This window comes from Gossypium arboreum, chromosome 4, assembly GCF_025698485.1.
Source record: "Gossypium arboreum isolate Shixiya-1 chromosome 4, ASM2569848v2, whole genome shotgun sequence".
NCBI classification, from domain to species: domain Eukaryota; kingdom Viridiplantae; phylum Streptophyta; class Magnoliopsida; order Malvales; family Malvaceae; genus Gossypium; species Gossypium arboreum.
Genome location: NC_069073.1, coordinates 17,621,659 through 17,693,747, shown reverse-complemented (window position 1 = coordinate 17,693,747; position 72,089 = coordinate 17,621,659). Strand labels below are relative to the sequence as shown.

Sequence of the window (72,089 nt, the reverse complement as noted above, 5' to 3'; positions counted from 1 at the left end):
AAACACATAAATACATCAAATTAAGAATACTAAATGAATACAATTATTTATCATGGTATTGTCATTAATCCTAAGTTGGTGTTGAGTTAGTTTGTGACACAAACCCAATCAACAATATTATTAGTATATATAATTGATGGAGACAATAAAGTATGCATAATAAAATTAAAATGTATAAAATAACTAAAATAAAGCTCGGTTAAGTAGTAAATTTATGGTTTTACCAATGCAATTTTTTGGGATCAAATCCCTCTATATGCACATATTTTATTTTTTAAAATAAAAAGACTAAAGTGCCCTAAAATAATATAACTTATTTGAAATGAAAAAGGGTATTTTTGTCATTTTTTCTAATTGAGTTGGTACCCAGTTAACTCGTAACACCTTAGTAAAGGGCTTAAATAAACGTAAGTATAGGTATATCATTGATGAAAGTAATAAAATATGCATAATGAAATTAATATGAATAAAAAAATCAAAATAAACATTTGTGTTAGAGATTGTGTGACCCGAATCTCGTCACTTGTTGAAGAAATAAATATAGTGGCAAAATAAAGGGATTTGTGAGGACCATACAACACAAGTTGAATCAGTATAAAATTGTTGTTTTTTTATTTGACTTTGATTAGAACAGAGTTTTTTAACTCTTAAATAGATGTATTCGGAACTACTTTTGTATCATTCTTTTTTCAACATTAGTGAATTTCTCCTCCTTTGCCATTGTTTTTTTCACTAAAGGGTTTCTACGTAAAATCTATAACATTTTTTTTCCTTTTCTTATTGCTTTGCGATCATTCTACTGTCATTATTAATGTTTAATATTACAATTTGGCTGAGTGATAAGTTTAAAATTTTACCAACCCACTTGATGTAGGTTGCATATGCTCTAACTTATTTTAAATACAAAAGAAAACCAAAATATTTTTTCACCTTTCTATAAAAAGTCACGGCAACTCAATCTACCAACAAAGATGAATATAAAAACTTGGCGAGTTTTCTAGAACTTTATCCCTACTTTTAACAATTTACATTACAAAAAACTAATTGGTTCAATAACTTGTCCTAGATGCTCCAATGGAGTTGAAAAACTTTGAACATGTTTTCCCAGATTACTACATTGCAAAGGAAATATAGCATGAGTGTAACACCTAATACTCGGCCTGGATACCAAGCCAAATATCGAGACGCCACACCGTCATCTCACTACTTGTTCATCTAAAACAACATGTTATTTCTCATGAATTTTTTCGATCAATAATAACATAGCATTCCATGAATTATAAACCATACATTTATCTTTTGTTGATAAACCATACCAAGAATTCATAAAAAAGCATAACATATTTATTAATCATGTGTTAGGGCCACTTATCAAATTTTCCCAAAAATGTTATGTAGGTATCGATACCGTCTCTATGGTATCGATATTTCCTTTAAGTGGTATCGATACCACCTGGAAAATCGATACCAAACTAGCATTCTGTTTCTCGCCAAATTTCAAAACATCATAAATGTAACGCCACAAGTTTTTAAATATATTTCTGTAATACTTTGACACAAGTGTGTATCTGCTTCAGTGGTTCAGTTTCTGGGTGTGTGAAAGGTCCCAAGTTCAAGCCTTGTCTTTGACACATTTTGGCTTTTTAATGAATGAAGCCTTATTCTCAGTAGGCTTATGTTATACTATCTGTAATTCCATATCAGAATGGGCCTGCTGGTCTGGTGGTTAAGTGGAGTCTTGGTGTGTTGGTGGTCCTGTGTTCGAATCTCTGAGTAGGCAAGGGATAATATTTTTGCTTCTAATTCCGATTAGAGTTGTGTTGAAAGGGGATTCTGTGTAGTGGGCTGTTAGTGGAATAGTGGAGAGAAATTTGAGGAAAATATGGAGGAAGTTATCAGAATATTGCCTATTCTGATTTTTTTTAACTTTTCGGCTCCCTCTCCCTCTTTCCTAAAAATTGACGGTAACTCTCCGTTTTCCCCTCTTCTTGTTGCTTTTGATCTCAACCGACACTTTTCCCTTTGTAGTTCAATCATTTTGCTCGTCAGGAAGTTATTTTCTGCTTTCAAGCCCTAGTTGCAGAGAATCAGGTGTAAAAAGGGCTATCTTAGTGCCGTTTGGTAGTTTGACCGTTCGGGGTTTTGAGGTACTGATTATCTCGGGTGTGGTTTTAGCATCAAAAGATACCAAGTGTGTACCTAAAAACACAAAAAAGAGAATCGATGAAAGCCAAAAATAAAACTGTCGATGCCACATGGGTGTGTGGTTGCCCATGAGGTAGGCCGTGTGGTAGCACACGTGTGATCGACAAACCAGGTCATACGCGCGTGACACGGGCGCATGACACGACAGTGTGAGGATTGGCAAGGCCGTGTGCCAGACACGGGCTAGACAAATTGGGCCGTGTAGGACACACGGGTGTGCGGGCTCACACGAATGAACCATACGGGCATGTGGGATTCTAGGCCAGGCCGTGTGATCCACACGTTCAACGCTGATTTAGGCTGTATGGGCCACACGGGTATGTAGGCCCATACGGGCTTGCCACATGGGCGTGTGAGCCCATTTTTCTAAAATAATCTGTAAGGTTGCACGAGTCGCCCAAGTCAACAGTGACCTACCGTAGGGTCGGTAAGCTTTACTTAGAGGCCTGATTTTGTGACCTAACTATGTGATGTATGTATTCAGCATGTACTCTTAGCATGTGTTTCTGACTGATTGTATGAACTATTAAATGGCATTATAACATGCCATATTTGTATGATGCATTGCATTGGGATGGGGTTGATGATATTTCGAAGGAAGTGTCTGAAAGGCTTTAAGCCTATTACCTGGCAGCTCAGCTACACTATTCTATTAATGTGCCGCAAATCGGTATAGTATGGTATGTAGGGATGGGTAGGTTGATTATATCCCCACATGGTGTGTAGGGCTGGACGGAGATGGTGTGTAGAAGATGGTGGGTAGGATTCTGATATTCTGATCTGCATTCTATATTTAAGCTGGGCTAAGGCCCTAATTTATATCTGTTTCTGTATCTGAGAGGGCTAAGGCCCATATTGATTCTGTAATGGGCTCAGGCCCAAACTTTATAAATATGATTGATTTTTGATATTAAGTTGTGTGCACGTATTCTGTGGGGATTACACACTGAGTTTGCGAAAACTCACCCTTTTTCTGTTTGATCTGTTTAGGTAATCCCCAGCATTAGACAGATCGGAGCAGCAGAGGACTCGACAGTGACCACTGCTTCTGCCTCATGATAAATTTACGATTTTATGCTTATCATGGTTTTAGTTTTATTTGGGAAATTTTGATGTAATCATGGCCATTAAGGGTTTTTGTTTAGATTTGGGATGACACTTTGTTTTCCAATTTTATCACTACAAACGCACGACGTTTTCTCGAAATTTAAGTTTTCCTAAAATGAACTGTTCTCTAAAATAAAAAGTTCAAAAGCTTCCGCTAAAAAGATCACTTTTTGAACCGTAAAATGAATAGACGTTTTCTTGAGTTAATTAAAGACTAAAAATGGAAGGGTTTTCACTCGATGAATTGGACTACAAATTCCATTCTATGTGATATCGCCAGATTTGGCCATAACGTCTAGGCTGGGTTTGAGGTGTTACATTTAGTGGTATCAGAGCTAGGTTACAAAACTCAGCTGTGGATTTGGGTTTTAAAGAAATAATTTGTAAATATTTTAAAATATTTTTGAAGTAAGTATATGGTACACCGAGTCTTTGGCGCTGATCCTATAAGTTCTCTGAAACTTTGTTTAAAATTGTTTGAAAATATAATTGGAATATACTGAAACTACTTTAGGCAGTATATTACACTGAAAACACTCTAGGTAGTGTAGACTGAAAACTATAGTGAGACTACTACTCGCAATAATCGAATTTAAATATTCTGATACTGTACTGCATAATATATCTATTATTAAATATTGGAACTGTAACTAATGCATAAAACTATTGATACTAGATAAAATCTGAAATTTATGATGAGCACATATGGTATTCATGGACGGGGTACTAGAGGCCGTCGTAGGGGTCGTAGAGGGGCTCTAGCTGAGTCCTTGGCAACTGATACTATTTTAAATCTAGATACTAGCGAGACACCGGTATTACTTGCGACAGAAAATGGGTCTGGGTCTCATGATTGTGCAGCTGGGGACGACGCTTTGTCCCAGGCCATGCTATGGATTTTAGAGAGGGTTGTTGGGCCCAACACGAAATCTAGAAGCCGTGGGTCGGTTACAGAACGACTCCAGCCTAATGGGGTTGAGTTGTTCACGGGTGTCGCTAGAGTCACCCCTAACGTGGCCGAGTATTGAATGGAAGCCACAGAAAGAATTATGGACGACTTGGACTTTACTACAGAGCAAAAGCTTAAGGGGGCTGTTTCTCTGCTTCACGACGAAGCATACCAGTGGTGGCTGACAGCTAAAGAGGCACTCAACCCTAACGGTTGACTTGGAAGTATTTTAGGATAGCATTTTAGAGTAAGTATGTGGCACCCAGTTATATTGATGCTAGGAGACATGAGTTCTTAAATCTCACCCAAGATGATCGATCAGTGGTCGAGTATGAAGCCAGTTCCTGAGGTTGAGCCGTTATGCACGAGGCATGTTGGCAACTGAGTATGAGCGATGTGTCTGGTTTGAGGATGGTCTCAGGGACAGTTTGTAAGTCCTGATAGCTCCCCAGAGGGAGCGTGATTTCTCTGTTCTAGTTGAAAAGACGAAGATCGCCGAGCAGGTTAAGCTCGTTGAGCGGCAAAATCAAAAAAAAGAATAAGAGAGTATAAGCCCTCGAGAGCTACGATGAGGCCTAAGAAAAAGGCCAGATCTGATGGGCTAGTGAGAGTGGAGCCTCCTACTATAGCTTCTGGGGTAGTGCTTTGTGGACACTGTGGTAGACGCCATTCGGGCGAGTGCTGGAGGACTACTGAGACGTGCTTAAGATGTGGGTCAACTGAGCACCGTGTTTGAGATTGCCTATTGAGAACTAATCAAGTGGAAGCTCTGGGTTCTGGTACCCTACAACCGCCGAGAGTAGTTCAGCAGCCACTTAGGGGCCGAGGTTAGGCCAGGGGTGGTAATAGTATGGGCCGAGGACAAAGAGCACCAGGCAGAGGTGCTGGACCAACTGAGGCGAGGCAGCTTGCACTGATTTATGCTGCACGTCGCCATGAGGACTGAGATGCTCTAGACTTCATCACAGGTACGTTTTTAATTTTTGATGTACCTTATCTTGCACTGATAGACATAGACTCTACACATTCATACGTAGCTAGTACTGTGTCTGAAACTTTGGGGATTCCAGTGGTGAGTACTGATAGTGATGTGACTATTTTGAGTCTTTTGGGGCAGTCTATCTGAGTCAGCTAATTGTATAGAGACGTTCTGTTAGAGGTCCAATGGACAATGTTTCTGGTAGATTTGATGGAGTTTTTGTTTTGGGAGTTCGATTTAATTTTGGAGATGAACTAGTTAGTCAAACATCAAGTAAGTATGGACTGTGCGACTAAGAGGGTTGTTCTGAGAATCGAGTAGGACGTCGAGGTAGTTGTGATTGGGGAATGTTGGGATTTTCTGACTGATATGATTTCTGCGTTGGTAGCGAAAAAGTTAGTCCGGAAAAGATGTGAGGCTTATCTGGCTTATGTGAATGTTTTGGATTCTGGGGACTCTTCTATTAAGGATATTAAAACTGTAAGAGATTTTTTGGATGTCTTTCCTGAGAAGTTCCGGGGTTGTCTCTGAGCCTTGAGGTAGAATTTGGGATTGAGTTGATTCCTGGTACAGTTCCGGTGTCTATCGCCCCTTATCGAATGGCACCGAAAGAGCTGACGGAACTTAAGGCTTAGATTCAGGAGTTGTTGGATTGTGAGTTCATTCATCCCAGTGTGTCTCCGTGAGGAGCACTTGTTCTATTTGTAAAGAAGAAAGAAGGGATAATAAAGATGTGAATCGATTATCGACAACTGAACAAGCTAAAGATTAAGAACAAGTATCTACTTTCGAGGATAAGCGACTAATTTAACCAGTTTAGAGAGGCTTCTGTGTTTTCTAAGATTGATCTATGCTCGGGTTACCATCAATTGAAAGTTAAGAAGGTCGATGTGCATAAGACTACATTTAAGACTCGATATGGACATTACGAGTTCCTAGTTATACCTTTTGGTTTGACTAATGCACCGATAGTATTTATGGATTTAATGAACCGAGTATTTCAACCTTACTTAGATCAATTTGTAGTAGTATTCATTGATGACATTTTAGTGTATTCAAAGACAGAAGATCAGCACGATGAGCATCTCAGAGTGGTTCTACATATCCTTCAGGAGAAACAGTTGTATACGAAGTTCAGCAAGTGTGAGTTCTGTCTTCGGGAGTGACATTTCTGGGACATGTAGTTTCTGCTGAGGGGCTAGGTTGGAAATAGCCGAAGAATGTGTTTGAGATCCGCAGCTTTCTGGGGCTAGTAGGATATTATCGATGATTCGTAGAGGGGTTCTTATTGATCACAGCTCTGTTGACTAAGCTTCTATGTAAGGAGTTCATTTTGTTTGGACTGTTGCACATCAGGAGAGTTTTGATCAACTTAAGACTGTTCTAACTCAGGCTTCTATTCTGATACAGCCTGAGCTTGGTAAAGATTTCGTAGTATACAGTGATGCGTCGCATGTGGGTCTGGGTTGTGTTCTGATGCAAGATAGTAAGGTAGTTGCTTATGCGTCCCGTTAGTTCAAGACTCATAAGGTGAACTATCCAACACACGACTTGGAGTTGGCCGCTGTGGTGTTCGCACTAAAAATCTAGAGGCATTACTTGTATGGTAAGAAGTATATCATCTACACTGATCACATGAGCCTCAAGTACCACCTCACTCAGAAGGAGTTAAACCTTAGGCAGCGTCGATGGGTTAAACTACTTAAGGATTATGACAACACTATTGAGTATCATCCTGGTAAGGCCAATGTGGTGGCTGATGCGTTAAGCCGTAGGACTATGACCACTCTAAAAGCGATGTTCGCTCAACTTAGTCTCTTCAACGATAAAAGTCTGTCGGCAAAACTTCAAGTTAAACCGACATGGGTTGATCAGATCAGAGATAAACAGATGGGGGATAAGTATTTGGAGTTGAATTTCCGTCAGGCTAAGAGTGGTGTTATTACGAATTTTGGGATTAATAAGAATGGGGTATTGTGTTTCCATGGTCGGATTTGTGTACCAAATGATGGGGACTTGAGACAATCGATTATGAGGGAAGCGCATAGTAGCACTTATGCTATACATCCTAACTGGAATAAAATGTACTAAGGTTGCAAGATGTATACTGGTGGCCAGGGTTGAAGCGTGAGGTTGTTGACTTCGTTGCTAGCTGCTTGACTTGTCAGCAGGTTAAGGTTGAACATCAGTTACCTTCGGGTTTGCTGCAGCAGGTTAAGATATCGTTATGGAAATGGGAGTGAGTAACGATGGCTTTCATTAGTGGGTTGCCTCTAACACCCACTAAGAAGGATTCTGTCTGGGTCATCATGGATCGATTGACCAAATTTGCGCACTTCATCCCAGTCAGGACAGACTTTTCTCTGCAAAAGTTGGCTAAACTCTACATCTCTAAAATAGTGAGGCTCCATGGGGTACCTGTCTCGATCATCTCTGATAGGGATCCTCGTTTCACATCTCGATTCTGGAAGAAACTGCATGAGGCTCTGGGTTCGAGGTTAGACTTCAGTACTACTTTCAATCCTCAGACAGATGGTCAGTCAGAGAGGGTGATTCAAATACTGGCGGACATGTTAAGGAGCTGCGTTATTGATTTTTGAGGCAGTTGAGAGGAGTACTTGCCATTAGCAAAATTCACCTATAATAACAGCTTCAAGTCTAGCATCCAGATGGTACCTTACGAGGCATTTTATGGTCGTAAGTGTCGTACTCTCTTATGTTGGGCTGAGTTGGGGGAGCAACATGTTCTGCGTTCCGAATTAGTCTCCGAGACAAAAGATAAAGTTAGATTGATCAGGGATCGTCTAAAAGTAGCTTTTGATAGGCAGAAGTCTTATGCAGATATGAAGAAACGCGAGATTGAGTATTCTGTGAGGGATTTTGTATTTCTCAAGGTCTCACCATGGAAGAAGATTCTGAGGTTCAGTCGCAAGGGTAAACTAAGCCCTAGGTTTATTGGGTTGTACCATATTCTGAAGCGAATGAGGCCGATTGCTTATCAGTTGGAGTTACCTCCAGTGCTAGACCGCATTGATGATGTTTTCCACGTCTCGTTGTTGAGATGCTACCGCTCTGATCCCACGCACATTGTTCCTGTGGAGAAGATTGAGATTAGGCTAGATCTAACGTCTGAGGAGGAGCCAGTTCAGATTCTTGATCGTGACGTTAAGGTTCTTCGGAGAAAGTCTATTCCCTTAGTGAAGGTGCTTTGGCAGAATCATAGTACTGAGGAGGCCACTTGGGAGACGGAGGATTCAATGCTTCAGTAGTATCCTCACCTTTTCTGATTAGGTAAAATTTCGAGGCCAAAATTTTCTTTTAGGGGGTAGAGTTGTAATGCCCCAAGTTTTTAAATATATTTCTATAATACTTTGACACAAGTATGTATTTTCTTCAGTGGTTAAGTTTTTGGGTGTGTGTGAGAGGTCCCAAGTTCAAGCCTTATCTTTGACACATTTTGAATTTTTAATGAATGAAGCCTCATTCTGGTTCAGTAGGCTTATGTTATACTGTCTGTAATTCCATATTAGAATGGGCTTGCTGGTCTAGTGGTTAAGTGGAGTCTTGGTGTGTTGGTGGTCCTGTGTTCGAATCTTTGAGAAGGCAAGGGATAGTATTTTTGCTCTTAATTTCGATTAGAGTTGTGTTGAAAGGGAATTCTGTGTAGTGGGTTGTTAGTGGGATAGTGGAGAGAAATTTAACGAAAATATGGAGGAAGTTATTAGAATATTGCCTATTTTGATTTTTTTTTTAAAATTTTCAGCTTCCTCTCCCTTTTTCCCCAAAACTGACGGTAACTCTCCTTTTTCCCCTCTTCTTGTTGGTTTTAATTCAACTGATACTTTTCCCTTTATTGTTCAATCGTTTTGCTCCTCGAGAAGTTATTTTCTGCTTTCAAGCCCTAGTTACGATGAATCGGGTGTAAAAAGGGCTGTCTTAATATCGTTTGGTAGTTTAATCGTTCAGGGTTTCGAGGTACTGATCGTCTCGGGTGTGGTTTTAGCATCAAAAGATACCAGGTGTGTACCCAAAAATATAGAAAACGAGAATCGATGAAAGTCAAAAAATGAAACTGTCGATGCCACACAGGCGTGTGGTTGCCCGTGAGGTAGGCCGTGTGGCAGTACACGGGCGTGTGATCGACGAACCAGGCCATGTACGGGTGACACGGGCGCAAGACACATCCATGTAAGGACTGACGAAGCCGTGTGTAAGACACGAGCTCAACCAATTAGGTCGTGTAGGCCACATGGTTGTGTGGGCCCATACGGGCGTGTGGGATTCTGGGCCAGGCCGTGTTATGAGCCTATTTTTCTAAAATAATCTGTAAGGTTACACGGGTCACCCAAGTCGACTGTGACCTACTGTAGGGTCAGTAAGCATTACTTAGACCCCTGATTCTATGATCTGACTATGTGATATATGTATTCAGTATGTACTCTTAGCATGTGTTTTTGACCGATTGCATGAACTGTTAAATTGCATTATAACATGCCATATTTGTATGATGCATTGCATCGGGGTCAGGTTAATGATATTTTAGAGGAAGTGTCTAAAAGACTTTAAGCCTATTACCTGGCAGCTCAGGTGCACTATTCTATTAATGTGCCGCAATTTGGTACAGTATGGTGTGTAGGGATGGGTGGGTTGATTATATCCCCACATGGTGTGTAGGGCTGGACGAAGATGTTGTGTAGAGGTTGGTAGGTAAGATTCTGATATTCTGATCTGCATTCTGTATCTGAGTTAGGCTAAGGCCCTAATTTATATCTGATTCTATATCTAAAAGGGCTAAGGCCCACATTGATTTTGTAATGGGCTTAGGCCCAAACTGTATAAACATGATTGATTTCTGATATTATGCTGTTTGCACGTATTCTGTGGGGATTACGCACTGAGTTTGCGAAAACTCACTCTTTTTCTATTTGATCTGTTTAGGTAATCCCCAACATTAGATCGATCGGAGCTGCGAGAGACTCGACGGTGACCACTACTTCTGCCTTATGATAAATTTACGGTTTTATGCGTATCATGGTTTTAGTTTTATTTGGGAAATTTTGATGTAATCATGGCCATTATGGGTTTTTGTTTAGATTTGGGATGACATTTTATTTTCCAGTTTTATCACTACAAATACACGACATTTTCTCGAAATTTAAGTTTTCCTAAAATAAATAGTTTTCTAAAATAAAAAGTTCACAAGCTTTCGCTAAAAAGATCACATTTTGAATTGTAAAACGAATAAGCATTTTCCTGAGTTAATTAAAGACTAATAAAATAGAAGGGTTTTCACTCGATGAATTAGACTACAAATTCCATTCTATGCGATATCGCTAGATTTGACCATAACGTCTAAACCGGGTTTGGGGTGTTACAGGAAATTATCAGTACCTTTTGCAAGGTATCGATAATTACACCTTGAGTATCGATACTTGGGTCAAGGTATTGATACCAAATTGGTATTCTGACTCCTTGCACTTTTGAAAATACAGAGGTATTATTTTAAAAGCTTTAATATTGATACCTCTGCTTCAGGTTACAAAAATTCAACATATAAGGGAATTTAAATCATTCAAACTTAGTCCCTAAACATCATGCTTCATTCACCTAGTCATATAAGCATCAAAATGTCTAAACAATAAACCAAACATTGTGTCCAAGTTCACAAGCTTCCAAATATACACAATATGCAAATAATCCCAAATATGTCTTAACAAAACCGATATAAATGTATACCATATTGCCTTTTTATTCCCTAGAACTAGAATAAGCAAAACACTTACTATAATAAATAAAGAATGGCTTGGATCAATCCTTCGATGACCACACTACTCATACCGAGAATGCATCTACTTTGCAAAGGATAAAATGGAGTGGGTGAGATTAACAAGCTTAGTGAATGCTTAGAACAACCACTATACGAACAAGTTGTCATGCACCAACCAAACCACATACAACATATTCCCAAAGCATCATTAACCAAGTGTCATAATTCACATATTTAGTCATATTCCATGCATTACATATTCCCAAAGCATCATTAACCAAGTGTCATAATTCACATATTTAGTCATATTCCATGCATTCTTTTACACCTTACTTATACGAATGTTTAGGCAAACATATATACATATATTCTGACACATATCAATCACATATAATCATATATAGTTACATACAATCACATTTTGTACTAGCCCGTTTTTAGGGTTAACCGAAACAGTGATTTTAGGGATTACAAATTTGACATAAAAAATTTTATTTTATTATTATTATAATATTTATAGCATGATATTAGGGTTGTGTGAAAATTTGGTGAAGAAATTTTACCGTTTGAGTGGTTAATTCGGTAAAAAGGACTAAATCGCGTAAAGTGAAAAAGTTGAGTTCTATTAGCTAAATGTGTCTAATAGCTATAGAGCATTAAATTAAATGTCCTTATGTTGATATTAGACCATTGACATGTTGAGTGGACATTAATGGGCATGAAATGGATGTTTAACAAGTATATTAATTAAGGATAATATGGTAATTTAAGAAATAAACAAGTTTACTAATAAAACAAACATTTTGTATCATCTTTCTCCTTCAATTCTCCACCAAAAATGAAAATTTTGAATGGACATGAAAGCTTGAGTACTTGGCCAAGCTTGGAAGTTAATTCGGGAGTGGTTTTTGCCCGGTTTTAAATGATTTTTACGTTTTTGAGATCGTTGCTTCGCAATCTAGCTAGCCCGTACCTCCGATTTCAAAACTGTTAAAGTATTTAATGCTTCCGTTGTTGAATGCATGAGTATTTTGATAGTTGATGATGAAAAATAAATTATTGTTGTTGGATATACATGTTTTGTAAAGTAAATTTTGGTAAAAATGTCAATTTTAGACTAAATTGTGAATTATTGAATTTATGTGGTTGAAAGTGTGATTATTTGGAAAATATGGGCTGCTAAGGCAATAAGAAGAATTCGGCTAAGCATGGGTAGGATGAAATTGCATGAAATTGTGATTTTATGTGATACGGACTAGATTACAAAAATGTGAAATAGTAAGGGCAAAAGTGTAATTTTTCCAAAATGTGTAAATTGTGTTAAATTGAATGAATTAATGATTAAATAAGTAAATTTTGTTATAATATAGATTGAGAAAAATAAGATTCGGATTTAGAACAGGGGAAAACAAAGTATCGGATTAGTCGACCCAATTCGTCGTTACAGCGAATGAGGTAAGTTCATATGCTAATAAATATATTTAAATTGTGTTATAAATGCTTATTTATCATTGAATTGAATTGAATTATATATGTTTCATTATCATTGAATTGCTACGAATGTTGAACGAGCAAATACGAGCAAGAATCGACGAAGTTACGAAATTCAAAAGTCCCGTACGAACTTTAGGAGTAATATAAGATACAAATGTCATGACATTAGGATTACTGAGATGTGATTACATGTAAAACCATGTCTGGGACATTGGCATTTTATTGTGATTACATGTAAGACCATGTTTTAGACATTAGCATCGTTATATGATTTCGTGTAAGATCCTGTCTGGGACAGTGGCATCGATATGTGATAACATGTAAGACCATATCTGGGATATGGCATTATATGAACTTTATGTGATTTTTGAGTATCCTTAACGATTCCAAATGGTTTTACGGGCATAGTCAAGATGAGAAGGAAAGTACAATTGAATTAAGTGATACAGGTTCGTACAGAACTTATATGAGAATCAAATGAAGGTAATTTGGTAAGTTTTTAGTGTATCATGTATATGAAATGAGAAAGATTTATGTATAAGTGTGTTTCATGCCAAAATGTGTTTATTTGGCTATAATGAGGTATGAATTGAATGATATGTGAGATATGAGTTATAGTTGTTTTAACTAAATATACATATGGCACATAGTGTGCAAAATACTGGTCATTTGATGATATTTCACATAATTCACTTGGCTAAAAAAAAAAGGTGATGGTAATTGAATTGAATAAAGTTTAGATATATAATTGCTTATGCATATGAAAATGTGAATGAATTGATAAGAAATATTCAAACCATATGTGTTTTGAATGAATAAACTCATGAAAATCTTAATTAACTATGAGCATGAATTCAAGTTAGAATGGTGCAATCATATGAATTATATCATGTTTTGAATAATGGTTTTAAATGCAGTTATTTAATAATATAAGTTTATTACCATACGAGTTTACTAAGCTTTATAGCTTACTTTGTGTTATTTTTCTATTTGTGTTATTTTTCTATGTTTTATAGTGATTCGAACGTTCGTTTAGGTTAGAATCAGCGGAGATCGTATCACGCTATCCGGATTTTGATTTCGGTACTTATACACTTGTGACTTGGTTATATGGCATGTATAGGCTTGAATCTTTTTTATAAAGGTTTTGGTGATGTATTTGGCCATTTTATATGGCTTATTAATAATTTATGTTTGATGTGTAATTTTCCTTATGTAGTGGCATAATTTGGTATGGTTGGTGATGGTTCAAGTTGATCATTTGATCTTTTGGTATATGATGAGTATTTACTTATGAAAAGCATGATTTTAGACTTGATAAGTGAATGGCTAATAAATGATTTATGAGTCAAGCTTTGTGTGTGATTGATGGTAGTAAAAATACATATTGAAATAGGTTGTATTGATGAGTATGATATGTACTTTAGTATATGATTGAATAGGTGAGTAATGAGGAATGAATCATACTAGTTTGGTTTGTGTTTGATTGTACAAATAGTACTGATTTGAGTTGATGAAATAGATAGAATTGATAATGTAAGTTTGGTGCATGAAATAGCATGGTTTGGCTATTTATTAATGTATTGAAATAGCATGAAATGTGGTGTTTTAGGTATGCTTGAAAAGGATGAGAAATGTGGCTTCAACCAAGCCTATTTTCTCTCTACACGGTCGAGTACACAAGCGTGTGGCTTGACCGTGTGTGACACATGACCTTAGTACACTGCCGTGTGTCTCTTGGGGTAGCCCTACGATATTAAGTCAGTATACCCTATAGGTTTGGCACGACCTAGACACACGGGCGTGTCTACTAGCCGTGTGAGACATACGGGTTGGCACATGGGCATGTGGCTGGCCATGTGACCCAAGTCAGTAACCCTTCTAGATTTCCCACAACCAAGGCACACAGGCGTGTGGCCGGCCATGTGACTCAAGTCAGTAACCCCTCCAGATTTCCCACGACCAAGGCATACGAGCGTCTCTCTAGCCTGGTGGTGCAAGTCAGTATGTATGCCCTATTTTCATACGGCCTATGACACAGGCGTGTCTAGTAACCATGTGAGGCACACGGCCTGTTCACACGGATGTGTGACCCCTTTATGCATAAAAATTTTCTAAGTTTCCTAAAGTTTTCAAATGTTATCGGTTTAGTCCCAAACATCTTTTAAGCATGTTTTAAGGCCTCGTACAGCCATAAAAGGGACAATGTGAATTTGTTGGATGGATGTTATATATGAACGTATAAATGTATATGTTATGTATGTGAATGATGTGTATTGATCGATAATGCCTCGTAACCCTATTTCGATGACAGATACAGGTTAGGGTGTTACATTTTATTGGTATCAGAGCTACGGTTTAGTCAATTCTATGACTAACTTAGCAAGTGAGAGTCTAGCTATACATGTCATATTTAATCTGTGAGAGTGTGATATCTCCCAATTCTGACGAGAATTGTTTTAATTAGACAGATATGCTTTCCAACCGAGCTAATTTCGATAGCACAGAATGTTATACTCAAACGTTTGAGTGAAAATGTGTTGGTGATGAGTTGAAACTCATAAAGGTATGAATCAGAGTGCATGATATTCTACTATTGATAAATGTTATAATTATATGAGTATATGAGTTGTGATGTTTGGTCTATGATTGTTATGTGAATATTTTGATTGTGAATTAATGATTTGATTTAGCGTATGAGCTATGTGTTAAGTACAAAAGTGATCATAAGTAAATGATTGTTAGGTGTTTTGAGAATGTGAAATTAGTAATAAACTGGTCACTCATAATAGTATGAGTGATTTGCATGTTTATATGATAGTTAAAATTTTAGGCTTTACAACCCTCACCCCCTCATAGGTGAAGTATTTTAATGAAATTTGTATTTTATAGATTAAATAAGCTTACAAGTGTGGAATTACAGAGTTTAATGATTGAAGGAATAGTACTGTGATCAGATAAGAGAATGACTCCACAAGTAAAGACAGTAATAGAAAAGATATAGGATCGTGTTGAAGGCCATTTGAAATATGCAAAGTCACTGTTAAAGAAGAAGTTGAATTCGATGAGACGAAAGTATTCAGGTATTATGTCTAAAGAACGTATCAATTGGAAGTTCTTTTGAATTGATTTCTGATATTAATGAGATAATGTGAAATCAGTGATGATAGAATTAGACAGTGGAATAATGTTTGAATTGAAATGATAGCTAAGTGCACTGGTTATAGTCAGGCAGTTACTATGATTTCTTCTGGGCATTCTATGTGTACAGTTACTTTCAGAAGTATATGTACCTGTATATTTTCAGATGAAATTCTTATCGTATGAGAACACTAGTTAAACATACTGATAGACAAAAGCATTGTTGGTCTATTTGAGTTATGATCGGCATTTTTCTATCTTTCTGTAGGATTCTATTCTCTTGTGTTGATAGGAAAGTCGACAGTAAAATCCATATGATGTTAGTATTCTGTTTCTACTGGTTATTACTTTGTTAAATATACATGAAGGTTATATTGCTTCTGTTATCGTTGATTCAGTATTTATGAGTGATGTTTTTCCTTCTTGAAATTTTCTGAGATATCATCGGGATCTTTATCATTCTATATGGGTTGTAATTTCCAGAAATTTTGTATGGCTCAACATTTTAAGATTTCGCTACCTCGATTTTACTATGATTCTATGTAATTAATTGCAAGAGATATTCTTCTAACGGAGATGACTATATCTATTATGATTATAATTTCTGTTTTGATCACGGGAGTACAGTGGTACCGTCATCAGATTATAGAGGTTGTGTTTCTATATTGGTTTCTGAGGAAACCATATTTGATTTTCTTTTGTGCTCAAAATGTATTATTAACCGCTGGGATTTTACCTATTTATTCGGTTCAGACGTTGGTCTTATTATGGCATTATGATTTTTAGATGATGGAAGTGGCTTCAGTACAGTTCAACCCTTTGATAATTAATAGATGAGATAGCTTTATTATATAATCCTTTCTAGTTTCTTGAAAGAGGATTAACATCGGCAAAAGTGTAAACGATGAAAGATCAAGCTCAAAATTGTATATCAGTTATCATGTCTAGGTAATCTTGATAAATGTCAATGAGTTGAAAGCGGGATGTTATATTACGTTTGAATTATGCAGTTTTTAAAGATCTTTGATTAGTACTCTGAAGAAAATTTTGATAATTGTATGTTTGAGTTATCTTGACAACAAGAAGAAAGGTTTTCTTTGAAAAGTTTTTATTTGACAGCTAAGATCGATCTTGAATAATTAATCGAGTTATTTGTATTTGAATCTACCCACAAGGCTGGAAATAATTTTTTTTAACGTCTAAGAGTAAATAGATGAATGGTTTAAATGACAAATTCATATTCTAGAAGACATAATGTAGAATTATATCTATCAGAACGGTTCTATTTAATAAATGTTATGGTAAATTAAAGTTGTTTTGGTTGTGGAAGTTCTTATTTGTGTGAAGTTTGATTTGGTTTAAATATACGCTAATAAAGTTATAAACAGATGAAGATATTTTTAACTGAAGCATTAGTTCTGGTTCAGCCTGAGTCAGGTAAAGAGTTTATGATTTTCAGTCATGCATCATTGAATGGTTTGAAATGTTTTCTAATACAAGAATATATAGTGATAACTTATGGTTACATACAGTTAAAGCTGTATGAAAAGAGTTTTACTATTTATGAATTGGAGATGATTGATAAGGTATTCCTGTTGAATAGTCAGTGATATTGATTGTTTGGTAAGTAATGTAACCTATTTGTTGACCGAAAGAGTGTTTAAAATATTTAATGTTATAGAAAGATCTGAATTTGGGACAAAAGTGGCTTGAACCGTCGAAAGGATTTGAGTTAGAAACTGATTTTCATCTAGGAAAGAATGATTACAATCACGGATATTTTGAGCAAGAAACCTTTGTGTGTTTTACGAGTGATGAATACGCGATTGATCTAATCGGATGTAGAAAAATATTAGCTGTGTTAAAAGCATTCAGCTAAATTGCGGAGTTCAGAAATGTATCAGGAAATTGCGAAGTAAAAAGAGGTTCAACATAAATTGACTCATGATTTAGAATTTCAGTTTGGAACCGATGATTGTTTGATGTTTCAAAATAGAGTTTGTGTACCGAGAAAATCCAGAAAGTATGTAACAATTGTTACAAATGGCTCACAGTGGTAATTATTTGTTCAATCAGGGAGTATTAAGATGTTCAATAATCTGAGGCAGTTGTACTAGTAAATGAGTATAAAATGAAATACTTCTGACTTTGTATCCAAATTTCTGATCTATCAACAAGCTAATGCTAATCATCAAGTGTTTTCAAAACTATTACAGCATGTGCTGCTATCTGAGTAGTAATGAAATAGAATTTCGATAAATTTTGTAAAAGACAGATGTTATCTGAACTATTGATGACTGTTTGAAGAAGTCTGCATATTTTATCTTTGTACGTACGAATTTATCTTTTGATAGATTAGTTGAGTTATACATATCAAAGATTTTCAGATCACAAGGTGCCAGACTTCATTATTTCGAGTAGAGACTTGAATTCTATATTGTGATTTGGTAGAAAACTACAGTAAGCTTTAGATAAACGGTTTCAATTTAGCATCGCATTACATTCTTCAATAGATGGCTAATCTGAGGGAGAGATTCAGATTCACAAGGTAACGTTTCGTTATTGTGTTTTAAAATTTGAAAGCAATTGGGAAAGACATTTACTATTGGATAAGATTGCGTATAATAATAGTTATGAAATGAGTATTAAGATAGCATTGTATGAGTATGGTATGGTTGCAATTATTGAACTCCGTTGTATTGAATCAAATTTTGATAAAAAAAATTACAGAGTCGATGTGATTAGAAAGACTGAGGAGAAATGATTCGTGACAGTCTAAAAGTAGTTTCAGATTGACAGAAAACATATGCGGGCTTGATACGTAAAAGCATTGAATTTCAATTAGAAAACTGAGTATTTGTGAAAGTATTATAGTGGGAATAGTATTTCTCGATTTAGCTATAAAGAGAAGTTGAGTTCATGATTTATAGGGCTATATGAGATTATTGAGAGAATAAGACCGTATGAAATTACCATCAGAACTTGAGAAGATCCATAATTTGTTTCTTATATATATGATGTGATGATACAGATTAGATCTTTTATCTATAGTATCTCTTTTAGAAGTAGAAACTCAACTTGTTATGACATATAGCAAAGAACAAATCAAAATCTTGGCATGTGAGATTGAAAATTTGAGAAATCAGAGGTTGTGTGAAAAATGATGAGGCTAGTGAAAGCAAATCACTAATCTATTCTCTGATAAGATTTTCGGGGACGAAAATCCCTAAAGGGGAAGAGTTGTAACAGCTAGTTTTTAGGGTTAATCAGAACAATGGCTTCGGGGACCACAAATCCAAGGTTAAAAAATTTATTTTATCATTATTTTAATATTTACAACATGATATTAGGGTTTTGTGAAAATTTCATGAAAAAATTTTACCGTTTGAGTGGTTAGTTCGGTAAAAAGAACTAAATCGCGTAAAGCGCAAAAGTTGAGTTCTATTAGCTAAATGTGTCTAATAGCTATAGAACATTAAATTAAAGGTCCTTAGTTGATATTAGACCATTGACATGTTGAGTGGACATTAATGGGCATGAAATGGATGTTTAACATGTCTATGAATTAAGGATAATATAGTAATTTAAGAAATAAATAAGTTTAATAATAAAACAAACATTTGTATCATCTTTCTCCTTCAATTCTCCACCGAAAATGAAAAGTTTGAACAACCACGAAAGCTTGAGTATTCGGCCAAGATTGGAAGTTAATTAGGTGAGTGGTTTTTGCTTAGTTTTTAATGATTTTTACGTTTTTGAGATCGTTGCTTCGTAATCTAGCTAGCCCGTACCTCCGATTTCAAAACTATTAAAGTATTTGAATGTTGCCATTGTTGAATGCATGAGTATTTTGATAATTGACGATGGAAAATAAATTATTGTTGTTGGATATACATGTTTTGTAAAGTGAATTTTGGTAAAAATGTCAATTTTGGACTAAATTGTGAATTATTGAAATTATGTGGTTGAAAGTGTAATTATTTGGAAAATATGGGCTGCTAAGGCAATAAGAAGAATTCGGCTAAGCATGGGTAGGATGAAATTGCATGAAATTGTGATTTTATGTGATAAGGACTAGATTGCAAAAATGTGAAATAATAAGGACAAAAGTGTAATTTTTCCAAAATATGTAAATTGTGTTAAATTGAATGAATTAATAATTAAATAAGTAAATTTTGTTATAATATAGATTGAGAAAAATGAGATTTGGATCTAGAATAGGGGAAAACAAAGTATCAGATTAGTTGACCTAATTCGTCGTTGTAGTGAACGAGGTAAGTTCGTATGCTAATAAACATATTTAAATTGTGTTATAAATGCTTATTTACCATTGAATTGAATTGAATTATATATGTTTCATTATCACTGAATTGCTACGAAAGTTGAACGAGCAAATACGAGCAAGAATCGACGAAGTTACGACATCTGAAAGTCTCATACGAACCTTAGGAATAATATAGAATACAAATGTCATGACATTAGGATTACCGAGATGTGATTACATATAAGACTATGTCTGGGACATTGGCATTGTATTGTGATTACGTGTAAGACCATGTATGGGATATTGGCATCGTTATATGATTTCGTGTAAGACCCTGTCTAGGACAGTGGCATCAATATATGATAAGATGTAAGACCATATCTGGGATATGGCATTGTATGAGCTTTATGTGATTTCCAAGTATCCTTAACGATTCCAAATATTTTTACTGGCATACTCAAGACTAGAAGGAAAGTACAATTGAATTAAGTGATACTGGTTCGTACAGAACTTATATGAGAATCAAATGAAGGTAATTTCGTAAGTTTTTAGTTTATCGTGTATATGAAATGAGAAAGATTTATGTATAAGTATGTCCCATGCCAAAATGTGTTTATTTGGCTATAATGAGGTATGAATTGAATGATATGTAAGATATGAGTTATAGTAGTTTTAACTAAATATACATATGGCACATAGTGTGCGAAATACCGTTATTTGATGATATTTCACATAATTCACTTGGCTAAAAATAAAAAAGGCGATGGTAATTGAATTGAATAAAGTTTAGATATATAATTGCTTATGCATATGAAAATGTAAATGAATTGATAAGAAGTATTCAAACCATATGTGTTTTGAATGAATAAACTCATGAAAATCTTGATTAACTATATGCATGAATTCGAGATAGAATGGTGCAATCATATGAATTATATCATGTTTTGAATAATGGTTTTAAATACAGTTATTTAATAATATGAGTTTATTACCATACGAGCTTACTAAGCTTTATAGCTTACTTTGTGTTATTTTTCTATATTTTATAGTGATTCAGACGTTCGCTCGGGTTGGAAGTCGGCGGAGATCGCATCACACTATCCGGTTTTTTATTTCGGTATTTATACACTTGTGACTTGGTTATATGGCATGTATAGGATTGAATCTTTTTGATAAAGGTTTTGGTGATGTATTTGGCCATTTTATATGGCTTATTAATAATTTATGTTTGATGTGTAATTTGCCTTGTGTAGTGGCATAATTTGGTATGGTTGGTGATGGTTCAAGTTGATCATTTGATCATTTGGTATATGATGAGTATTTACTTAAGAAAAGCATGATTTTAGACTTGATAAGTGAATGGCTAATAAATGATTTATGAGTCAAGCTTTGTGTGTGATTAATGGTAGTAAAAATACATATTGAAATAGGCTGTATTGATGAGTATGATATGTACTTTGGTATATGATTGAATAGGTGAGTAATGAGGAATGAATCATGCTAGTTTGGTTTGTGTTTGATTGTACAAATAGTATTGATTTGAGTTGATGAAATGGATAGAATTGGTAATGTAAGTTTGGTGCATGAAATAGCATGGTTTGGCTACTTATTAATGTATTGAAATAGCATGAAATGTGGTGTTTTAGGTATGCTTGAGAAGGGTGAGAAATGTGGCTTTAACCAAGCCTATTTTCTCTCCACACGGCCGAGCACACGGGCGTGTGGCTTGACCGTGTGTGACACATGGCCTTGGTACATGGCCGTGTGTCCCCTGGGGTAGCCCTTCGATATTAAGTTAGTATACCCTATAGGTTTGGCACGGCCTAGATACACGGGCTTGTCTACTGGCCGTGTGAGACACACGAGCTGGCACATGGGCGTATGGTCCGCCATGTGAACCAAGTCAGTAACTCCTCTACATTTTCCACGGCCAAGGCACACGGGCGTGCTGTATGGTGCAAGTCAGTATGTATGCACTGTTTTCACACGGCTTATGACACGGGAGTGTTTGGTGGTCATGTGAGGCACACGACCTGTTCACATAGGCATGTGACCCTTGTATGCATGAAAATTTTCTAAGTTTCCCAAAGTTTTCAAATGTTATCATTATAGTCTCGAACCTCTTTTAAGCATGTTTTAAGGTCTCGTATAGCCATAAACGGGACAATGTGAATTTGTTGGATTGGTTTTATATATGAATGTATAAATATATATTTTATGTATGTGAATGATGTGTATTGATCGGTAATGCCTCATAGCCCTATTCCGGTGATGGATACGAGTTAATGGTGTTACACATTTAGTCACAGTGTATGACAATTTAGCTCTTGAGTTTATGAAACTTAAAGTGGACTCTATCACCACTCATCAGATACATGGATCTCCAACACACCACACATAGACTCGTAGAGTCAAACATATTCCATAAGCGAAGCATATAGCTAACGCTCTCCAACAACCACGCATACATATCCTAGTGAATGGAGATTGGCTCACATTCCCTTATCTCTCCAAAACTGTTCCTGGGCCATAGCGTCCCATAAATCACAACACATATACGTGAGTACTCACAATCCTATGACATGCCAACTATATCCAATGGTCTCTTTAAGTCACAAGGCCAAAATATCCATATTGTCATCAAATATTACTTACCAATTATCCTCACATATTCACCGCACAATCATATCAATAGCATATTATACACACTATCACATGACATAAATGACATACCCTTATATTTACTGTCACAACAGTAATAACAATATGTTCATATTTCATCACATCATAATTCTTTTTATCACAGTTCGTAGACATTTATCACATATTTAGCATAGGTAAAAGAACACTTACACTCGGAACTTAGAGAAGGGGTTTAGGCTACCTCTAAATTCCCGAATACACAATGAATCATATACGAGCAGCGATTCTAAAACACTCACCGAAATATTCGCTTTTGCTGAAAAACTAAAAGCTTAGACATGCTTCCCTTTTGCCTTTATCTCTACTCGTTGAAAGTCCTATTGACTCTGACACTTCAACAAGACAAACCACACATATATTCAGTCAACAATCAGTCAATAACTCACCTCAAACAACCACAAACACAAGTCTAAGCTACATTCTTTTCTAACCAAAGCCTTTAGCACGATAAACCTAAAATTCGAATAACTCAGTCTACGCTTAATCTTTTCGCAAAAAATGAATTCTATTCATCTACATATTCATCTACGACCAATTCCCAACCTTTAAACTATACAAAACTATGAGTTTTAAGGTATTTAAATTTTTCGACAAGTTTTGGCCATTACAATGAAAATTCATTAAAATCTGAGAAATCCTTGACGAAACTTCAAATGACTTTAGAAAGCTTCTAATCATATTAAAACTAATTCAAAAACACTTTAAAACCAATTTTTTATCCACAAACTTGAAATTCACCATTAAAGACTTGATTTTCGGCTTTTAATCAAAACATGTGATTTAACGACTAAAAATTAAGTTTAAAGAACTAAATAACATTTAAAACTAATGGGTAGATGATTGGTTACCTTCGAGAGAAGAAAAATGGAGATTTGATGTGAATTCAAGAAAATTCACACTTGAGGAAAATGATGAAATTAGTGAGATTTTCGGGTAATTTCTTGAAGATTTGTAAAGGTTTAATACTTGGAAATAATAGGAATTCAAAGTATTATAGTTTAATAGTTAAATTGAGAGAGTGAGGAATAGCAAAGGACGACAACACTAAAGAGATAGGAAGAAGCATTCGTGAAATTGACTGGGAATGGGGGTTTATTTAGGTTGATTTTGAAAAATTGGTTTAATTCTTCATAAAGACTCACAACTTTAACCCTTTTACAAATCAGTCCCTTTTCTAAAATTAAAGATATTTAAAACTCATTTCCAAAAATTGACTTAACTTTATGAAAACTATTGTCAAAAAAATTATCGAGTACCAACCTTATGAAATTTCGAACTCATATAGGCTCAAATTCCTAAAATACTCTTAAAATTTTTAAGCCCTACTTTAGGTTATGACAATGAGTTAAATATTGAATGGCCCTATGAAGTCTCAAACTTAGAATATAAAGAGTATTGGCATATATTTTTTTGAATCATTTAAATTACCATTGCAAGATTATGGCTTGTGCAATTTGGGCAATATGGACAACAAGAAATAAACCAATTCATGAATGGAACAGACGAACAATTCAAGACACAACCCATTTGATCATTTCATATATTCGAGAATTAGATGCAATCAACCAAAAATTGCTTGCTAGGAGGGTGGAGACTGAACAATAGAGGCCGTCAGAGATTCTTTTTGCAAAGATTAATTATGATGTTACTTTTTAAAACCATACAAATAGGTCATGTACGGATATTGTGGTTAAAAACTTGAATGGTTTGGTGTTAGGATCCAGAATGATACTAAATAATCACATACCTGCGACTTTTGCTGTGAGGCTTTTGCATGCTTCCAAGCAGTTCAAATGGGTCTTGATTTGGGTTTCCCGAAGGTGGAGATTGAAGGAGATGCACTCAAAGTGGTGAAAAAGCTTCATGCAAATAGGTAAGAGAGATATGAATTTAGTGCATATATACTATGGATTTGAGATCACTTACTGAGAATTATCGAAGATGTATTTTCAGACATGCACCGAGACAGGGGAACGGAGTAGCACATCTCTTAGCTACAGAAGGAATAAGGAGAGGAGAAACAACTTATTAGTTAGAAGAAATGCCTCTGTTTGTTACTGATGCAGTGCAGAGAGACCGATGGTTGACAGACGTGCTAGATTATACTGTGATTTCGTTGGTTGCTTGAAGATAGTCCCTAAAATCTGCTTAATCTTAAGGGACGATGATGATTCAGACAAACTGCTATTTTCATTGCTTTCTATGCTTCGAAAGGAACTTTAGAACTCATTTATTTTGGTTGGGTTTCTTTTAATTAGGATTGGGGAATATTTCATTTTTTGTGTACTTTTCTATATTTGTCTTATTGTTTGAAAATTTGTTCTCTTATTTAATAACAAAATTAAGCTATTCTACTAAAAAATCCATTCATATATATAATTTTTTATTTTATTTTAAAATAAAAAATAAAAATACTCTTAAATAATATAATTTATTTTAAATAGAAATATTTTTTAACCAAATTGGCGTAGGTCTCGTGAGATCAATTTCTGTAAGACATTTCCAACTCTTACCAAATTCTTTCAAATCCTTCTCCTTCTTCTTCCGTTCTTCATCTTCTTCTCCTTCTTCATCCAGGTAAATTTCCTCCTTCTACTTCTTCCGTTCTTAATCTTTTATTTTCGATTTGTCTTAGCTGTGTACGTCGCATATCTTCTCTTCTCAGGGCTGCTGTTTCATTTCGCTCAAGTCTATGGCTGCTTTCACCTCTTTCTCTCTTCTTCGGTACTCTTTTATCTGTTTATATTTTGTTAATGTTAAGGACATAATGATAAAGTATTGATTCTGGATATTTGATTTGGACAGTAATTATGCAATGACTGGAAGGATTGTTGCAATTGTGAGAGCCTCACCACGACTCTCTTCTTTTCCCACCTCTATCGATTTTCTAACACCAAATCACTCACGCAGGTATTTTTCTTTTCTTTTTATTTGGTTGGAAAGTTCTCTTATTTCGACATTCAATTGATGATTACTATTATTCTTTTCGTTGTCAATTGGCTGATCAATGAAATGGGGGTAGGGAGAAGGTTTAATTGGGTTCTAATTGTAGTTTTTTTGGTAGTCTAGCCAGCCAGAGAAGTGAAGAAGAGCTGTACAGATTATATGTTGAATTTTTATTGGCCTTTCTTGATACCTTCGAATCACTCTTTGTAGATATCTATGTCGTGTTAGTCCTACACATGATGAAGAGGCTGAGGCAAAGGCAGCTGCAATCAATGCTGATAGTGGAGCTCCAACCATGTATGTATCATCCTTAACACCCTGCTTTGAATTCACATTCCAGTTCTAGCCTGGAATTTGTTATGTATTATGTTGTTGCCGTTTGGGATTTCATCTCCCTCTTAATAAGAGTTTCAGGGAAAAAACTCATAACTTTGGGAATAACTTGAGATTTAAGCAAGCTATTTGTAATTTTGTATTGCTAAAATTTAGACAGAATTGGTTCTGCTGATAACTTCTTTATGAGATATTGAAGAACGGGGTCACATTGATTTTGCTATTTATCATTGTACTGGTTGTTGATTCTTTTTTCCCTTCCTATTCAGATTTGACAAGATCATAGCTAAGGAAATTCCTTCAACCATCGTGTATGAAGATGATAAAGTCTTAGCATTCAAAGACATCAGTCCGCAGGCTCCTGTTCATGTTTTGGTGATTCCAAAGTTTAGGGATAGGTTGACACAACTTGGGAAGGTGTGTTCTAGGCCTGTTATCTATCTAATTTGTTTTATTTCTGTTGTATAACTTGGCTGGACTGAATGTGAATTTTTCTGTTTTAATTGATTAAGTTCACCTTCGCAATCATATATACAAAAAAAAGTTCACCTTTTTCTGCTTTTCTGCATTTTAACCACGTGTAAATGATTTGGATGAACTTAGAGAAGAACTATCTGCATCCCTGATCCATAAACCTTGCTTCGGTTTTTCTTGAAGCAGTTTCCCTAGATGGAATACTGACCTGGTTTAAATTTCTGGTTACAATTTGTCAGGCTGAACAAAGGCATGGAGAGATACTTGGTCAACTTCTTTTATTAGATGCGCCATTATTGAAATTATCATATCCATCATCCTTGGCTTCGTCCCAACCAGCCCAACCATTATTGCTATGAGAAGTAGTCACCTCTGTAGTACCTTCCTTCCTGTTGACAAACCTTCTCTGCATGTATTATTCTGATGTTTTCATGGTTTTTGAACTTATAAGTACAAGTTAAGATGCATGTATCTGGTTTTGTTTTAAATACCATCTTTGGGTATTAGTTGCATCTTATGGTGAATGAATTATTTTATTAATAGATCCCATTTACTATAGTAAGTTCTGAGCATGGAGAAATATGAGTGCACTCTTTTAAAATGGCTTGCAATTTGCAAGTGATCAAGAGATGCTATATTTGGTTTTGGCATAAACCGAGGACTAAATAGTTGTAGGTGGGAATAAAATAAATGAATTCTACAAAACAAAAATGTTTTTAATTTGATGACTCTATTTGTGCAGTAAGGGAGAAAAAGATTGGACAAGAAGAATTGGCAATGATCGTCATTTAGTCTGTATAGAGGATCCGTTTGTGGTATCTCATGACCTTGGTCGAGTGGTGGAGAAGTTCAGCATTAAAGTTCTAAAAGAAGAGTTTGAACGAGCGGTTGATGTAATGCAGTATGATCCAAATCCTTGGATAACACTCTTTGAACCTTACGACCCTGGGTAACAAAACCTTATCCAGGTGTGATAGAAAATCAATGGTTAAAGCTATTTGGTTGGTTTTTGTAGTCAGTGTGCTTTGCATCCCCAATAATCTTTAATTTTGACCTTTTGAGTTCAAATTCATTTTAAAGAAGTTTAAGCTTATTATATGTAGTCAAGAAAAGAAATTTCCAAACATTTTATGGATGGATGTTAAACAAGTTGTAATTAATTGATTAATAGTTTATACAAATTTCTGTATGATCCAAACATATTCATATCAAATGAGTGTGTTATATCGTATTTCTCTCTTCAAGTGAAATAAACAAAATAGTCTTATTATATAATATTTTATACAAATTTATCCAAACATCATAAAAATAAATTACTTTTAAAAAATAAGCTATTTTTAAAAATTATTTTACAAAAAATATTTTACTGACAAATAAATAAAGATTTAATTTTCTTTAAAAGGTGAAAAGGGATGTTAGCTATAACAAATCCAATAAGAATGGCATGAAATGATAATAAATAAATTAAAAAAAAGGGATGGCGGGCCATTTTCTTAGTGGGTCCTTACTTTCTTCTCAAAACTAGCCGGAGAATCCGACGGTTCCTTCCCGTTTTGAATCCATATTTCCCAACAACTCCCCCCTCCTCTTCTCATCTTCCTTGCCATTTCCTCTCATATTTACAAATCAAAAAAATAAAATTCACTCAACAAAAACAAATAATTATCCCTCAGAACACACACACACACAAAAAAAAAAAAAAGAAAGAAAGAAAAAGACGCATACTCGCTAATGTTCGCCAAAATCTTCCATAAACGTGGCATCTCATCACATTCTAAAAAACCTAAGGTGTAATTTAGAATATTTCTTTCATTTTGTGGTTGTTCTTAAATATCAAATTTTAATTGCATACCTAAATTTAAAATATTAAATGAAGTACAATTCAGCTAGAACTTCGATGATATGCTGAAATGTTCAGTTTTTATTCTGAAATTTTTTTAATGAAACTCTATTTTTTTTTTAAAATTATCGTGGCAGAAGAATGATTCAGGAGGAAGCTTGATGTCAGCAAATTTGAATCCCCGTATGACCGTACACTATGGAATACCGGCGACGGCCTCAATTCTGGCGTGTGATCTCATCCAACGACTCGTAGCAGTTGGAACATTGTTAGTAATTACTTAGTATTTTGTTTTGGTTTAAGTATATCTCGAATTTTAAGCATTCATTGAAATCAAACATTGTTTATTTCGTTTTGAAGGTAGTTAAATTTGTTTCTAGTTTAGTTTAGAGATGCTTTGCTAGTCAAAAAGTGCACTAGTTTTGCGGAATTATTAATTGTGTTTGATTTAAATTAAAAACATTCATTGAAATCATTATTTAATTCATTTTGGGGTATATTATTTTATTTCTGTTTCTAATATAGTTTAGAGATGTTTTGGTTAAACGAAAGTTTAATAATTTTGCAAAAGTATTGATTTTGTTTAGTTTAATTATCCAAAAGTTAAGCAATCACCGACATCAAAATTGATTTTAAAGTTAGTTGTTTCCGTTTCTGAATCAGAGATGTTTGCTTAGCTGAAAGATGAAATACTTTTGTGAAAGTATGATTTCTGTTTGATTCTGTTTTGGTAAAAAAAAAAAATCTTAATGAATTGAATTATTTTATTCTTGGTTTAGGGATGGGAGGATTAAAGTGATCGGTGGCGAATATGTAGAAGCGCTTCTAGTGTCGCCTAAGCACATACCTTTCAAAAATTTGGAGGTTTGTAAGTTAGATCATTAAGTCTGTTCTGTCAGTTTGCAGGTGTCCATGTTCGCTATATTTGATTGTGTATTTTGACAATCATAGTGAATTTGGCTTTTATTTCGAATGCATAGACATTCTAGCTTCAAGAAGGTGTTCGTTCATCCATTTCTTTTTGTTGTCTTTCCTTTCTGTGATACATTTCTTTTTCCTTGACAGTTTCTACAAAATCAAGGTTTTCTTGTTAGCGTGTCAAACGAAAATGAGATTCAGGTATTTGATTGTTCATTCACCTTATTATGTGTTTATTGAAAAGGTGCTTGAATTGGAAGCACCATTTCTAGCTGCATGACTTTGCTGTTCAGAACGAGTATATATATATATATATATATTCTTTTTTGTCTTCTGTCTCACTGTTTCTCTGCTTTACTTGTATTCTGGCTTATATGATTGCCTTAATAATAGGTTATTGATGCCCACAGGTCTGGGATTTGGGACAATGGCAGATAGCTTCGAGCATAAAGTGGGAGTCGAATATAACTGCTTTCAAAGCCATTCATGGCACCAGCTACATGTATAAAGCACTTTGTATCCCTGTTTACACTAACGCCATTATTTAGCATTTCTTTCCTGCAGATGTTAGTGATGTAGTTGGGTACGACATCATTACCCTGTCATTATCTTTAGGTATCTTGGAGATGAGCACGGAATGGTGTATGTTTTAAAGTATGATGCTGACCAACGCAAGCTTACCAACCTGCCCTATTATGTTCCCACAAATGTTATAGCTGGTACTGCATTCATTATTTTACCGTAATTAGTCTTTTGGAGTGAAAGTTTCAGGCTGCAATTTTCTCATATTGGCCCTCGCCTAGCTCCCTTGTTTTGTACATGAACCCTGTTAATCCAAGTTGAAACTTTAGAATTTTGTAATTGGTATATGATTGTGCTCCTAAACTTTTCTGGTCTGGTACTCTTGAAATTAAGAATGTAGAATACAGATTGACCTTTGGATGTAGCCATCTACCTTGATTGCACTGTCTGAGTATTTATTTAGCTCTATAATGTGGATTGTCTGCTTAATATATTACATTTCCTCAACGATGCAGAAGAGGCTGGAATTTCATCACCTCATCCTTCTGTTGTTGGAGTTCTCCCCCAACCTTGTTCTCAGGGAAATAGGTAAGAATACCTGCTGGAACTTTCTCTTGTTTATTTTGGTTTTGCAATACAGACTGTTAAGTTAGATATAGAATGACATTTTATTAGAAGCCAATTTGAGGGTTATTGTGAGGCCAAACATCCTTTCATCAAACAAGAAATAGTAGCATTTTATGTCTCATATAAATCTGTTATATTATCCAACTTGTATGCTAATCTCTGTGCATGCGTATGGGGTGTAGAGAGAACTAGGGTTGTGGCCTACATAGGTGCCTAACCTCTTAAAAGTCTAGGGTTGTAGTCTTGAATAAGAACAGGATAAAAGTTGGTGGTTAATGTGCATAATATGCTTTTTGGTTCATTTTCTGTTGTCTGTTTGCGTTCTTTTGTAGAGTACTGATTGCTTACGTGAATGGGTTGATTGTCATCTGGGATGTTTCTGATGATAAAGTTGTTCTAGTTAGAGGCAATAAGGATCTTCAACTGCAAGGTGAAACAGCATCTGGTTCCCCAGAAAATAAAAACCTTGAGGTTTCTGATTGTGTATCAGAAAGTGATAAAGTGGAGAAAGAGATAAGCTCTCTTTGTTGGGCATCTAATGACGGGTCAATTCTTGCGGTTGGTTATGTAGATGGGGATATCATGTTTTGGGCCCTACCAACTGCTACCTCTAAAAATAATCAGCAAGCTTCAAAATCTCACAAAAATGTTGTTAAACTACAATTATCATCCGGAGAGAAACGACTTTCAGTCATTGTTTTACATTGGTCTGAAAACCAATCCCATAGTGCTCGTGGTTGCAAGATTTTTTTTTATGGAGGTGATCAAATTGGATCTAAAGAAACTCTGACGGTGTGCTTCTAACTTTAGTTTTTCTTTTTTCTAGATATTCATTTTACTTGTTTGTTCTTGCTTGTTATAATGACAAAAGGTGCCTTGTTTCACCTTTTTTTCTATTTGGCTTAGCTACACAGTCATACATACAAATCCTTAATAAATCAGACTAAAAGGCCTTAGGGAGGTGCATTCGCCAACCATAATATCTCAAGTTGTAAATATGATGATATGAGATGTGGTTGGCAAGCAGAAATCTTCCATGTTGATATTAAAAATTCCAATTTCGGGTTGTGCTATCATACTGATATTTCCATCAATATGATCTTGACTTAAATTAGAACTCCATAATGAAAAACATTAGTTAGCCAGCTATCTTAATTCTTTTTCGGATAATATTATCCTAGTTATTATAAGTTATAACTGAACTGTAACACAGATTTTTGTTCTCCCATAGAACTTGATTCTTTGTCTCAGTGGCAGAGTTTCAACTTTAGCATTGTATAGTTCTTGTTTGTACTGCATTGCACTCCTCTAACTTTTACAAAGGCTCTAGTGATATTCTTTTTTCAGAAGAGGAGATGCATCAGGAGTCCTGCAAACCAAATCCAGAACCATCATTCTGTTTTAATACAAGTATTATAGCTTTGATCCCAAAAAAGATTTTCTTTGACTAATTTCTTTGTCTTTGACAGATCTTGGACCTTGAACGGCCTTCTGGAATAGAAAGTCTAAAATGTGTCAGCCGTGTGGACATTACACCTAATGGCTCTTTTGCGGATATGGTTTTATTTCCAACTGTTGGAGAGATGGAGAATGGTGGCAGTTTGTTATCCGTGTTGACAAATCCAGGGCAATTGCATGTTTATGATGATGCATGCTTGGCTGCCTTCAAGTCCCAGGATGAGAAAAAGCCTTGTGTTTCTTCAGGACAGTATGTTATGCCAATACCCATTGTTGCTCCATGCATGACTGTGAGTAAGCTTAGTTTAGTTGACAGAGATGGGGAATTTTCGAAGGCTCTTTCCAAGGTATTGTTTGCGAGTTATGAACATGTGTGAAGAATGTTATTGCTTTTGACTTTGTGCGACATCTTGTTTTACATTTGTTGCACACACGTCCAATTACTAATTCCTATTATCTTTGTTTCATTAGATAGTATCAACTGCAAAGCTTAAAGCACCACATACTCCAATTAGATCGAGTAAAAAGTGGCCTTTGACTGGTGGTATTCCTAGCCGTCTTCCTGAAGCTGCAGATTATGAAGTTGAAAGAGTATATATGGCAGGTTACCAGGATGGATCTGTTCGAATGTGGGATGCTACCTACCCTGCTCTTTCACTTATCTTTATTTTAGGAGCAGAGGTCAGTATCTTTAAATGTTTTAGAGCACTTCTGACTCATTAGCCACAGTTTAGTTTAATTGACAAGGTCATCCTCATACAGATATATGGAAAGGTTCCAGGCATTGACATTGCTGTTGCAAGTGCACCAGTTTCAGCATTGGAAATTTGCTCCTTCACTCAAAGTGTAGCCATTGGCAATGAATGTGGTATGGTAAGAGTTGATTGTTTCTATGGATGTCTTTTTCCTCAAAGGCTATAAAGATTTAACGTTATGTTGATTACTTGCTTTTGGGGGAAATGCAGGTTTGTCTATTCAAGCTAACTGGAACTTCCAATGAAATGAGTTTGAACATTGTGACAGACACAGAGAAAAAAGGTGCCTGCTTGTAGATACATGTTACCTCATGTAGACGTCCTCATGTATCTCTGTTGACTATCATCAGACAAGTTTTTTCTGTAGAGATTTCTTGATAATTGATTGCATTTAATAAAAGTAATTAGTAAATGAGCAGTATGCTTGTAATAGGGTTGAGAATTTAATAGTAATCAGATAACTGAATTCAAAATTTTAAGGTCTGGATTGATTTCGATTGATTTGGTTCTCTTCTTGACTTTTAGAAACTAATCTAGAGCTTTAGTAACAATGATGTGCTAGTGAAAAGCTGGTCATTTTCTGATTTGATCTATTTTTGGTGCTTTGACCTTATGCTATAGTTTAAAATTTTCTCCATTTGGGTTTTAATTAGTTCTTAAGTTGCTTGCAGTCCATACCTTGCATCAAGCAGATGGTCCTCAATGCATGGCCTTGTTCTCGCTCTTCAGTTCTCCTGTATGTTTCCTTCAATCTACAGAATTTGGTAATAGACTTGCAGTAGGATTTAAGTGTGGCCGGGTGAGAATCATCTCTGCTATCCTGATAACCAAAACCATGTTTTAATAGCTGATTGGCAATGCCAACTAAATGAATTTCAAGCTCATATTTTCAATGTCCTTTTTCAGGTCGCAATGCTTGATGCTGGTACATCTTCAGTGTTGTTCATTACAGATAGTTTGTCACTCTCAAACTGCTCTGTCAGTTCTTTGGCTATGATATTCTTTACAGATACCAATACCTTAATAAACAACTCAAAGGATTCTACATCCACGAGTCTGAATGATGGCGAAAAGGGGTTGGCGTTCATAATGACCAGGGACGCTTACCTAGCTGTTTTAGATGGCAGAACTGGCCATATGGTTAGCTGTCAGTCAATACCTCAGAAAAAGAAGTCGAGTGCCATCTCCATGTACATTTTAGGCAAGTCTTTTCTGTTGTGGATAAGAAAAGGTTTCCGTTCTGGCTTTTCATTATTTTTCTTTTTACTGAAAATTATACATATATGCAGAGGGTGGCAACATAGTTTCGTCAACAGTGATCAGTGAATCTAAAAATGAACCTGCACATTCTAGTACTGACCCTGAAATTGCTCCAGTGGAACCTAAATCTGAGACTGCTGCTCAAGTGGCATATCTTGGGCAGAGATCAAAACGTTTACTCATCTTACTTTGTTTTGAGGATGCACTGTATTTACATTCTTTGAAGTCAGTTATTAAGGTGCCTTACCTTATCTTTTTCCTTCAAATAAAGTTTGGTATGTCGCATATTATTTTACCTATTAGTGTTGATAGGGGACCTGTGACTCCATCCGGGAAGTGAATCTTAAACAATGTTGTTGGACTTCAGCCATCAAGATAGATGACAAAGAGTGTGGATTGGTTCTGCTTTGCAGGACTGGAATCATTGAAATAAGGTCACTTACTTTGATGCTGCTGTTCTCTTATTGTATTATCCAATCATGTAAAGTTTTTGTGTTAATCTCTTAGAATGGTATATGTATCTGAAGTAGTCTATCGTAAGTATAATATTTGTTGAGTGGAACTGTGGAATTTGGTTTCTATGGGCAGGTCTTTGACAAAGCTTGAAGTGATGGGACAATGTTCTTTGATGACTATTCTTAGATGGAACTTCACAGCAAACATGGAAAAGATGGCATGTTCTTCAAACAGAGGGCAAATTGTACTGGTTCGTGTTTTCCCCCATTTTTTCAGCCTTTAGCTGAGTTTTGGGATTTGATATCTCACCCAACTAACACGTCTACAACCTCTAATATTCTTATACTAATTGTAGATTTTTGGCTTGTCTGATTCTGCAAGTACTAGTAAAAGATTCTCATAATCATCAAATTTGGGCTCCCTTTGTAGTGCTAATCGCATTGAATGGTCCATGATCTTTTAATACACTCATCATTGTTTTATGCAATGAAAAATGTCCCTTCAAACCTAGCTTAGAGATTTCCATTTAGTAGGGAGTTCTTTTTCATTTGGTTCATACTGAGACTACAGATATATTTTAATGTTTATGAGCAATTACGTTTAAGAAATTCCAGATGCTGTTTTATTTTCAGACAAGTACCGATAATTCTGGGGAATTTCACTGTATAATGTTTATGACTTAGATTTCCTCTCTTCTTTGACCTTGTATGATTTTTTCTATTACTATACTTGCATTTGACTTCGGAATCTCAGTAATACCAAATGCTTCAGCTGAAATCTTATTGACACAGTTATATAGTACTGTATCTGATGCAAGTTTAGTATATTTTGAATTTATAGATAAATGGGTGTGAATTTGCTGCTGTATCTATTCTGGCCCTTGAGAACGACTTCAGGTTTCTCTTTCTCTCTCTCCCTCTCTCCTCTTTCTCAGTGTGTTTTATGTATTTTTATGTTAATTGAATTCGGGTGAGTGTCAATACGAGTATGTGTCCAATACAGCTATCCCAATTTTTTTTTTTCAAATTATTTCCTTGTATTTGAGGATCCTTTCAGGGTTATATACTCGTACCCATATCCGAATTTGTGTCGGACATGAATGTTAGACATAAGTGCTTAAAGAAAAATGAAGAATTGGAGCAACATATATGCATTCCACTTGTAGTCTATAACTCGAAAGTTGAGCACTTATTACTTTCCAAAATGTCTTTATGTTGTAGGATTCCGGACTCTTTGCCTTGTTTTCATGATACAGTCCTAGCAGCTGCCTTCGATGCAACTGTGAAAAGTGAGGTTGGTCGGCATTATTCTGTGCTTTCTTTATAATTAGTTGTTTTTCCCTACATGCCGACTTAAATACTGTGGCCACAGGATACCTCCCCTGGGATTTTAGGTGGTATTTTTAAGGGCTTAATAGGTGGGAAGCAGGATAGAAAAATGCAAATTAAAGAAGCTTGCAGGAAGGATTTCCCACATTTGGAGAGCATATTTTCTAGTCCCCCATTCTTAAAGCCTTCCACGGCCAGCACGGATGACAAAGAAGTCATCAATCTTAACATAGGTTCTTCTATCTTTGTTCTGTCATCTAATTTCCTTTCTACGTTCTTTTTCCTCACTTGACCCCTTTTTCTCATGCAGATGACATCCTAATTGATGAGAAAATCACTGTCTTCCCTAAATCTGAGACAATTAATAATGATGAGAAAAGTATGCCAGTAGTTTCTTAACACTTCCTGCATTTGTTCTCATCTCTGACTTCTAAACATTCTTATTGTCATATTGCAGATAAAAAACCAGAGCGAGAAAGACTATTTGAGGGTTCAAGTACTGATGCAAAACCAACAGTTAGATCAGTTTACGAGATCAGGGCCAAGTATCGAGGACCGGAGGTAAATTTGATTTCATAAAATTTGTAGCATCAATCAATTGTATTTCTAACACAAAAAGAAAAAAAACTGGTTAACCAGGATGCTGCAGCTGCGGCTGCACGGGCAAGGGACCGGCTTATAGAGCGGCAGGAAAAGCTCAAGGTTGGCACTACTTCATATTAAATAATTCTACACAATCATGTTTTTATTTTCTCTTCTTATGAATTTTCTCACGAATAAGAACTCATCAATGCTTCCTATAATTGGTCATTGATACCAGAGGATCAATGACCGGTCACAAGAGCTACAAAACGAGGCAGAGAACTTTGCATCCATTGCACATCAACTTGCCAGGAAAATGGAAAAGAAAAAATGGTGGAACATATGACCTTGAATGGCTATTCTACATTCTGCATTCTACTAAGGTGGCTTTGATTCTCATAATAAATATTCTTTGGTGTGAAATTGAAGTAATTTTATTTTCTATACAAGTTTTTTTTTTTTTTTTTTGGTACAGATAGCTAACTAGTACATAAATAGGAACTATGTAAACAATTAATCGTATTTTCTTATATAGACCCTTACCAGGAGATGGGCAAGGGTTATAAATGCTAAAATCCGAACTTCAAACCTCTAAATTGTATGAACAAAATAAAACAAACTTGAGATTATTGTTTAATATGCATCCGACTATTTTGATAAATAATATATTTTGGTTTTGGACATATTCATAGATTGGGTACTAGTATAATTCCAATATATATTTTTATAATTATAGAATTTAGTAAATAAAAGTTTGAACTTGAACAATTCTTATATAAATTTGATAACATTTTATATATATGATTAAAATGTATATATATATATATATATATATATATATATATAGTTAAAAAGCGAAAGCACAAATGTGAAAAATTAACGAACTTCAAAATTTTAAATTATATGAATAAACTAAAACAAACTTGAGATTATTGTTTAATATATATCTATTCATAAGTTGGGTATGGATATAATTTCAATATATTCTTTTTATAATTATAGAATTTAGCAAATTAAATTTGCGAGCTTAAACAATTAATGATATAATTTTGATAACATTTTATACATAATTAAAATGCATATATATATATATATATATATAGTTAAAAAAAAAGAAAACACCAATATGAAAAATGAAGTTGCACACTTTAATCAACAAGTAACAAGCTTTTTATATAAATTTTTCTACAACAGAAAAAAGAAGCTAAAAGTAGTTGTAAAATAACAATGCCAACAACTCTTAAAAATAGAATTCACTGAGTAACAGAAAAGCCTATAGAATAGGTCTATACACATGAGTGGCAAATTTATTGAAAACGTGGAATAAATATTTTAACTTTTTCTAACGTTGCCTTTCTGTAAACTAATATTGCAAGTGGGCAATTTAAAGGCTTAGGAACAAGTTTTTCTTCAATTTGTGGCATCCATCGAAAAAAACTCCACCAACTTTCTTTAGCTTCTGAAATATAGTAATTTTGAAGGTCTAACAGCTCAATTTCAATAAAATCGGAACAGTAGCTTCAAGACCACAAATTCGAGCCAAAAATAAAATTTATTTTAATTTTATTACATGGTCATGGTCCGTATTATGTTAGAAATGTCATGTGAAAATTCTGTTAAGAAAATTTTACCGATTATGTGTTTAATTAAGGGAAGGACCAAATCACATAAAATGCAAAAGTTAAATTCTAGTAGCTAGAAGGATTAAATAGCTATGGAATTCAAAACTTGAGGTCCTTTTATGGAATTAGACCATTAAAGAAAAGTATGTAGATATTTTTTGGTGACTCATCCATGGAAATTTAGAAAAAGAGTAAGGACTAAATTAAAATTTGAATTAATTTAATTAATTAAAAGATGATAAAAGAAATATCATCTTATTTCATGTCATCTTCATCCCCCAAATACATGGAAACCCTAGGAGAGAGAGAAGAAACTTTATTGGCTTAATTGGGTAAGTTTTATTGTCTCATTTTTAGTAATTTTGATATTTTTGAAACCGGGATAGCTTAATCTATCTATTTGAGGGATCAATTTGAAAAGTTATCAAAATAGGAAAATTATTTCATGGATGAATATGTTGAAAATTTGAAATTTATGGTAGAAAATGAAAGGTTTTTGATAGATAAACAACTTTTACAAAGTGATTTTTGATGAAAACATGATTTAGGGACTAAAATTTAATGTTGTGAAAATTGAAGAAAAATTCTAAATTTTATAGAATGTGTTGTAAATTTTATAGTGAAATTTTGGTTAGGCTTGGAATGGGGAGTAAAATGTATAAATTTCATTTCCGAACCTAGGGACGAAATTGGAATTTATGGAAAGGTTAGGGGCAAAATGGTAATTTTACCTAGGATGTAAATTGAGTCCACTTGAATGTGAAATGTGATAAATTGATGAATAAATTTATTTATATAGATCCGAATAACACAAATTCGAAGCTAGATCGAGGAAAAGAGAAAGTTTCAGATTAGTAGATTTATATACGCGAACAAGTGTCGAGGTAAGTTCGTGTAACTTGATTAAGCTTGTAAATATGATAAATTGAATGTTGTGTTGTATGGAATGTGTTTTGTATTTATGTGAGTTAATTTGAATGTTATAACATAAGAAATGTTTACATGCTTGAGATTGTTTGAAAATGGTTAAATTTCGTTTGAATATTAGATTTTGATGGATAAACGAAATTTCCTTATTGAATGAGGTCCTACATTGTTGCTGACGGGATTTAGCCTAGATTGGTAATCTTGATATAATCCCTCTCGAGCATATGTTACAATTAGAATTTAATATGTTACAATTAGAATTTAACCTGGACTGGTAATCCTAATTTAGATCTTCTGAACATATATTACAAAAAAGATTTAGCCTGAACTGGTAATCTTGTTATATGTTATGAGGCTCGAGAGTGTGCTTTTTGATTAAGTGCCCTAATGGGTACTCCTGAATATGAATTGGCAGGTTATTAAATTGTACACCTTGAGTGTACTGTTTGAATATCCACCGAAATTTCAATGATTCAACGAATAAAATACTTGACATGATATGAGAATTATGACCCGAAATGAATGATGTCTTGAAAGAATATAGTATGATGGGCTCATCTATGCTTACTTGATGCATATGTGAACATTTATGTAACTAACTTGTTTGATTGAGTGTATGTGTATAGGTAAATTTTCCAAATTGATGAAAAAGCATGTTTTTGAATGCTTAATGTTAATAAATGTAAAGTAGTAAGTTTTAATTCCTTTTATGCGAACTTACTAAGCAAGTAATGCTTACTAGGTTTTATTTTTCCTGTTTATAGTGCTCGGAAGCTCGCGAAAGTTGGAGACCAGTTGGAGCATCATCACACTATCCACAAACTTATTTTGGTATAAATAGTAAAAATCATTTTGATATAATGGCATGTATAGGTTAACTTGGCCATTGTTGGCTTGAAAATGATGTTTGTAACCTAGCCATTGGAATGGTTAGAAATGGTTTATTTTAGTATTATAAAGTAGGTTATTATGATAAACACACATGTGTTATGTTAAGAATATGTGGTCAAATGATGTTAATGTCTAGATTAAACCAATGTAAGATTATAAACATATGTGTATGCACTGTTATATCATATTTAGATGTTAAAATTTGCTTGAGTCCAATGCTTGAATTGGTTGGTATTTGGATGTAAGTTTTAGTGCAGGTCATTGGTATGATTTTGGGTGAGAAATGAAGTTGGAAATGGCTTTATTTTGTCCACACAGGTAGACACATAGGCGTGTGTCTTGATCGTGTGTGACACACGTCCTGGTACATAGGCGTGTGAATAGGCCATGTGTCCCATGCACCTTAAATTTGAGAAATAGAATGCTCAGAATTGAGCACACAGGCAGCGACACAGGTGTGCGTCTCAGCCGTGTGTGCTACTTGGCCTAGAACACGGATGTATGTCTTGGCCGTGTGAAACCTACACCTAATTTTGAAGAAAATTAATTAACCACACGGCCTAGCATACAGGCGTGTGGCTGGCCGTGTGCACAAGTCAGAGAGTTATACAGGGTCGGGCACGGCCTACAGCACGGGCGTGTCCTAAGGTCACACAAGCGTGTCCCTTGGACCATACGGGTGTGTGAGCCCTGTATCTAGGAAAATTTTTGAAATATCGCGAAAAATTCCCTGAGTTCCCGATTTAGTCCCGATTTGATTCTAATACTCGTTTTGGGCCTGAAGGGTCCATTTTAAGGGACGTTATGAGTAAAGTCGGTAATTGAATAAAATTTGACATGAATTATCGGTAGATGTTCTGGAAACTCTGGTAACATTCCGTAACACTGTTCTAGCGAAGGATATGGGTTAGGGGTGTTACAGAGGGACTTTGTGAATAAATCAATAACTTGATATTCACTCTAGAGAAAACAAGATTACACCATATATTGTAAGATCCCTAAAAAATGATACTTCCCTTTCATATGATTGCTTCTTCCATGTAAAGTTGGATTCTTTGAAAATTTATTGGTTAAATTGTTGCCACAAAAAATTATTGTTTCTCCCTGTTATTTGAATTGAAGTTGTTCAAGGATCTTCCTCAACCAAATCACATGATATGGCAACCACGAATTTGGCTTCTGTTGTTGAAAGAGTGAATATGAGTTATTTCTTTGACGACCACAAAACAACTGCTAAACCAAATATAAATACATAGCCTGAGGTGCTATTTTGGTCTTCAATATTGTTGAAAAATATGAAACTAACAATATGATGTTAGAGAGTGCTAACTCCCCTGCCAACGAAATTGTTGGAGAAAATTTCCACATTTAAGGTGTTGGCAATTTATTGAATTATTTAATTATGTTATGTTGATTGTATGGTTTGTATCTAGCCTATTATGGAAGATCATATTACTTAGGGAATATTATATTGGTCTTGGATTGATTCAAAGTTTCCAAGGCATACCCTGGTATCGTGGACTTTGGATTGGATTGTGAATTTGATAGATAAGTTGCCTATAACATCCCATACTAACTCGATCACCAGATCCGAAATGCATTGTAACACTCCTTGCCTGACCCGATTATCGGCTCTGAGTTACAAATGCTACACTAGTTACCAAAGTAACAATGATCAAATAAATATCCAATTCATGTCGTTTTTTAAATATAAGAAAGACATGCATATGATATGATATACTATCAATTTCGGGACTTACACAGGCTTATAAATACTCTTATACTAGTTCGCACTCGAACTAGGACTAAATTGTAAAGTTTTAAAATTCCTAGACTGATGTCACTCTTTGAGATGACAAAGTTGCGACGCCAAAAGTCCGAAGTTATGACGTGGCCCCTGTTTTTGGCTACTTAGCTTAGTTGGTACATAAATTACATGTATTCAACCAAAACATATTGTTACCGACATTCATTTGACCATTTCACTTAAGCCAGCCTAATAAAACATGCCAAAATGAACTTGTAACAATTTGAAATTAACCATTTAACTTATCATAAAATTCATGTCATTCATTCAGGTTCAATTTCACCATTTACTTATCTAACCATGACAATTTTGCTTACCTTAGATCAATATGTGCATAACTATTCATTTTGAGTATCTAGTATCCAAATGACAATTGAAAGAACCAAATCAACTATACACATAACCTATATTTCAAGCATGACTATCATTTTTACCACTTTACATGCCACTAAGCAACCTAACCATTCAAACTAACATACTTATAATCTTTATCATGTCAACACCTATCAATTGAGATCATTATGCTAACACAACCAAAACATGTATCAATTTGATCACAGAATAAGCCAATTACATTAGTTCCAACCATTATCAACTTATTACATAACATTAACATCAAATTGACCATTTGCACAACAAAGATCCCTATGTACATGACAGAAAGTCATAAATTCAAAATGAATTTATAACTATCGTCTTAGGATTGTGTATACTCCTTCTCTGATCCAGCTCGATAGTTTCGCAAGGTGAAAATCTACATGGAAGGAAAAACAACTAGAGTAAGCATTAAGAATGCTTAGTAAGTTCAAATAAAGTTACTAAACTTACCTTGATCCATTAAAGAATAAAGAAAAATGTCATACATTTTGGCATTCAAAAGTGGCTATTCTTGGCACATATTAGCACATCAAATTACATGTCAACATTATCATCTAAATAGGTTAGTCACATTTACAAATCATGAGGAATATTTAAGACATTAAGGCAATCCAATACTTGTCACATATCAAATATAAAACATATACCATCACATATCCAATTTGCATTTAAATTTTTATTTTCGTTTATTTGAACACCGCCCGACAGAACTATAGTAAAACAGACTTGGATTCAGGGGAATAAGTTGCTTACACAAGCTGACATTATAGCAGAATTGCTCACACAAGCTGGCATTATATCGAAGTTACCAGTCTAGGGTAAGCCTATGATACGTATAACTCGAGAATTTGCAACAAATTCTAGACCTCACAATAACATGTAAAGTCCTTGATCAAATGTGTGTGTAACCCTAATGACATGCTAGACGTATCCTAACTTTTTACTAAATTCACACGGGCATTTCGTATACATAAATAATTACCAATATTTGAACATAATTACATATTCAATTTACTAGTTCAATAATCAACCAACATTTACATTTGTACTATGTACTACCTCATAATATCCGGTATTCATGTAACTTTTCAATTTAGTCCAAGGTCACTAAATTCTACTTAAATCTAACATATAAATAAATTCAAACATAAAATAAAATAGGGTGGTAAGTCTTATATGAGCTTACCTGTTCAAATTATGTAAAGTGGATACTTCAAGGGCTAATCCACGATTTTAGCTTTTCCATGATCAACTCCATTTAGATCCGATTCTTGATCTAAACAATCATTTTATATAATAAATCAATACCAAATGTCTTTTTACTATGCTATGGTATGCATGAGCCTATATGAACTCGATTTCTCGATATCCCAAAAAATTTACTTTTTATTCAATTTAGTCCCCGAACTCAAGATAATTATAACTTCCAATTCCTAGCTTTGAATTAAAATCCAATCTCATATATTCTCATCAGGGACCTTATACTTTCTATTTCTAACATATCTTCATAGAAAATTTTAAAATTATCCAATTTGGTCTCTAATGTAACAAAGTTAACAAACAAGCTAAATTAACTTTACAATCTAGTCATTTTTATATTCTAAGCTTAAAATCTATCAATTTCAAGCCTAATTCTTCAAGAAATCAACAAAGACAATTGTCAAAACCTTTAACAGTTTTACAATTTGGTACATGAGCTAGCTAAATCAAGCTCCCATGACCTTAAATCTATAAATTACAAGGAAAAGGACTTGAATTTGCTTACCAATCAATGGCCAGATGTTTTAGAATTTCTTAGGTTTTTTTTTCTCTTTTTGGACAACAATGGAGAGTAGATGAAGAAGATGATTTTTTCATCCACTAATTTGACTTATATAATTGATTAGTATGTAATTAATTTTATTTAATTAAGTTAAGCTAATCACCAAGCTTAATTAGCAGCTCTCTCGATAATGATTTCACAAACATTCTTCTAACACCATCACTCATACCAGCTTAGAGATATAGCAAAATAACCACGAAAGAAAATAAAGAACTTGCCAATACTTATTATATCCAGCAAATAGTGTATACAAATGTGGCATTTTATCACTCATACTAGCTTAGAGATATAGCAAAATAACCACGGAAGAAAATAAAGAACTTGCCAATACTTATTATATCCAGCAAATAGTGTATACAAATGTGGCATTTTCCAGCAAGCTTGAAACATCTTTAAAATCAAGAATTTAAATGTTGAAGGTCCAACATTCGAACAGTCGCCAAGATTGGCATTTTACCTCTACAAATTTTCACTTAATTCAAATGTACTAGTCCAAAATTTCAATAAATTTAACAATTTAAATTTGGTCATTTCATTCTTGAAAATGATCATTCACACAACTGTTAACAGTCGTTACTTAAAATTTCATCCTTTAATTTATTTCTTCATACTTGTAAAGCCCATTTTTAGTGAAATCAGAATAGTGGTTTTGGGACCCATTTAATTTATTTTAATTTTTTGGCATGGTTTGTATTATGATAGAGATGTCATGTGAAAATTCTGATAATAAAATTTTATCGATTATGTACATAATTACGGGAAGGACCAAATCGCATAAAATGCAAAAGTTGAATTTTAGTCTCTAGAAGGATTAAATGACTATGGAATTCAAAACCTGAGGTCCTTATATGGTAATTAGACTATTAATCAATAGATTTCTTTATGATTCATCCATGGAAATTTAGAAAAAGGGCAAGGACTAAATTGGAAATAGAAATAATTAAAGATGGTAAATAATTAAAATAGAATTAAAATCATTTTATATCATATTCTTCCCCAAATATTCTAAAGAAACCCTAGGAAAGAGAAAACAAGCTTTCTTGGCATAAATTGGTAAATATTCAAGCATCATTTTTAGTCATTTTTATATTTTTGAAACCAGGATAGTCTAATCTATCTATTTAGGGGATCAATTTGAAAATTTATCAAATTATAGAAGTTATATCATGGAGGAATATGCTAAAAATTATAAATTTATGATAGAAAATGAAAGGTTGTTGATAGATAAACAACTTTTACAAAGTGATTTTTGATGAAAACATGATTTAAGGACTAATTTGTAAAGTTGTCAAAATTGAAGAAAAATTTTGAAATTTATAGAATATATGTGCTGTAAATTTTATATTTAAATTTTGGTTAGGCTTGGAAAAAGGAGTAAATTGCATGAATTTCATTTTCCAAACCTAGGGACAAAATTAGAATTTGTGGAAAGTTTAAGGGCAAAATGGTAATTTTACCTAGGATGTAAATTGAGTCCAAATATGAAATGTGAGAAATTGATGATTAACTTCATTTATATAGATCCGAATAACGCAAATTTGAGGCTAGATTGAGGAAAAGAAAAAGTTTCAAATTAGTAGATTTATATACGCGAACAAGTGTCGAGGTAAGTTCGTGTAACGTAATTGAGCTTGTAAATATGTTAAATTTAATGTTGTGTTTTTATGGAATGTGTTTTATATTTATGTGAATTAATTTGAATGTTATAATAAAGAAATGAATACATGTTTGAAATGGTTTAAAAAGGTTAAGTTCCGTTTGAATATTGGATTTCGATGGATAAATGTGATTTCCCTTATTGAATGAGGTCCTGCATTTGTTGTTGATGGGATTTAGCTCGGACGAGTAATCCTATTGACCTTATTACATATAGGATTTAGCCTGGACGGGTAATCTTGTTATAATCCCTTTCGAGCATATGTTATAATTAGTATTTAGCCTGGACTAGTAGTCCTAATTGAACTTTTCTGAGCACATGTTTCAGAAAGGATTTAGCCTGGACTAGTAATCCTAAAATATGATATGTGGCTCAACAGTGTGCTCTCTGATTGATAAATTGATAGGTTATTGAATTGTACACCTTGAGTGTACTACCTGAGTATCCATCAAAATATCAATGATTCAACGGGTAAAATACTTGATATGTTATGAGAATTATGAGACGAAATAAATAATATCATGAAAGAATATAATATGATGAGCTCATCTATGTTTATTTGATGCATATGAAAATTTTGTGACTAACATGTTTAATTGAATACATGTGTTTAGGCAATTTTGCCAAGTTCATGGAAAACATGTTATTATATGCTTAATTTTAATAAATGAGATTGTTAAGTTTAATTTTAGTTATACAAACTTATTAAGCATATATCAGTTACTAGGTTTTATTTTCTCTATTTTATAGTGCTCAAAAGCTCGCGAAGGTTGGTGAACGATTGGAGCATCATCACACTATCTACAAGCTTATTTTGGTATAAATAGCAAACTTATTTTGGTATAATGGCATGTATAGGCTAACTTGGCCATAGATAGCTTGAATATGATGTTTGTAATCTAGTCACTGGAATGGCTAGTAATGGTATGTTTTGGTACCTATTAAGCATAATGTCATGGTAAACACTTATGTGTTAAGTATGAGTGATCAAATGATGTTTAATGTTTAGGTTAAACCAAGGTAAGAACTTAAAATATGTATGGATGCAATGTTATATCATATTAGATGTTAGAAATTATTTGAAATCAATGTTTGGATTGATTGGTATTTTGATATAAGTTTTTGTACAGGATATTGGTAAAATTTTGGGTGAGAAATGAAGCTAGAAATGACTTTATTTTGTCCAAACAGGCAAACACACGAGCGTGTATCTAGACCATGTGTGACACACGGCCTGGAACATGGGCATGTGGTTAGGTCGTGTTTCCCCTACATTTTAAATTCAAAAAACAGAATGCTCAGAATTGAGCACACAGGCAGAGAGACGGGCGTGTGTCTCAGCCGTGTGTGCTACACGGCCTAGAACACAGACATGTATCTTGGCCGTGTGAAACCTGCACCTAATTTTGAAAATTGAAATTAACCACAGGACCTAGCACACGGGCGTGTGGCTAGCTGTGTGGCATAAGTCAGAGAGCTATCTAGTTTCGAACACCGCTTGTCACACGGGTGTGTCGTAGGGTCACACGGGTGTGTCGTTGGGTCACACGGGCGTGTCCCTTGGACCACACGGGCGTGTAAGCCATGTAACTTGGAAAATTTTTGAAACTTTGCAAAAAATTCTTAGCGTTTCCGATTAAGTCCCAACTCAATTTTAGTACTCGTTTTGGGCATCGAGGGTCCATATAAGGGATGTTATGAATAATTTCGGTAAATGAACAGTAATTAACATAAATTATTTTTAAATGTTCTAGAAGTTTAGGTAATGCTCTGTAACCCTGTTCCGGTTACGGATACGGGTTAGGGGTGTTACAATACCGAACAGCCTTCATTCGATCAGCATAAAGAAATTGAACATTTTTAAGCCATTAAGACTCAACCTTTTTCTTAACAATCGGATAACATATAAGAAAAATGAAGGGTATTAAGACAGTAGCCATTATCCACATTTAGACGACATATAAGTACACATTTGAGGACATTTAGTCAACAACCTTACTCCATCTTTGGATAGCACATAACACTTAATTTAGGACAACATCAACAATACCAAATGGACAGCACCTAAATATTATTTTAGGACCACATAATTAACACAAACTGGACAACATGTTAATGGTATGTTGGAATAGCATAAATAACACAAAATGGACAACATTTTAATGTAATTTGGGACAACATAAATTATTGGGGATCAATTCGATTAAGCAATGAACAAGTAAAAAATAGTGGAAGAAATTGAGAAATTGAACACATAAATTTAATGTGGGAAAACTACTCCAAAGAGGATAAAAAACCACAGGCAAAGATAAGTTTACTATAATGGCAAAAAAACAAAGAGTACAAAAGATGGAGATAAAAACTAAGCCTCGTAAATAAAGAACCATCAAAATGTAAATACAAAATTCTCTAAAAGTGTTATACGTTCTAATCTTATAATGCGTGTTTTTTCTAAGGTTGTAAAAGAGCCTATTTATAGGCTAAATTCATAGGTAAAATAATAATAAAATAAACTAGACTAATTAGAGTTTGACTGAAATAAATAAATAGAGTTTAACTAGGAGATTATCTCTTAAATTTGATTGAAATATGAGTCATACTTAACAAATCTCCACCTTGACTCGTATTCCACAATGCCATATTTACCAAAGATCGCCAAGGCCCTATCTTGAACTATGCAAGGAATTAACTGAGTTGAATCTATGCTTAAAAGCTGGAAGACTTCTAGCCTTCGACTTCTGCTCTGCCAAATCAAAACTAACCCGAGTCTAATTTTTACAAACACTATGCCCTAACTTTTCAAAACCTGTATCCAACAAAGACCTCTCTTCAACGAAACAGTCATACATTTTTCCTTCCTATTACCAAGTTGCATCTGCTCCAAACAAGCTGACTTCAACTCCGTAACGGATGAGGGATGCCTGGTTTCATTGGTCATTATAGAACATTCTAGAATATAAAAATTTTTGGTCATTTTACCTTTTAACAAAACAAGAGCCCCACGAGATAGCTTAATACTGTTTGACTCAATGTTGATTCTACAACTTTTCAAGTCTAAAGTACTCAAGGAGATGAGATTCTTTCGTAAATCATGTATATACCTGACATCTAAGAGTGTCCTATTTGTCCCATCATGTATACTAATTTTAACAATACCAACATTGATTACCTTATTGGATGAATCGTTTCCCATGCCCACAACTCCACCTTCAACTAAACTATATGTGGAGAACCATTCTCTATTGGGACACATGTTGAAAGAACATCCTGAATCTAGGATCCACTCTGACGTAAGCTCGGAGCTACCGTTCATTGACACTAACAAGAAATCATCATCGTTTTCAACGGCCAAATTAGCACCACTACATCTTCCTCGTTACTTTTAGTAGTCCTTTTATTTCATAGTTTATAAGAATCTATTTTGACGTGACCTAGCTTCTTAAAATAACAATAACTTTTATCTTGCTTCTTTAATGCTACAAAAATAGAAGCTTGACTACCTGCCTTGTTTTCTAAACCAAGCTTATTAGTGAGTTTGTCTTTACTCAACAAATGACCCTTTACATTCTTGAACTAGAGTTTATCTCTACCATAAATCAAGGTCTCCTTGAAAAACTTGAATGATGAGGGTAAAGAGCATAATAATAGCATAACTTAATCTTCATCGTCAATCTTAGCCTCAACATTCTGTAAATCATTTAAAAGAGTAATAAATTGACTAATGTGATCTCTAAGAAGCTCACCTTTATTCATGGAAAACATAATTAGATGTTGTTTCAACACTAAATGGTTAGCTAAAGTCTTAGTCACATAAAGAGTTTCTAACCTTTTCCACAAGGCGAATAAGGTTTTCTCCATCAATACCTCACGTAATACCGTATTCGCGAGGCACAACTGGATTGAAAACATGGCATTTTCATTATGTTCTTCCCATTCTGTCTGATCTAGATTCTCAGGCTTATTCCCGATAATGACCTTTTTCAAGCCAGTTTGAACAAGAATTGTCATCATCCGAACGTGCCCCAGATTGAAGTTTGTGACACAATTAAAATTTTCAATGTCAAACCTCGTTGTTGCAATCTCTGAACAGTTTGATCTATGAAAATTGAACTAGCTCTGATGCTGCTTGTTGGGGATCGACCCGATTAAGCAACGAACAAGTAAAAAATAGCAGAAGAAATTGAAAATTTGAACATACAAATTTAACGTGGAAAAATTCCTCCAAAGAGGATAAAAAACCATCAACAAAGATAATTTGACTATAATGGTAAAAGAAATAATAGTACAAAAGATGGAGATAAAAATTAAACCTCAGAACCTGAAAAAAATAATCCTAAAAATGTAAACACAAAATTCTCCAAAAGTGTTATGAGTTATATTCTTTTAATGGATTTTTTTCTAAGGTAATAAAAGAGCCTATTTATAGGCTAATTAGTAGATCAAATAATAATAAAATAATCTAAACTAATTAGAGTTCAACTGAAACAAATAAACAAAGTTTAACTAGGAGATTATATCTTAAATTTGACTGAAATATGAGTTATACTCAACATAAATAACACACCTTTAAACACATTTAAGCAACACATTTACATACTTTAATATCATACTTGGACAGTATTAATTAACACCTTAAAAAAAATTTATGAAACATAATTAAATATTTGTGTTTTCAGGAAACATAATCAGACACCATTAGGTTAAATAACAATAGCCTCAATCAAAACCAACAAGCAGATTAAAATCAAAATGACCAATTAAATGTAAACTTGAACCAAGGTGCTCTATAGACGAGAGTTGCATGTTAATTAGATACGAATTTAGGTATGAAATTAAAATTTAAAAGCTCAAAAACTTACCATTTGGATGGTTTAAATTCAACATTAAGCCCCATTTAAACAACAACAATTATACAGTATCTGGACAACCTAATTCGGATATTAAGCAAAGATTATTCACCAGCTTTGAAGTAAGATTAAATCTAATTTTTTTTACAACACTTCAAGTATTTAAAATGAACATCAATGAACACATGTTTAAGGCAACAACCAGCCCTTTACAACAACACATTTAAATTAACATTTACAAGCTAAAACAACAAGCATTTGTAGCATTCTTCAGCAACCAAATTAAGCATTTGATTACCAATTCTTCTTCTTCTCTTCTAAAAAAACTTGGTTTAATAACCCGTATACCTGAATCTTACCATCATACAAAAATCAAATTTATTTAAAATATGGGAACTACATAGTTACGACTTGAAAGACTTACCAAAATTTCTCCAAATTTAGAGCTATTTACCAACTTGTTCTTTTCTCTTTCCACAATTTCTTCATCTTACCTCTTGAGCTATAATTGAATCATTTTCACAAAATAAGAACAATATAAATCGTAGATTACTTGACATAAAAAAGAAAACTTCACATATCTATTGCATGCATTAAAAGAATCAAGAGGATGAAATTTTCTTAGCACATTGCATTCAGTCAAGCTTGGCTCAACCTTCACACCTCAAATTTCTATTAATCATCCATAGCCAAGAAGTTTTGAATTCTTACCGTGAGTTGTTAGGGATATTTACAGATTTTAAGCATGCTACAATGGCCTCCAATGCAAGGATTTTGCCTCTCCCATCCCTCACTTCCAAATGCTAAGAAAAAAATGAAGAAAATGAAAGTCTCACCTCACTCCTTTATTTCCACTCCTACTGTAAAATCCCCCCCAAGTGACCAAAATATGAAACTTTCTCCCATTTCCTTTCACTCAACCGACCACCAATCTAATTTCATGCATTCATCCACCCCCTTCCTTTTTCCTAAGCAACATCATTATAATAACATCATCCCATCATACAAATTTAGCAATCTAATTGATTTTTTTAAACTAGATTTGCCTAAGTCTTGGCCGTCCACACTAACATATTAAGGCCGAATTCCACTTTAAATTTTATAACACTAAGCATAGTTTAGAATGCCACACAATTTCATGAAATGGCCAACCATGATAATTTGTGATGCTTACCAGAATCAAATTAAATACAAGCATAATATAGGATCAATTTAATGATTCGGGTAGAAATGCACTTAACAATTTGAATTTCCAAAAGATTTGGGTGTGTCAGGAATTAAAATCAATCTAAGTGGCTTCAAGTCAGAAGTGACCAGACTCTATATTCAAAAATTCGGGTGTGACTTGATTACGTTCCAAATTAAAATTTTAACTTCTAAAAAAAATAAATTATGCATTTACTATATTCTAATTTTAACATCATTTAAATATACAAAAAAAAAACAATACTTAGCCGTCCACCATGTTTTGAAATTGTATAATTACAATTTCTAATCTTAATTCAATTATCTTATAAATCCTTAAGCAATTTAAAATCACAAGGGGTTAACTTTGTAACTTTTTTCAATTTAGTCATTGTATCTTATTTAATCACTTTTTTTACCCATAAAACTACCCATCAAACATTCAATTCACCTATATAACAACTCTGTAATAATATTTACGGACTCACTCGTCTGAAGCATGGTTCTAAAACCACCATTTTTTGATACCACTAAAAATCGGGTTGTTACATAAACACTCTTTCCTTACGTGTTTTAACTTTCAACTCACTCTTGTTCACAAGCTCTGATACTATTGTTAAAACACAAAGCACGAATATGAAAATTGAATGCTGTTACATTATTTATTCAACGAGTAACAAGCTTTTATATAGTTTGTTCTACAACATGAGAAAAAAAAGCTAAGAAACAGTTCTAAAATATCAACAAATGTTACCAACAACTTTGACTAAGTAACAAAAAAATCTATGGGAACACATAAGTGAAAAATTTATTGGAAACGTGAAATAAATATTTGATTGTTTTTAACATTTATGACTTTTCATTAAGCCAAAATTTAGTGATTTATATTTTTTCATGAATTTTGCATTGAATATATTATATTACCTATAATAATGGTATTCATTACCATATTAGTTTTGATCGGTACGTATCGTTCTAATTCTAAACTGTTACCAAGTAGTCTATATTTCGTTTTGGTCAAACTTTCGGTGTGCTTCAGCCCACTTCAATCAATATCAGCATGTTTTGGTTGGTATAATATTTTATATTTTTATTTTTTTTGTAAAATGATGATTTGAACCTAGGTTATTCTCGGAGTAAATGAACACTCGATTAATAAACCACAACTTGGGGTTATTTAACTTTTTAGCTTAACCATTATAATTTTTATATAATTACATTTAAAATTAATAGTTATTAAATGATATTATTAAAGCTAATTAATAATTTTAAAATGTATATTTACATGAATGTAATTGAGATATATTTGCATGTATATATAATATATAATTTTTTTACCAAAATAATATATAATTAAGATATTAAAATTTAAACTATAAATATATGTGTGAAAATATTTAAATGTAAATATAATTTATTAAGAAACTAAAAATTAAACAATAAATATGTGTGTGTGTGAAAAAAAATTTAAAACATTGATAAACCCAAAATAGTACACGAGACATGTTAGTACCGATACGTACTATTACCAAGACAAAAACTGTACCCACCAGTACGGTACTACCTACCCTACCTATAATATTTTTATTTTTCCCAATGAATTAACCGTAGTAGCCTATTTTTCAGTGGTGTCGGGAACAGTGGTTTTGAAACCACAATTACAATGTGTGTGTTTGTATATAGTAATTATTTAATATTTACAAGGTCCTTAAGGTTGTATTAAATTTTGGTTAGTAAATTTTAACATTTAGATAAATAAGTAAGTAAAAGGACTAAATAGTAAAATACTGTAAAAGTGATTATTATGGAATTTTATATCATTAGAAGGTCCAATTAAGTAATTGGACCAATATATTTATATAGCTAGTGGATGATGAAGTTGTCATCCAGGTTAACTAGATTGATTAAGCTTAATGGTGGGTTAATTAGTGTTTAATCTAAAAGATGTTAATAATTATAAAAATACCAAGCTATATAAGTTAAAATAATTAAAGACATAAGGAAGAAATAGTCTTTTTTCTCTATGTTTCTCTCTATTGTCATTTTCACCAACTAAAGCTTGGAGATTTTAGCTCATTTGCAATCAAGATCAAGTAGATAATCGAGCAAATGAAAAGGTTGCCGAATAGTCTCTAAACTTTTTCTATTACTGCAGTTTAGCCCTGATAAGTTCATCCTGTTTAGTTTAATTTATTTAAAATGTATATTGAATGAGAAATTGGTTGCTAAATATTTAATTAAATGATTAATATTAAATTGAGTGAATTGAATAATAAAATCGTTTGGAATATAGTTTAGCGATGACATCTCTTAAGCCAGATGAACATAAGATAGAGTGCGATTAGCATGCCAATAGGCTATAGTGAACACTGTACGAGATTGATATATGATGAGGCGATAATTCCTGACTTGTGTTTATACACTGAATATAATGAGGTTAAGCATTTGTTGCAAACTATCGTGCTATATTACAGTGATTCTGACGTGTTAACATGGGCGGATGTAAAGCTTTCAGGCTTGGCAGTTGGTGCCCAGGCGTGTTTTTGGAGGGATGTTAGCTTATGGGCTAAGCATTTGATGCCAAGGCATGTTTTCAGTTGGAATAACTCATTTGAGCGTTTGGCGTGTTTTCGAATGGATAACTGTGTACTCATATTCATACATCATTCATTGGCAATGTTTCTAATGTTAAATGACTTGTCATTGAATTGTTGGAAGGTTGTTCTTGAATTTCTGATAACATTGTGTTTTGAAATTGAATGATCTCGTATGATTATATTCAAGTGTATCTCATACTCGTTTTTATATAAACTCACCTGTTATGTATTGTGGTTGGCAGGAAACACTGACTACTAATTTTGTTATTAAAATTTCTATGTTATTTCTGTAAGCTTTATTGTTTTAACCATTGAACTTACTAAGCTTTATTAAAGCTTACTCATGTCTTTATTTTCCTTCCTTGTAGATTATGTTTTGTGGAAATTGGGAGATCAGATTAACTCGAAGAAAATCACACTATCCAGTTATCTATTGGTAACTTTTGAACATATACTTTTGGTTATATGGCTTGTACTAGGTGGTTTGTAAGCATTTGACTACTTTCCATTTTTGATGTTTGATATATATAAATGGATTTTGTTTAGATGGATTTTATTACAAATAAATAGGTTTTGATGTTTGGCTTGTAAAGACTTATAAGTTTTAGTCATATTGTTATATACTATTAGTGAATGGTTATTCCATGGTGAAATGGATTTGAATTTTGAGTATGGGTGGTAAACTTGTTATGTTTGATCATGTAATCTTTGAAATGCAACTTGGTTAGATAATAGAATTGTGGTGTCAATGAAGGCACATTGGTTAGGCACTTAAGATGGATGTTTTCACATGTTTTGAGCTTGTTTAATTGTGTTTTGAGTAGGTTTAATTGATGGAAATTGGGTTGCTTGATGTCCAAGTATGCATGTTTTGGTAAAGTTGAATTTGAAGGCACAAATAGGGCACACATTCGTGTGTCATTGTTGTTTTAGGTGCAGGTTTCACAAAGACTGAGACACGGCATGTGATAAGGCCGTATGTCTCAAGTCAGTATGTAACACAATCTAGCATACGGCCTACTACATGGCCATGTAATCCAACATCGAAAACACACATGGTTTAACATACGGCCTGTGACACGACCATATGTCCAAACTTTGAATGTTCACAAGGTATGGGCTATGCAACACGATTGTGTAACCCTTGTTTCCAAAATTTTAAAGTTATTCCAAAATATTTTGTTTTGATTCATCCTAAAACCATAATCCGAAGTTAGCTACAAATCCATCCTAAAACCCTAATTCGAAGTTAGTTACAAATCCTGAAGCGAGTTAACCTTCTTGATTGGTTTATTGATTTAGTTCGTTTGCTTATTTTTGTTATTTATTTATTTTTATCTCATCAACTTATTTTATGGTTTATCATAATATAGGAATTAAATAGTACTATTTAAACTTGTTAAGTAAAAGTGTTTTCATAATTTAGTCTATCCTCCATTGGGTATGATTCTTGGAATATTTCCTAGTATTTCATTGTACAAACTATATTACAATTTGACATGTATACTTGCGTACAATGTCGTTATTAATTCTTATATTTTTGGTGTTGTATTTTAACTATAAATGATAATGTCACACCACAAAAGTGACAGATCCAAAAGGGTGAGTAATATATGTATGTAAACTATTTTGGCACACTATGGTAGTATAATTCGCCACCCTAACTTGCCGATGAATTAAAGTATTGGCACATACTAGGCTTTAAGTACTCGCCCATTAGGGGTATTTAAGGATTTAATTACAGGGTATCTTCAAGTGAAGAAAGACTCTTCGGGCAACGACCACCCAAGACACACCCCGACCATATAGCACCTCACTCTTATCTAATTAATAGTTATTTATTAATGTGAAAGAAAACTATGGGCGAATTTTAAACTTTTCCTAGGTAATTTAAACTAAGGCCATTTTTGTTATTTTACCACCTACGGTAAAACTAACTTGACTTTAGATCTAAGAGTTCACTAACCTTTTTTTCGTCAAATTATGCAAACCTAAAAAAATTCAGCTTAATTTGAGTTCATTTACCATGTCTAATTCAAGTTTTATTATCAGAGACTAAATTGTAACAAATACGAACTATCAGGACCTATTACGAATTATAAATTAAGTGTGTTTCTATCAAATTTTACCATTACAAGACTAATCCTAAAATTTTACCAATTTTCCTTATCATCTAAGGCTCTAATTAGTCTAATTAATTTTCACGACTAAATTGTAACTTAAACAAATTAGAATACCTATTTAAAAAGATAAAAATTCAAATCCCCAAAACCCACACGGCCATTTCCTCCAGACCGAGTGTCCATAAATGACCGTGTTCGCGTCGTGAAAAACTTTTAGGCCGATCACACATGCCCCTGTGTGATAGCTCCAGTCTCCACACACTTGTGTCACTTACCCACACTCTCATGTGCAACCCCTCATATGCCCATGTGAAAATCACTGCACCTATTTTTTTAAAAATCTCATTTTAAAACCCGATTAATGAGCAATTAAACCTGGTTTAACTATAATTAATTAACATACATATACATACAACTTCAATTGAGTTTATTAACATCAGTTAAGCCTCAATTAATTAGGCAATCGATTTCATGCATAACAAACACCGAATAAATCAAACAAGTGGCGTACCTTAGTCACTAGTAACCCACTCCATGGAAGCTTTATTTAAACAATTGTTAGTATAAATTTCATGCCTCACACACCGTGTTATCAGTCACCATGTTATCAAGCAACATACATCGTAAATTAGTCAATAATTAAACTCAAACATGCCTCAAAATTATTATAAAACCATCCAAAATAATATGTCCAATATCAAAAGTCCAATTCCAATCAAAATTAAACTAATTCCTGGAGGTTCCACAATGCCCGATTACAGTCTCTAAAACATGTAATACAATCTCTACCAAGCCTAAATCTCTTGGAACTCTCTTGCTCAACTCCTCAAGCCCGATGATTATCTGCACGAATTGTGAGGGTGTGAGCTTTTAAAAGCTTAGTGAATGTTTATAAAAATGAATAGTAAATCAACATCCAAATCATGTTTAAATCACATCCAATCAGTCACCAATTATTAGCCATAATAATGATCACGTCAATTTAATTTCGATATGCTTTAACAATATCAATAATCAATTATTCGTGGCTCACAAACATTGAATGATATAGCAACAATTACACATAAATATATTGACATACACTTCTCATGGCTTAATCGGGTGATCATACATCGGATAAACGGATATCCAAACTCCCAAAAATATCAAATACAATCCACTGAGTTGAGCAGGCCGAAGCGCACGCTCCCTTATAACGCCTCAAATAACCCAATGAGTGGAGACTCATGGTCAGCACTCCCTTATCTACTCCAAACAAATCGTCTACCTACAGCCATATGCTCACAATGTCACAAATAAAGGTGAGTGCTCACAAATCCTATGGCATGCCAACTATATCAAATGGATCCACCATGCATGTTGCCAATATATTTAGTCAAACATAGCATATAAATGAGTCATTATTGTGCTCAATTTAATGTGAAAAAATGTTTATGTGTAACTGAGAAAAAAATAAAATAAAAAATAAAGAACACACAAATTTTACGTGGAAACCCTTTCGGGAAAAAACCACGAGCAGAGGAGAAGAAAATTCACTATGTCGAAAAATTGAATCCAATACAAGAGGAATAGACTATGTCTATTTATAGGCTTGTAAAGCCATATTCTAGTAGGATTGAAACACCTTATCCTAATCAATATAAAATAGGTGAAGTTTAATAAGGTTTAAAAACCTTATTCTAAAATAAAATAAAAGAGTTCTATATGGATTTTACTTTTATTTTATTGTGACATCCCTAATTTAACCCTAGTCGGGAAGTGGTTTCGGGACCACAAAACTGGGTCACAAAAACATTTAAATACCTTATTCCATGCCAAATATATGTGAAAATGCATGTGTGAAATTTTAATTCTTTGATTTAGTTAAATTGAACGTGAATTGAAAGAAAAGGACTCATGTGAAAGGATTTAAATATATGTGGCTAATTTTAAGAGGTTAGTAAAAGAATGAAGTAAAATAGATGGAGTTGCATGTCAAATAGTCCATTTCCTAAGGATAGTGGCCGCCATGACAAGATTATGGGCAAAGGAACATGTTTCCAACATGTTAGGTTAGTGGTGTATGTAGGAAGCCATAAAATAAAAGCTAGCATTAAAGAATTGAAAAAAAATGATGAGCATGGATGCCCCCATTTGCCGTGAATTGAACAAGAAAAACAAAAAAAAAGTGCTCATCCTTTCTCAAATTTTTGTATTGCCGTAAGTGAGGGAGAGGGGGGGTTTGGAGAAGCTTGGCCATACTTGCAACTAGATTGAGGTATGTTTGATGTCATTCCTTAAGATTCATGCATGTTTTAGTTGTTAGTTTGAAACCTACCTAGCCCATGGCTTAGATTTCTTTGCTATTTGATGGAGATGAAGTTCGCCATGGAGGTTGTCTTTCTTGGTTGGTATTTTAATGTTGTTGTGACGAAGCATGAAGAGAAGTGAGATGAATGTTTAATAAAAGGAGATTTTTGTGCCATTGAGTTCTTGTTGTTATATGTGTATGTGCATGAGTATTCGGCCATGCTATAGAATCCATGTTGCAAAATAATTAATGCTTAATGTGATATATAATAGTACTTGTGAATGAGCTTGAGAGTATCTAAATTATTAGTTGGAGGTGACGAATGTGGTCTTGGATGAATTTTAAAGAATAGAAATTTTGGGTGACTATAGGTCAAGGACATTCGACCAAAGGCTTGTGTGCTAGCAAAGTCGGCCTAGATGGGGTAAATGTTAAGTGTTAAATGTTCATGAGATAAAATTTTGTGATTTGATGAATTAATGATGATAGTATAGTTGATGTCATGTATAAATATGTGGCAAGACGGTTAAACTAGTTAATTTATTGATTAAGCTCAAGAAGCTAGAGGTGGAGAATCAAGCAAAGGCAAAGGAAAGAACATCGAGTAGCCGAGTTGGAACCATTTTACCCAATACAAGGTAAGTCATTAAGCATATATTTGATATTGCTTAAATGATTGTAATATCTATGCAATTGTGTTTAATGAGATGAAATATATACAAATGTATGTGTATGAAAAGATGATATTGTTGAGCGTAAAAGAGATAGTGAAATGTGTAGGAAGTTTGCTTGGCACTAAGTGTGCGAGAAATAGATGTGTACGGTGATGAGATTGGCACTTGAGTGTGTGAGCTTGTAATGTATGGCACTAAGTGTGCGAGTTTGGACTATATGGCACTATGTGTGCGGGCTTGAATCACATGGCACTAAGTGTGCGTGATTGAGTATTAAGCACTATGTGTGCGAACTCTACACATATCTCCGATTGAATATTTATATGGAGGTGTGACTTTATCGAGATGAGTATGGACAGCGGAAAGAGTAAGTACCTTGAGTTCATGGCTAATAGATGCTATGTTCATGCTCGGGTGGAGTTGGTAAGATTTAAATCTATGTGATGATTTCAATTGCATTCCGTAAATAAGGTATCGTGGAATAGATGAAAGTTCATTTGATTGCATGATTGTTGCGGAAATGAAATGATGTATGGAAATTGCTTCAAATATCCTATTGAATAGTATATGAAATGTAAATGTATGACTTGGTATGAGATTGATCCGAAGGTCTAAGAAACTATGGTATAGTTCGGTATGGTTGGAACACTTGGCCTTGTTTCATTATTTCATTTTATGATAATTTTATTAATGGATGGTTGTGGAATGCTTATGACTTCTTGAGTTATAAACTCACTCGGTGTTTTCTTGTCACCCATTTTAGGTTTCTTGGACTCGTCTCCTTTTGGGTGCTCGAACCGTCAACTAAGTCATCACACCGTGAGCAATTTTGGTATTGTCTTCTTAGTCAACTTAGGAGAACATTTGGCATGTATGGGCTATTTTGTTTTGTTAAATTTTGGGTTGTAAACTTTAAGCCATGTGAAAATGGCCTATGTGGTCGTTTGAGTGGGATGCTAGAATCTATAGCCACGAGTCTTAGAAACCTTAATTTTGATAAGGTGGCCATAATTTGTTTCATGTATGATGGATGATTAGTAAGGCTAAGGAAGGATTCATGAAATTGGCATAGTCTACTGCAGTAACTGTTGCGGACAGCAACAGTGATATGAGATCGAAAAATCACTAAAAATAGTAGAAGTGGAATTAATTGCTAAAAAAATTACGTACTCGAAGCTTGATGGGTATATTTTCATATGGATGAAACGAAAAGACCATATGAGCTGTATTTTAAGAGATATTCAAGATTTCGTGAGACAGGGACAGAACAGTTTCTGGATTCTATGTTTCAACTTTGAAAATTTACCATAAATTATTCAGAAACAATTAGAAGTCATGCCTTATATGCATAGATTCCCCTTTGAGTCTAGTTTCATTAGAAACAAACGTCATGAGCATTGGAGCTCTGTACGAGATGATATCCAGGTCGTAATGCGCAAAGGTCAGTGTAGTCGAACCCCAAAACAGGGGTGACTTTAACTAATAAACTGTACCAATTGGCCCAACCAAAAAATTTATAAATAAATCCACGGATGGATATATGAGTCTAAATTCGGGGAAAATTTACGGAACTGGTTTTCGAGTTCTGGAACTCGAGATATGATTTTTAAGGTGACAGGGACGCAGTTTGCCAGCTGGACTGGAAATGTGAAAAATAGTCTGTGTGACACATGAGAGTTGGTCTGAGAACCCCTCGTGTCCGACTCCGGCGACGGTATCGGGAACGGGGTGTTACAATTATTTTCCATCGTATTTTATTTAAATAAGAATTTGGGTCACTTAATTCTAACAATCTCCACCTTGACACAAATTCTCAATGAACAAGTTCTTCATCGCGAACTTTCAATAAACAAGTTCTCCACCTCTTCCATAAAACCCCTTAAGGGTTTAACTTCAACAATGAACACCAACCAAGTCTAAGCAATGCTCAAACTTGGTTATAGGAAGTGACTTAGTCATCATATCTGCAAGATTTTCATGAGTACTAATTTTACTCACAACAATATCACCACGAGCAATAATATCACGAACAAAATGATACCGAATATCAATGTGTTTTGTTCTCTCATGAAACATTTGATCTTTTGTAAGAAAGATGGCACTTTGACTGTCACTAAATATTGTGCTGATTTGAAGGTCTTCATTGAGTTCACTAAAGAGTCCCTTCAACCAAATAGCTTCTTTACAAGCCTCAGTAATCGCCATGTACTCAGCTTCAGTGGTAGACAAAGCAACTGTAGACTGCAAAGTGGCTTTCCAACTGATTGCACAACCTCCAATTGTAAAGACATAACCTGTGAGAGATCTTCTTTTATCAAGGTCTCCAGCAAAATTAGCATCAACATACCCTATGACTCCATCTCTAGTTCTTCCAAACTGTAAGCAAACATCAGTAGTACCTCGTAAGTATCTTAGAAGCCACTAAACTGCTTTCCAGTGTTATTTACCGGGATTCACCATATATCTGCTAACTGCACTGACTGCATATGATAAATCTGGACGTGAACAAACCATAGTATACATGAGAGATCCCACTGCACTAGAGTATGGAACATGTGACATATACTCAATCTCATCATCTGATTGTGGAGACAAAACTGATGAAAGTCTGGAATGGGCTGCTAAAGGAGTACTAACAGGCTTAGCACTCTGCATATTGAACCTGCAAAGAACTTTCTCAATGTACCCTTTCTGACTTAGGTACAATTTACCTGTTTTTCTATTTCTGAGAATCTCCATTCCAAGTATCTTCTTTGCTGGTCCTAAATCTTTTATCTCAAATTCTTTACTTAGTTGGGTTTTGACATTTCTTATCTCTTCTTTATCTTTTGCTGCTATCAACATGTGATCAACATAAAGAAGTAGATACACAAAAGAACCATCACTGTTTTTCTTAAAGTAAACACAACTGTCAAAACTACTTCTTTTGAAATCATAAGAAGTCATAAAGGAATCAAACCTCTTGTACCACTGTCTTGGTGACTGTTTCAAACCGTAAAGGGACTTTTTCAGTAAGCAAACATAGTCCTCTTTTTCTGAGACTATAAAACGCTCTGGTTGTTGTATGTAAATATCCTCCTCAAGTTCTCCATGCAGAAATGCAGTTTTTAAATCTAACTGCTCAAGCTCCAAATCATGCATGACCACAATACCAAGCAAAGCTCGAATCAAACTATGCTTAGCAACTGGAGAGAACATATCTGTGAAGCCCACTCCTGGAATTTGACTGTAACCCTTTGCAACAAGCCTTGCTTTATATCTGGGTTCTTCAACTCCTGAAGTCCCTTCTTTCTTTTTAAACACCCATTTACAACGAACAACCTTTTTACCTTTAGGAAGTTTCACAAGGTCCCATGTTCTGTTTTTGTGGAGTGATTTCATCTCTTCTTGCATAGCAAACATCCACTTTTCTGAGTGTTCACAGCTAACCGCCTCAGAATAATTAGATGGATCTTGATTCGCATCTATATCTTCAGCCAAATTTAAAGCATAAGCAACTAGATCAGCCTCGGCATACTTCTTTGGAGGTTTAATTTCTCTTCTAGTTCTGTTTTTGGTGATAGAGTATTGTGGTAAAGAAGCAACTTTATTCTCAATTTTTGTTCTGGCTTGAGGAGTTGACTCTATATTAATCTGATGCTCCACCTACTTTTGATTTTCTTTATTGGAAGAGTCTTTAAGAGATAAGTTAGGTAGCATAGCAGTTTCATCAAAAACAACATCTCTGCTAATCACAACTTTCTATTTTCAGGACACCATAACTTATACCCTTTTACACCAGCTTTATAACCAAGAAAAATGCATTTAATGGATCTCAGTTCCAATTTTCCATTATCAACATGAGCATACGCAGGACACCCAAAAATCTTTAAATCAGAATAATTAGCAGGATTACCAGACCATACCTCTTGTAGAGTCTTTTTCTCAATGGCAACGGATGGAGATCGGTTGATTAAAAAACATGCAGTAGAGGCTGCTTCTGCCCAAAATGACTTTGATAAGTTGGCATTTGACAACATACATCGAACCTTCTCCATGATCGTTCTATTCATTCGTTCTGCAATGCCGTTTTGCTGTGGGGTATGACGAACTGTCAAGTGTCTCATGATCCCTTCTGACTTGCACAATCTATTAAACTCATCAGAATAGAACTCTAAGCCATTGTCTGTGCAGAGGTATTTTATCTGTTTTCCCGTTTGTTTTTCAATCTTAATTTTTCAAGACTTAAATGCGGAAAACACATCATTTTTCTGCTTCAGGAAGAACGCCCAAACTTTTCTGGAAAAATCATCAATAAAGGTTAGCATATAATTAGCTCCACCTCTCGAAGGCACTCTGGATGGCCCCCACAGATCAGAATGAATATACTCCAATATTTCCTTCGTGTTATGGATTCCTCTAGTGAATCAAACTCTCTTTTGCTTCCCAAAAACACAGTGCTCACAGAAATTTAGTTTGCAAATTCCTTGCCCATCAAGAAGTCCTCTTTTACTCAATTCTACCATGCCATTCTCACTCATATGCCCTAGGCGCATATGCCAAAGTTTAGTAATATCATCATCTGACAAGGAAGAGGAAGCGACAGCTGCATCACCAATAACAGTAAAACCCTGTAAAACATATAACTTGGAAGTTTTTCTTTGCCCTTTCATCACAATAAGGGAACCTTTGGAAATCTTTAAAATCCCACTTTCAATTTGTATATCTGCATTCTTTTGAATCAAGAGTACTCAACGAAATTAAATTTCTCTTCAATTTTGGAACATGTCGTACCTCACTAAGTGTTCTGACAACTCCATCAAACATCTTAACTTTAACTATTCCAACACCTGCGATTTTACACGAAGTATTATTTCCCATCAAAACAACACCTTCAGATACTGTTTCGTAAGTTATAAACCAATCCTGATTGGGACTCATGTGGAAGGTGCAGCCTGAATCAATTATCCATTCCTCGCTTACTTTAGAATCATTGATAGAAGCAACTAGAAGTTCACCATCGCTGTAATCTTCTACAACATCAGCTTCACCGAAATTTTCTGGTTGTTTTCCCTTTTGATTCGCAGCCTCCCTTTTAATCTTATTTTGTAGCTTATAACACTTAGATTTAATGTGCCCTTTCTTCTTGCAGAAGTTACAAGTTTTACCTCTGTTTGAATACTTCAATCTACCTTTAGATTTACCACGAGGATTCCGTTCCTGTGTCCTACCACGATCATCATCAGCATTCCGATCTTGTCCCCTACGAACAATGAGACCCTCTCTCTGAGAGTCGGGTTTAACCACAAGATGCTTCATCTTATCATACGAGGTTAAAGAATCATAAACCTCATCAACTGTGAGAGACTCGTGGCTATATAAAATCGTGTCTCTAAAGGTTGAATAAGACTGGGGCAACGAACAAAGTAGAATCAACCCTAGATCATCCTTATCATACTGAACCTCCATGGCCTCCAAGTTTGAGAGAATTTCTTTAAACACTGTTAAGTGTTCGTGTACAGACGCACCTTCCTCCAAACGATGAGCATAAAGACGCTGTTTCATATGCAACTTGCTTGTTAGAGTTTTCGACATACATATTTGTTCTAACCTCTTCCATAATGCAGCGGCAGTCTTCTCTTTCATCACATCCTGCAAAATTTTGTTGGACAAATGCAGATGTAATTGTGTTAACGCCTTTCGATCCTTACGCTTCTTCTCTTCATCTGTTAATGTCGAAGGCATCTTATCTATCCCTAGCAGGGCATCCTCCAGATCCATTTGTGCAAGAACTGCTTATATTTTAATTTTCCACAATGCAAATCTGGAGTTGCGATCCAACAGCGGAAATGAATAACCCGAAAGCTCTGATACCAATTTGAGAAAAATAAAATAAAATAAAAATAAAGAACACATAAATTTTACGTGGAAACCCTTTCGGGAAGAAACCACGAGCAAAAGAGAAGAAAATTCACTATGTTAAAAAATTGAATCCAATACAAGAGGAATAGACTATGTCTATTTATAGGCTTATAAAGCCATATTCTAGTAGGATTAAAACACCTTATCCTAATCAATATAAAATAGATGGAGTTTAATAAGGTTTAAAACCTTATTCTAAAATAAAATAAAAGAGTTCTATATGGATTTTACTTTTATTTTATTTTCCATCGTATTTTATTTAAATAAGAATTTGGGTCACTTAATTCTAACAGTAACATGTAACATAGCCATTTAACATCCAATTAAATCAAGCATTACATTTTCCATTTTCCAATGTTCAATTACCAATTGTAAAACCAATATATTATGAACAAAAACTACAGTAAACATGCTTTAATCATCAATATAATTAACCTAATTAAATTATACAAAACCACCTAAATGCTTACTTACCATTATTTAATAAAAATTCAGCTTTTGTACATATAATATCAATATTGCAAAAATTAGTCATTCAACCATAATTAATCAATTGAAATCATCAATTAAGCTACTAATTAAACATAAATGAGGGTTAATTTACCAAATCGCCCTTAGAAACACTCACCACACAATTTATTCTACCACAAACAAGTGATCAACTAAACAAATCCAAGCTTCAATTCCGGTTAGCTTGGTCCTCTTCAAGATTTGGAGCTTTGACAGAGATAAAGTAGACACTACCACATTTCCAATGCCATAACAAACACGAATTCTAATTAACTATACTAATCGAAATCTTCTTACAAAGATACCTTATCAGATTTGTAATATCAAGTCGAAAACTTGATTTCTCACAAAATCGATCTCTCCAGCCCTCCTAAACACCTTCAGTCACCAATACTAGACCAAATACACTTATAGTAAGAATCAATTTCATCTTTAAATCAATTTCAAAAAATTCTGGAAAATCGGTTCATGAACATGATAAAATTCAAATTTCTTTAAATGACCTCACAAATCATGTTTAATCTTGATAAATAAGATCAAAAACCTTTTAATAAATCCATTTTCAGTTGAAACATACATTGATTTGTGGATTTCCTCTCAAAATTCAAGTTCCACCATTAAAGAACCATCTGTTCTTGGAAGAAGATGACATTGATAAAAATCCTTTAATTGACTCTCAAATCATGTAAAAATGTTCCTAATCATCATAAAAAACAAGTTTAGGATTGAAGATTACCTTTGATTCGCTGTAAATTTGTTGATTGAAAATCTTGATTCAAGAAACTTGAGAAATTCCAGAATATTTTTGGCTACTTTTGAGAATAATTTCGGGTGAATTTAGAGAGAATTTTGAGAAAGAAATTTGTTCGATCTATTCTGTAAAGAAATTTGTTCGATCTATTCTGTGATGATAGATCTTTAAAATCATGCAAACAAAATGAATTTTAAACATCTCTAATCTGATGTAAAATGTGTGAAAAGTGGGCTAGGTACATTAGCTTTAAAATTGAAACCACCCACTAGAAATTTAAACATTGGGAAATTTATCTAATTGCCACTCCCACATTTCCCTTACTTTAGCATTTAATCCTTTCCCTCCAAAATTTTTAATTTTAAGGTTTATTTGATGTAACACCCATAACTCGTAACTATTTTCGAAAGAAGGTTACAAAGCATTATCAGAGTTTTCAAATCAAACGAGCATAAATTTCAAACTTTTCAAATCATATCAATAAACACTTTATAACCAATTCAAAATATGCATGTTGTCCCTTATACAAGCCATCGAGCCCTAAATACACACTAGAAACAAGTCGGGACTAAATCTAATCTCGGAGAATTTTTTAGAAAACATTAAAAATTTTCAACACTTCAGGGGTCACACGGCCAAGAGACATGATAAACCGTAAATTATACATATTTTTATCCCATGTTTAATGCATTTTATGGATAATTTCTCATTAGAATTGGTGAATTCAATGCTCCTAAAGCTTTAATTTCATGTTTTATACTTAGGAGAGCATAGAAGAGTAAAAGGAATGAGAAACGAGCCAAAAACAGAGAAAATGGGCCAAAGTATGAACTCAACACGGCCTGGACTTCCTCACACGGGTAGCCCACACGACTGCGTAAATTTGGCAGAATCAAAGCACGATTCACATGGGCAGACCACACGGCCGTGTCAATTTGGCAGGCTCGAACATGGCCTGAAGTATGCACACACGGGCGTGTTCCTGCCGAGCCCAAGTTGAGTCCAATTCAGAAACCGCTAATTTTGAGTGCTTTTAGGCATTCCAAAGCCTATAAATACACCCTAAAGGAGGAAGAAAAGGTATATAAAGAAGGGGGAGTAAGGAATTACTCCAAGGAAATCGATTGATCCATCTCGGAAGCTAGATTCATCATCAAGACTGAAGATCTCTCCTCAATTTCCCTTCAGGAGTTTTGGGTTTTCTTTATGTTTTATATTCTTTATTCTTCTAAGATGTTTTCTTATTTAGTTATGAATTAAAACCCCTAAATACCTAAGGGGAATGAAACCTAAGACGAATCTTGTTATTATTTTCTGAATCGTATGATAAATATTTAATTTGTTCTTAATTATATACACTTAATTCTTGCTTTAATATCCCATGATACTGATTCAACACAAGCTCTTATTCAGAGGAGGCATAGACCCTGTCTAAGAGTACTTTTTTCATAATTAAGCAGAGTTGATTGCGCTCCTAGACATAGGGTGACAAGATTTTGCCGGATTAGGGTGAAACCTAATAAGGGGATCCATAGATCGAGTTAATGCAACCCTAGAGTGTTAATTAGAGAAAAGTCTCGGTTATTCAATCGAGGGATTAGACGTTGTTAGTCTTGAATAGGGATAATAAAATAACTTAGGGATCTCTACGGAACAAGTTGAATGAATAAATTGTCCGATTCGGAGCCAGAATAACAAGTAAAGTCTAGGTGGATTTTTCCTTAGGTATTGTCTTAAGTCAATCGATTTTTCCCAAAAGCAATTCCCCAATTCTTTTCTCTGTGCGTTCTTAGTTTAGATAATTAGTTAGTTAAAACAAAAACCTCTTTATTCTTAGGCTAGATAATAAAAAGATAGTCATTACTAGTACTTTTAGTTCCTTTGGGTTCGACAATCCAGTCTTGCTAAAACTATACTTCTGTTCGATAGGTACACTTGCTTACATCGCGATAATAGTTAGTTCAAGAACGAGTAATTATAAATATTTAAAACCTATCACGAAATCACGCGATCAAGTTTTTGGCGCCGTTGCCGAGGAACTTAAATATTAGGAACGCTCAATTTTTATTACTTTAGCCATTTATTTTTCTTGTAATTTAATTTAATTTTTATATTATTATTACTAATTAATTTTTTTCTCTTGGCAGGTTTTTATAGTTTATGACTAGAAGAAACCCGTCGGGACCATTACTTTTTGACGAAGAAATCAATCGTACAGTTCGCAAAAATCAAAGAGAAATAAGGCGCAGCTTAAGATACACAAAGAACGAGCAAGAAGGCGATACTCAACCCCCAATCGAAGAGATGGTTGAAAACGAAGGCAATCAGCTACCTCCTGCAATTGTGGCTAATCAAAATCCTGCTCCACACACTATGTATGGTTATGCTAAACCTTCTTTAACAGGAACTAAATCTAGCATTGTTAGACCTGCTGTAGCTACAAATACTTTTGAATTAAAACCTAACACTATTCAAATGATACAACAATTTGTTTAGTTTGATGGTTTGCAGGATGAGGATCCCAACGCTCATTTAGCCAACTTCTTAGAACTATGCAATACATTTAAAATTAATGGTGTTTTTGATGATGCCATTCGTCTTCAGTTATTCCTTTTTTCATTGAGGAACAAAGCTAAACAGTGGCTGAACTCGTTACCACGAGGGTCAATTACTACTTGGGAACAAATGATCGAAAATTTTTTACTAAAATACTTTCCGCCGGCTAAAACAGCTAAATTACGTAATGATATCTCTTCTTTTGTGCAGATGGATTTAGAAACACTCTACGATGCATGGGAGAGATACAAGGACTTACTGAGAAGGTGCCCTCACCATGGGTTACCGCTTTGGCTCCAAGTACAAACATTCCACAATGGTTTGAATCTTTCGACTCAGAAAATGGTTGACGCCAGCTGCTGGCAGAACCATCAACAATAAAACACCGGAAGATGCCTATGAGTTTATAGAGGAGATGTCACTGAATAATTATCAGTGGCAAGTCATGAGGACAAAGCCAACGAAAACAGCCAGCATTTATAACATCGATTCGGTCACCATGCTCTCTAATTAGGTAAAACTCTTAAATAAAAAGATTAATGGTTTTCTTAGTTCTTCACAGGTTCACTCAGTAATGCATTGTGAAGCAAGTGGAGGTGGAACAAACAATTCGGAATATCAACCTTATGCCCACAACATGGATAACGAGCAATTAAATTACATGGGTAATAATCCTCGACCTCAAAACAATCCATATTGTAACACTTGTAATGCAGGTTGGAGGAACCACCCTAATTTCTAGTGGGGCGGTCAAGGAAATCAAAGACTACAACATCCTCCGGGCTACCAACAACCACCCTACCAACAGAAAAAGATGCCAACCCTTGAAGAGATGCTCTCAAAATTCATATCAGTGTCAGAAACTCGTTTCCAAAACACTGAGACAGCACTTAAAAATCAACAAGCGTCAATCCAAGGGCTCGAAACTCAGATAGGCCAGCTTTCCAAACTAATCTCTGAACCACCACAAGGTAGTTTGACAAGTAATACTGAACCCAACCCAAGGGAACAGCTCAATGCAATTAATACCCAAGATGACAAAGGAGCCGTTGAGCCTGAACCAGAACCGAGGCAAAAAATTGTGGTAAGCAAAGGTCAAGGTGAGGTAGATTATAATAAAAACAAACCAGTGCCTGTCGAATATAAACCTCATGTGCCACACCCCAACGCTACAAGGAAAGACCGCTCAGATGAAAAATTTGGTAAATTCCTTAAACTCTTGAAAAAATTACATATTAACTTACTGTTTATTGAAACTCTATCGCAGATGCCAAACGCAATGAAATTTTTAAAGGAGCTTTTAGCAAATAAGCGAAAGTTGGACGAGGCATCACATGTGGAGCTGAATGCAGTTTGCTCGGCCATTCTCCAAAATAAACTACCCAACAAACTAAAAGACCTAGGGAGTTTTACGATTCCTTGCTTAATTGGTAATTTAGATGTTAATTATGCATTGGCTGATTTAGGGGCTAGTATCAACGTCATGCCTTACAAAATGTTTAAGCAACTAGGTCTCGGGAAACCCAAACAGACTAGGATGAGCATTCAACTAGCAGATAAAACTATAAGATTCCCTAGGGGTATTATTGAAGATGTGCTAGTCAAAATCAATAAATTTATATTTCCCGTTGACTTTATTGTTCTAGACATAGAAGAGGATAACAACACTCCCTTAATCTAGGAAGGCCCTTTTTAGCAACTGCCAAAACCATCATTGATGTTGCCACAGGTGAACTCACACTCCGGGTGGAAGATGAAACAATCACCCTTCAAGCTCACAATTCGGGCAACACATCAGGAATTGAAGGTGATCATCTAAACCATTCCACTAAAAATTAACAATATGGTGCCACCTACTTTGCAGAAAATGAGCCTGAAAGATGTACACGAGTCGTTCTCGAGCAATAGTAGAGAACCTGTTCATGAAGATCAGAGATTACAAATCGAGGAACTCGAAGAATGGCGGACGCACAAACCAAGAACACTTGACAAACTAAAACTATGCCAAAACAAGCCCGATACCTCTCTAAATCAACTTAAGGTTGGTGATAAGGTCTTATTAGATGCTGCAAATCCCCACATTGTCACAACCACACTGAATGCGGAAATCCCTCTTACGATACTCAGTATTTTTCCATTCAGTATGGTAGAGGTGAGTCATCCCAAGTTCGGTACTTTTAAGGTAAACAACACCCAGTTAAAACCTTATTTTGATGATATTGATAGCAGGAATGAGGAGAATAAACTCCTCAAACCACCATGATTATTCAACGGACAGGTAAGTCGAGCTTAGACTATAAATAAGCGCTTCTCAGGAGGCAACCCGAGCACTAACAATAGTAATTTCTTTAAATTTTGGTATTTAACTCCTAACTTACTAATAGAAATCTTGAATAACAAGTGTTTCCGTAGAGACACGGCCAATCACATGGGCGTACGTAAGGCCATGTGAAAACAGGGCAAAAGATTTCCCCAACACGGGCTACGACTAAATGCCATGACCGTGCGACATGGCAGTGGTCAAGCCTGCCAAAACAACACGAGCATGTGACACGCCCGTGTGGAAGAACTGTGGATGAACCTATTAAAACAGCACGGGTGTGTGACACGCCCATGTCTAACACCCATGGTCAAACTTGTCAAATTGATGCGGGCGTGGGAGAAGCAAATGAAGCTAGACACAGTCGTACGACACGGCCATGTGAACCCACACTCCCGAGGAACACGGGCGTGCACTAAATTTCAGACGTGCCCAAATTTGAAATTCGCGAATCACACGGGCTAAAATTGGGGAACATGGGCATGTTAGCTGGCCGTGTGGCCCAAAATCTATAAATACTCTGCACTATTCACTTTCTTCCCCATTCAAAAACCCTAACCATAGCCGCTGCAACTCCACACGGCCCCCCTGCCATGCCCATGCGCCACCTCCAAATTCGTTTTTAAAGCTCAACCTCTCCCCCTCAGCGTTTGTTTACTCCTTTCACTTCTATTTTACTTATTACTAACGCTTATTATTACAATAATCCCCATTACTTTTGAACTATTTTTCATTTTGCTCATTACTTTATCATTTAGTTTGCAATCTTAGGTTAGTTATTATACATTTCGAATAGAATCAAGTTATTAGGCACACCTCATATCCATGACTTTACTATGCTTATTTTCATGCTATTACCATGCCAATGTCTGTCATTTAATTTGCATTCCTAGGTTAGTTACCATACAATCGGTGTTAAATTTAGACTAGGAAAACTTTACACCCATTACATTTCTATTCTCATTCTCATTGTTATTGTGGTTGAGTTTGCCTCATATTAGTAGTCTTGGATGAAATAGTTAGTTCAAATTCATGCCTTTTACTTCCTCTTCGAATATGTTTACCTATTATTATTATTCTTTATATTACAGGCTTTTAATTTCGTCACGAGGAAAGAAAACCA

General features: G+C 34.5%; 2 protein-coding genes, 2 long non-coding RNA genes and 1 other non-coding gene across 5 annotated transcripts; 3 read left to right on the top strand and 2 right to left on the bottom strand.

Moving 5' to 3' along the window:
- Positions 1-22,622: 22,622 nt before the first annotated feature.
- Positions 22,623-24,571, bottom strand: LOC128291792 (uncharacterized). The gene is made up of 2 exons (XR_008281683.1): positions 24,357-24,571; positions 22,623-22,941 (listed from the first exon to the last, which is right to left on the bottom strand). It is a non-coding gene; the product is annotated as an uncharacterized LOC128291792 (long non-coding RNA).
- LOC128291793 (uncharacterized) lies at positions 24,030-24,954 on the top strand. The gene is made up of 2 exons (XR_008281684.1): positions 24,030-24,482; positions 24,563-24,954. It is a non-coding gene; the product is annotated as an uncharacterized LOC128291793 (long non-coding RNA).
- Positions 24,955-25,057: 103 nt separating this feature from the next.
- Positions 25,058-27,315, top strand: LOC108459512 (uncharacterized). Its single transcript, XM_053026743.1, has 7 exons — positions 25,058-25,186; positions 25,275-25,333; positions 25,415-25,519; positions 25,766-25,852; positions 26,158-26,320; positions 26,602-26,612; positions 27,105-27,315. Exons 2-7 carry the CDS (start codon positions 25,302-25,304, stop codon positions 27,313-27,315), a joined length of 609 nt encoding a protein of 202 aa, XP_052882703.1. The 5' UTR covers positions 25,058-25,186; positions 25,275-25,301.
- Positions 26,168-36,772, top strand: LOC108458357 (uncharacterized). Its single transcript, XM_017757718.2, has 25 exons — positions 26,168-26,305; positions 27,105-28,150; positions 28,340-28,470; positions 28,982-29,066; positions 29,268-29,321; positions 29,531-29,622; positions 29,736-29,839; positions 30,158-30,230; positions 30,602-31,061; positions 31,739-32,074; positions 32,199-32,408; positions 32,490-32,600; positions 32,693-32,765; positions 33,154-33,281; positions 33,389-33,683; positions 33,772-33,980; positions 34,055-34,176; positions 34,331-34,448; positions 35,039-35,094; positions 35,419-35,491; positions 35,570-35,759; positions 35,837-35,905; positions 35,984-36,087; positions 36,166-36,228; positions 36,347-36,772. The coding sequence occupies exons 2-25, from the start codon at positions 28,094-28,096 to the stop codon at positions 36,452-36,454; spliced, it is 3,321 nt and encodes a 1,106-aa protein (XP_017613207.1). The 5' UTR covers positions 26,168-26,305; positions 27,105-28,093; the 3' UTR covers positions 36,455-36,772.
- A 32,051-nt stretch (positions 36,773-68,823) lies between these two features.
- LOC128292243 (small nucleolar RNA R71) lies at positions 68,824-68,930 on the bottom strand. The gene has a single exon (XR_008282227.1). It is a non-coding gene; the product is annotated as a small nucleolar RNA R71 (small nucleolar RNA).
- Positions 68,931-72,089: the final 3,159 nt, after the last annotated feature.

What these genes read in the sequence shown, in the direction of transcription:
- LOC108459512 (XM_053026743.1), top strand. Translation starts at nt 25,302, where the DNA reads ATGGCTGCTTTCACCTCTTTCTCTCTTCTTCG. An exon ending in ACACCAAATCACTCACGCAG is followed by an intron (nt 25,520 to 25,765) that starts GTATTTTTCTTT and finishes CACTCTTTGTAG; the next exon opens with ATATCTATGTCGTGTTAGTC. An exon ending in GATAGTGGAGCTCCAACCAT is followed by an intron (nt 25,853 to 26,157) that starts GTATGTATCATC and finishes CTTCCTATTCAG; the next exon opens with ATTTGACAAGATCATAGCTA.
- LOC108458357 (XM_017757718.2), top strand. Translation starts at nt 28,094, where the DNA reads ATGTTCGCCAAAATCTTCCATAAACGTGGCATCTCATCACATTCTAAA. An exon ending in GATCTAAAGAAACTCTGACG is followed by an intron (nt 31,062 to 31,738) that starts GTGTGCTTCTAA and finishes TGTCTTTGACAG; the next exon opens with ATCTTGGACCTTGAACGGCC. An exon ending in AATTAATAATGATGAGAAAA is followed by an intron (nt 35,906 to 35,983) that starts GTATGCCAGTAG and finishes GTCATATTGCAG; the next exon opens with ATAAAAAACCAGAGCGAGAA.